Consider the following 72,089-nt stretch of genomic DNA (forward strand, 5'->3'; position numbering starts at 1 on the left):
ATATCAGAACATAAATAATTAAAAAATGGCAAATCGCTAAAAAAAATTTTAACGTGTATAACACTTGTGAACCTAGATTGTTTTTTAAGGAAATCCTGGAGCCTAAGATGAGGTTGGGGCAACAGTTGTAAACATATTTAGTGCAAGGAAATTTCTGAAAAAAGGAGCTAATACTACACAGAACGGCAAAACAATATGAGTAATGCGCTCGTGTAATTGCAAGTCTTATGTCACTGTTGATTCTGAGCTATGATCATGTCAATTTTACCCTTAGCAGTCTTACAGCAAGTCTTAGTCACGACTTGCACGTACAATAGCAAGTCTCGAACTATAGGTGCAATTCAAAATGCAAATCTTGGCTAAGACTTCAAGTTAGTCTTGTACGTCTTGGCCAATACTTGCATTTTTAATTGCAACGTTTAGCCAAGACTTGCTTGTCGACCTGCACGTCTAGATCAGGTCATGTACTCTATGACTATGACTTGCATTTAGACTGCTAACTAAAGAAAAGACAAAACTCACCTTTGTTCACACAATACACTTTGATGAGCGAAGAAAAGATACAGTGTATATTTTATTCATGCCATTTTTTTCTTTTTTGAGAGAGAGAGACGCTTTAATGATTTTGAACAATTTTTGTTGGTTTTCGCTCATAAACGTTTGTAGTAAAAAAATCCTTTTCTCGTAAAATTTTTTTAGTTAATTGCTCTCAAACAAAGTCTGTAACAATTCCATTAGTCTTGTGGTGTCTATGCAATTTTTAGTCCGACCAGTTTTTTTTGTCTCACGCTATCAATTTTTTGTCCTGAAAAACGAGATAATCAAGTAAACCGTGGAGTTCATGATTTGGCTGAACAACTCTCATAGAGCTTTACAACTTAATAGTCTCTGCGTATACGATTCACAAGAACTGTTGAAAATGGTGTTAGTTGGAGTTTGCAACCCCCTAACTAACCTGTTTTCCTCACAACTCCCGGGCTCACGCTCCTCCGCCATCGTCCTCCCCCCTCTTCCAACCTTCAATTTCTCTCCGTGACTTCTATAAGACCGAAAATTCAATCAACCCTCTAATGCTAGTATCACTATACCCCAGTTAGCTACAACCAAAGCCGACCCCCGCCGGTTGTTTGAGAACTATTATTTTGTCGTAAGTCGGTTATCTTCCTTCTTCTAACCTCTCCCGTGGCAATTGATGCGACAATTTCAACGATTGTTATTGTTTGAGAAATTTAAAACACTTTAACTTTATGCGCTCAATCTTTATGCGCAAATTCAAAACACAATCTTTATGCGCTCATCTTTATGCGCAAATTAAGCTACGTCCACCTAAAGTGGACGTAGCTTAATTTTTGATTATATATTTTACCGCATCAGGTCATGTCTCTTGGGCCATAGCTATGCCACAGCAGCTTCTGGGACATCATATGAATTAATCACAACCGAAAGTGATATCCCCAAAAAAATAGAATTTTTCTTTTTTGGCCTATCGCGCTTTCTCAGCTAATTTACAGTAACAGTGATGTCCTATTTTAGAACATGGAGACGTGTGTGAGCAATCAGCCAATTAAAAACAATAATACCATTTTCTCAAAGTTTATTGGCCAGCATTAAAGTTTCAATATTTTGGTTCGTCTGGCAATTTCACTAGCGTCATTTGAAACGTCGTTCTGTTGATCGGCCCCGAACATTATGATTGAAGTCATTTTCATTGGGCACGTTGATAGAAAATCCATAGAGCAAGGGGATTCAAAAAAGGAGCTTAGTCGTAACTGCAACGGGTTATGCTTTCAAAATTAACATATTTTTTACTGACATTATTCTCTTCAGTTTTTCCAGATATTTTTTCTACCATTTTCTACCATTTTTCTTCCATTTTTTCTCGTTGGCCTTGAATAAACATTAGCTTGAATAAACTTTTTTAGATTGAATATACACCAACGAGAGTTTAAAAATATGACACAAATAACGTGAGCTTATATTTTGTTTTTGGGAAATTGTTTGATCATCGTTTAAAATCTGCATTTCGAAGGATGACCTCAACTAGCTACGTCTTATCAGTGCGATAATGATCTGATAATTCCCGTCTAATCTTTAAAACCTGTTTAGACATATATCATTTTGGATCCCTGCATGGCTTCACTCCTGATTAAGAAGAAGTAGATGTTATCAGTAAAGCTATCGGGAGTTTGGAAGTGGTGACAGCCATTGTGTCTGGCATCACTCTGGTTTTCCTCGTACTGGAGATAGTGGGCTGCTCTGAGTGGTCTGCCGGATGGTCCAAAGCCTTCAACATTGTCCTCACTGCTATTGCTGGTAAGTGCGGCAACCGTAGCTGCAAAAAGCTTTAAAGCTTCATCAATTAAATTTCTCCTATCAGCTCTAAAAAGATCTAAACATAATAAAAAACTTTTTCCGTCTTTTGCCGACATTCAGATCTGTGATCAGCTTTTTGTAAGAGATCTATGGCGGAGTTGATTTTAATACCCCAGTGGTTCTGGAATTTTTATCAAGTAAGATCTGATGAGATGCCGATCAAAAACCTTTATCTTATCTGGTCTTACACGATAAAATTTTTGCCCTACGTGATCTTTTATCGTGTAAGATATGATAAGATACTTATCAGATTGTATAAGATAATAATTTCATTCTGCTGAATTGTTATCTTATAAGATCTGATAAGTATCTTATTAGATCTTACAGGATAAAAGTTCACGTAGGTCAACTAACCAATTATGAAACAAAAAGGTTGTTGATTTTATTTTGGCGTCAGTTTTTTTCTGAGTCTCGGCTAATTTCTATGGCTCAACTTAGCAGTCCAGGAGAGTTTAAGTCTTTGAAAAAAAACTTTCCGCCTAGTTTGATAATCACCGCTTCATATAAATTCCTGATACTCGAATAAACTTTTTCACAATATCTTATAAGTCTCAAAGACAATATAAAATAATTTTGTATTTGTTTCTCTGACACTTAGATTTTGCATGCTATAGATTTTTACTTCTTCTTGAAAGCAACTATGAATTGTCTTCTAGTTGAAGAAAATGCCTCACCTAAAGAATTTTCATCGTATAAGGTCTGATAAAATCTTATCAAGAAGATGATTCACAGCTTTCCGAATGTTTATCTTACAAGATTTTTCAAGATTAAAATAGAATCTTGCACAATAAAAATTTTTATCCAGCAGAGTTTTTATCGTGCAAGATCTTATAGGGCAGAATTTTTATTTTGTAAGATCTGACAAAAATGAACTAATATTGTGTAAGATCTTATGAGACCTGATTAAAAAAATCTATCTTCGAAGACCTGATAAATTGCCTTGCAAAATCTTTGTCAGGCGACGCCTAATCTTATAAGTTTTTGTAGGAAAACTGTAAGATCAAACAAAATTAATAAATTCTCAAAAGTCTGGTGTAACTCTAAGAGAAAGTGGCATAAGTTAGGTTGGTATAGAAGGAGTGAGAGTATAAAGGACACAATTCCTATATTTCATGATCGTCTTCGGTAGTGTTTTAGTCACACCAAATCCTTTTTAGGTTTCACTTTGTCACGCCACTAACATATCAGAACATAAATAATTAAAAAATGGCAAATCGCTAAAAAAAATTTTAACGTGTATAACACTTGTGAACCTAGATTGTTTTTTAAGGAAATCCTGGAGCCTAAGATGAGGTTGGGGCAACAGTTGTAAACATATTTAGTGCAAGGAAATTTCTGAAAAAAGGAGCTAATACTACACAGAACGGCAAAACAATATGAGTAATGCGCTCGTGTAATTGCAAGTCTTATGTCACTGTTGATTCTGAGCTATGATCATGTCAATTTTACCCTTAGCAGTCTTACAGCAAGTCTTAGTCACGACTTGCACGTACAATAGCAAGTCTCGAACTATAGGTGCAATTCAAAATGCAAATCTTGGCTAAGACTTCAAGTTAGTCTTGTACGTCTTGGCCAATACTTGCATTTTTAATTGCAACGTTTAGCCAAGACTTGCTTGTCGACCTGCACGTCTAGATCAGGTCATGTACTCTATGACTATGACTTGCATTTAGACTGCTAACTAAAGAAAAGACAAAACTCACCTTTGTTCACACAATACACTTTGATGAGCGAAGAAAAGATACAGTGTATATTTTATTCATGCCATTTTTTTCTTTTTTGAGAGAGAGAGACGCTTTAATGATTTTGAACAATTTTTGTTGGTTTTCGCTCATAAACGTTTGTAGTAAAAAAATCCTTTTCTCGTAAAATTTTTTTAGTTAATTGCTCTCAAACAAAGTCTGTAACAATTCCATTAGTCTTGTGGTGTCTATGCAATTTTTAGTCCGACCAGTTTTTTTTGTCTCACGCTATCAATTTTTTGTCCTGAAAAACGAGATAATCAAGTAAACCGTGGAGTTCATGATTTGGCTGAACAACTCTCATAGAGCTTTACAACTTAATAGTCTCTGCGTATACGATTCACAAGAACTGTTGAAAATGGTGTTAGTTGGAGTTTGCAACCCCCTAACTAACCTGTTTTCCTCACAACTCCCGGGCCCACGCTCCTCCGCCATCGTCCTCCCCCCTTGTCCAACCTTCAATTTCTCTCCGTGACTTCTATGAGACCGAAAATTCAATCAACCCTCTAATGCTAGTATCACTATACCCCAGTTAGCTACAACCAAAGCCGACCCCCCGCCGGTTGTTTGAGAACTATTATTTTGTCGTAAGTCGGTTATCTTCCTTCTTCTAACCTCTCCCGTGGCAATTGATGCGACATGTCTTATTACTTGTACCCAACTGGTTCAATTTATGTGCATTTTTAATTTGATGTTTTTTTCACTGAATTTGAATACTTTTTTCACTTTTTAAAAATGAATGAGTGCAATTTTCTCCAAGTTTTTCTTTATTGTTTTTGCAACAAAATTTGGTTCCGCAAACTAGTTTGTTCAGAAGTAAATTTTGATTTCATTTAGCTCTTTTGTACATTTACACACACACACACACACACACACACACACACACACACACACACACACACACACACACACACACACACACACACACACATACACACACACACACATATATATATATATATATATATATATATATATATATTTATATGAAACGAATCTAGAAATCAAAAGCAAAAAGACAAACTGTTTTAACTTTTTTTCAAAAAAGAAATTTTCACTAGTTTGTTTTGCTTTATGATGAAGGCTGGGTACTCACGTGACGTGAGGAAGTGTAACTGTGTAACTTCCTATTTTTTTAAATCTATAAATCTTCCGCCCTGCTGTTTTTTATGACCATTCTTAAAAATTATGTGTTGTCAAATAACACTGAAATAAGCACACGTTCCCGGGGGTGTAAAAAGTATAAGTGCAAAACATTCTTACTGAATAGCAGTTAATTTTTTTCAGAATCTAAATCTTATTAAATTGAGACCTGTGGATCCCTTATTTAGATTTAAGTTAAAATTTTTGGATTTTAATTTACAACCTATTTTGCTTAGTTTCTATCTTTGATTTTCGTTGTTTTCAATTCTTTGTGTTATACCTTTTTCATTACAAACCGCTTGCGTCAAGGTGACATAGGGTGGTGACCACCTCGAGCTGGTTAGTCTTTGTTTGGAGCAATAAACAAACAGCATTTTTTTTAATACCAAAGGGAACAATTTCTGTTCCTATATTTGATATATATATATATATATATATATATATATATATAAAAACACGAAACAAATCTAAAATTCAAAAATAAGAAGATAAAATATTTTAATTTTTTCAAAAAAGAGCTCTTCACTAATTTTTTTTGCTTTATGATGAAGGCTTGACAATCACGAAAGATCTATCATTCTTTGGCTCTGCTGTATTTTGTGATCATTCTTAATAATTATGTGTTGTTATAAAACACTAAGATAAGCACGTGTTCTCGGGGGTGTAAAAGTTATTTGTGCAAAACTTTTTGACTGTTTTGTAGTTAAATTGTTTTCAAAATGCAAATTGAATTATATTAAGATCTATGGACCTATTGTTTTGACATCAGTACAACTTTTTGATTTTTAATTCACGACCTATTCTGCTTAGTTTTTTGGATTGGTTTCCCAATTCGCCATGAACACTTGTGCATCCGAGCTCATCCTGACAAGAGACACTCTGGTGCGCAAAACTGCTTCTTGTGTTCTTAAAAACATTTGTTCAGTTTTGGTTTCTATTCTACTTTTCGTTGTTTTCAATTCTTTATGTTGAACCCTTTTCATTACAAACCATTTCCGTCGAGGTGACATGTAACTGTACTGAGTGTTTTTTTTTCGGACACTTTTCTGCTATTTTCCTTAAACTAATATTAGTATCTTTGAAAAAAGTTATGCTCTGCGTTTTGAAGAGAACAGTTATTTCGCGTGTGTTTCTAATATTTCAAGTCATTGCATATAGATAAGGATTCTGTTTACAATTTAAAACCTCTGCTTCAAAAATTACTGCTTTGTGTTTTTTGCGCTTTTCAATACAATTTCATTATTATTCAATTTATATTCATTGACACCAGAATCTTGGAGTATTCTTTTTCTGTTTTTGTTATGTTATTTAATGTCTTGTGTCTCGAGATAAAAGTTCTCTTGAATCTCTACGTTTTTTTTTTGGTGGAGGAAAACGATTTGTTTTGCTGCAGAAAGTTTTGCAACATATTGAATAATAGTGTTCATTATGTTGTTGTATAGTTTCACTAAACTCTTTGACAACGGGTGTGTAAAATTTGATAACTGTCATTTCGGGGGAAAATTTAGAGAAATATGTCTCATATTAATACCTTTAGATTTTTCCACCGGGATTCCACTATTCTACAAGGTTTTGTGAACACGGGTTGGATTAAGGAAAATTTTTGTTGTTACATCTGAGATGCAGCTTGGTAGCTAGCACTGCCCAGCACACGATTAAGAAACAACTAAAAGTTTTGTTTTTAATGTGATGCATCTCCGAAACGACATGGCGTCTTAATGTATACCCAGCAAATGAGGTGATTGTAAAATGAAGTCAACATCTCCATCCAGTAAAGCGAGATCTCTTTACAATTTAAAGAATCTCCTACTTGAAAAATTTTTATGGTTTTTGCTGCAAATGTTTTCTCTTTATAGCGACGACCTCAGCAGTTGCTGCAATTTTAATCAGTGTTCTCTATCTGCCAACAACTGAAGCCACAAAAGATCAAAAGCAATTCAAAAGTCTATCAGATGCTCCAAACACGTATGCAGTTGTTATTACCATATTTGGCAACAACTCAGCGCATTTAAAGGATTTTTACAGCCAAGATATCCTTTTGAAAACGGAATTGACTTGGATATTTGCGCTTTGCTGGTTCGTTTCTGTTTTGTCATTCATAACTTTCATGGCAACATGTATAGTAGCTTGTTTCTGCTCCCCCGCGCCCGACTTACCCGAGAAAGATCCTGACGAGGAAGAAGTGTATCGTTGAAATCTATTAAATTCATTTACTTCCACAAATTATTATTATCAAAAACATAGGATCCCTAGTTTTGACCTTGACTTTACGAAAACCCGCGGATAGGGTAGGGAATGAGTCAAAGAAATATTGATTTCAGCCAAGGATCCTGGCAGTAATTGTGAGAAAAAAATCATCTAGATCATTACGTCGCAAATAGTACGCATTTGAAATTGTTGAAGAACTTTTGCCGTAAGCGCTAATCGGCAATTTTAATTGCTCTCGAACGAAGATTGGGGTCTTTCCCATTATAACCCACATGAATCTATATCCCCCATTATGGTATATTCATCATGATGGGGTGAGGGAGAGCTATAGGTTACCTAACAACTAATCTGGGGGGGGGGGCTATAATGGGAAGTTTATAACAATTATATTAGTCCTACGTTCTTTTTATGCTTTTTGTCTTTCGCTTTCAATTCGTCCTCAAAAACGGGACATGTAAAACACGGGGGGCATTATGAGGCCGAGCAGCTCTATTAGACGTTTACGTCTTTCTTTTATTTCAGAATGCAATTCAGCGAAACTGTTAAGACTTTGGACCCCCCCCCCCCCCCTACTCAATTCAACCCCTCCCTTAACTCGCCCCCAGCCCCACTCAATTCCCAAATGTTAGCATCCCTAAGCTCCAGCTGGCTAGTACCGAAGCGATTTGCTCGCTATTTGAGAGCAATTCGCCCGACGTTACTGGGTTATGTTTAAATTAATCAGCATTTAGAAATGTGAGAGACTCCAATTATTTATCGATTCGGCTTTTTTTTTAAATTTTTTTTCTCATTGACTCGTTGACTTATTTGACAACAGACCCAGAAAACTGATAAATTTAAGCAATATATTCGAGGATAATGTACGCATTACGGAGTAATTAGATGGCCGCCAGAATTGGCAACAATGGGGGTACATCGTCCACGTTTTCGATGAAACTTGTTGAAATAAACCTTGATGAAACGAATTCGTTCGGTCAGTTTTTTTCCACCTCTGTAAAAGAAAAAGGTAAAAATTCCCCTGTAATCTACCGCATAACCTGCATATTAAGTCAATATCTTCAACCCGGTTTGATTAGTCCAGATCTAAAAAGGAAATCTCAAGTCAGGTAAAGATCTAATTCGGAAAACTCTTCGACCCCTGAAACTAGGGATCCATTTTATATTCATTCGTATCAATTTTGAATTAATCTCCAAATATTGATTTGAAAATGTTTACTTTTGTTCTTTTTAGAGTATCAGGTCAATACGGTTCCAAATAGGTGGACAGGAAAGCCCTTCATTTTGGAATTGTTGTTGTGCGAAACCTCCAAATTTATTTGGGAGCTAAGAAATTGATTGGCCCAAGTTTGAGTAATCGGCCCTTTCTAAGATGAGAACCCGGGCTTACCACCCAGAGTATTTCAGTACTGAACCTGAGTATCTCAATATTATCTTGTAAAACCAGTACTGAAACAACTTATTTACATAAAAAAGTTGGTCATTATGCCCAGAAAAAAAACAGAACAGCTATTTGGACTGTTCAGAATAATTTCAGTGTAAAATTAGTAGCGTAAAAAATTCGAAAATATTGAAACATGCTGAGCATGTCAGAAAAGCATGCAAAATGCACGCAAAATGCATGCCTTTTGCTGTAATGACACGTTATCAGTTAAAACAGCTACATACATACTACATACTGTGTGCATACTGCTACTTTCAGTGATACTGGATATTTCGGTGTCCGTCTGGGGAGCGTTCGGGGTGCGTTCGGGGTAAGTTCGGGATGCGTTCGGGGTGCGTTCGGGGAGCGTTCGGGGTGCGTTCGCATAATTGTATAACCAGAGCAGGTATATTCTCGACCTTCCGGGTCACTTAACAGGTGTACTCACGATGTCCCGGGTCACTTTACAGGTGTAATCACGATGTCTCAGGTCACCTTACAGATGTATTCACGATATCCCGAGTCGATTTACAGGTGTATTCACGATATCCCGGGTCACTTTACAGGAGTATTCACGATGTCCCAGGTCACTTAACAGTTGTATTTACGATGTCCCGGGTCACTTAAAAGGTGTATTCAGGATGTCCCGGGTCACTTTACAGGTGTATTTACGATATTCCGGGTCACTTTACAGGTGTATTCACGATATCTCGGGTCACTTTACAGGTGTTTCACGATGTCCCAGGTCACATAACAGGTGTATTTACGATGTCCCGGGTCACTTAAAAGGTGTATTCACCATGTCCTGGGTCACTTTACAGGTGTATTCATGATGTCTTGAGTCACTTTACAGGTTTATTCACGATATACCGGGTCACTTCACAGGTGTATTCACGACATCCCGGGTCACTTTACAGGTGTATTCACGATATCCCGGGTCACTTCACTGGTGTATTCACGATATCCCGGGTCACTTTACAGGTGTATTCACGATATCCCGGGTCACTTTACTGGTGTATTAACGATATCCACGGTCACTCTACAGGAGTATCCACGATGTCCCAGGTCATTTAACAGTTGTATTTACGATGTCCCGGGTCACTTAAAACGTGTATTCACGATGTCCCGGGTCACTTTACAGGTGTTTTCACGATATTCCGGGTCACTTTACAGGTATATTCACGATATCTCGGGTCAATTTACAGGTGTTTCCCGATGTCCCACGTCACATAACAGGTGTATTTACGATGTCCCGGGTCACTTAAAAGGTGTATACACCATGTCCTGGGTCACTTTACAGGTGTATTCACGATGTCTTGAGTCACTTTACAGGTTTATTCACGATATACCGGGTCACTTCACAGGTGTATTCACGATATCCCCGGTCACTTTACAGGTGTATTCACGATATCCCGGGTCACTTCACTGGTGTATTCACGATATCCCGGGTCACTTTACAGGTGCATTCACGATATCCCGGGTCACTTTACTGGTGTATTCACGATATCCGGGGTCACTTTACAGGAGAATCCACGATGTCCCAGGTCATTTAACAGTTGTATTTACGATGTCCCGGGTCACTTAAAACGTGTATTCACGATGTCCCGGGTCACTTTACAGGTGTATTCACGATATTCCGGGTCACTTTACAGGTGTATTCACTATATCTCGGGTCACTTTACAGGTGTTTCACGATGTCCCACGTCACATAACAGGTGTATTTACGATGTCCCGGGTCACTTAAAAGGGGTATTCACGATGTCCTGGGTCACTTTACAGGTGTATTCACGATGTCCTGAGTCACTTTACAGGTTTATTCACGATATACCGGATCACTTCACAGGTGTAATCACGATATCCCGGGTCACTTCACAGGTGTATTCACGATATCCCTGGTCACTTCACTGGTGTATTCACGATATCCCGGGTCACTTTATGGGTGTATTGACGATATCTCGGTTCACTTTACAGGTGTTTCACGATGTCCCAGGTCACATAACAGGTGTATTTACGATGTCCCGTTCACTTAAAAGGTGCATTCACGATGTCCTGGGTCACTTTTCAGGTGTATTCAGGATGTCCTGAGTCACTTTACAGGTTTATTCACGATATACCGGGTCACTTCACAGGTGTTTTCACGATATCCCGGGTCACTTTACTGGAGTGTTCACGATGTCCCAGGTCACTTAACAGTTGTATTTACGATGTCCCGGGTCACTTAAAAGATGTATTCACGATGTCCCGGGTCTCTTTAAAGGTGTATTCACGATATTCCGGGTCAATTTACAGGTGTATTCACGATATCTCGGGTCATTTTACAGGTGTTTCACTGGTGTGGATATGCCTGTGGTGTGATGAAGAATGGTGTGAATTTGCCTGTGGTGTGATGCAGAAATTTGTGAATATGCCTCTGGTGTGATGCAGACTGGTGTGAATATGCCTTTGGTGTGATGAAGAATGGTGTGAATTTGACTGTGGTGTGATGCAGAATGGTGTGAATTTGCCTGTGGTGTGACCGACAATCAGCGCTGAAACAGTTTAAAAAACAGTGTAGTTTAGATTGACAATCAGAGCTGAAACAGGTTTAGAATCGAATGGTTTTAGGCTGACAAGAGTTATACAAAAATTTTAATTAAGCTGGTAATTGTATAAAAAAAGTAATGGACAGATCAAAATAAGGTTTAAAACAGAATACCAATTTTCATCTGAAAAATAAACTGATCAGTCTATATTTTGACATGAATATAATATTTTCAAGTGTAAAAATGGCTATATACAGACTATGAATTTACACTGATTTAGTACTGCAATGCTCTGGATGGTCAGCCCGGGAACCAAATACTCGTATCTTAAGAAAACTCCTGAGGCATGTTCAAATTATTATCAAAATTTTGCTTTAGCAGAAGCAAATGAACAATAAATTTTCCTAATTTTCTGCTGATTATTATTCAGTAATGACACCTGGCATCTACAATTTTGATGCACTATTACCTCAAATTATCTTCAAACACGGATTTTTTTATTTTTAGAAACTCAGGATTAACGATGAGCAACACTATTTTGTTTGAAAAAAATCTTGATAGGTAATTTAATTGGTTAAACAAATCACATTGATTGTTGCCCATGCTGAGGTGTGCGCTCAAAATCGTGCTGGTGCAGACCATTTGGAGCACACACCTGGCCTTTGTGCACTCGAAATTACAGGGTCTGGAAGGAGGAAAGAGCGCACTTGAGTGTAATCATAGGCTGATTCGAGCGCAATTGAGAATAATCATAGGCAAATTCAAGCGTACTTCGAGCGCGTACAGACTGTCGAGCGCGCTAGAGTTGGATCCAAAACGGAAAACGGCTTCGCGCTCACTTGAGTATGATAATAAACGGCTTTGAGCGCAACTGAGTCTGGACCAGGAATGCTTCGAGCGCAATTGGGTCTGGATCAGGAATGCTTCGAGCGCAGGATAATCGATAACCATGCTCTCGAATCCTACCAATTAGAGAGCATTTCGAGTGCACTTGGCTTTGATCACAAACGGTTTCGAGGGCAACTGGGTCTGATCAGAGATACTACGAGTGCAAAAAGTTAGACATTAAATTTTTAAATGGTTTCGACTTTGAGCTCATTGCGAGTGAGGAACACTTACCTATCCAGGGTGATATTACGCTATTTTGTAAAAAGTCATCTCATATATTCCAAAGCTATCTTGTTTGTCGTCATTTTGTTGATTTCGTTGCTGGATTCATAGAAAATTTTGCTCCACATCTCAAGTAGAAAAACAAACCGCATTGATTCCACATGAGACCCTAAGTGCTTAAAGTTTTTGGCATTTATTCAATCATGCATTCGTTAATTGTTCGTTCCCGACATTTAAGTCGCGTTCAATTTGTGCGGTGTTGTTTTTCCGATTCAGGGGGTTGCAAGATCACCTTATCCGGAGGGGCTTCTCAGAGAACATCTATGGAAATAATTTGTTTTGCAAGCCTTGCTACCTTGAAGTTCACGCGCCATAATTCCGGGCGTAAGAGAGGCTCCATTGTTGGTTTATCTCGGAAAAGTTCATTTCCAAGAAGCGCAGATCTTTTGGTGCTGACAGCAACATGAGAGACTGGAATAACTGAAAAGAGTATAGCTTAAAGTTATTGTAGTCTGATTGCTACTGAGTTAGAATAGTGCCACGAATCCACTGTCCAATGTTAATTATGAAATAGTGACATTCTAAATTTAGAAACTAATCGCTTAACAGCTCCACTGAAGATTAATCTACGTGGAAAGATAGAGTTTCAACCCGTTCCAGTTTTAACGTCAAACAAGATAGGCAAGAAAGAGAACTGAAATTTATAATTAGGGTTGAAATGAGAGAATGAAAATTACAGCTAAAATTAAGAGGCATGAATTCATGAGGTAAAATGGTATTAAATCAAAAAAAAAAATTCTTCATACGAAAGAGCGATCAAATTTGTACCTTTGCACAAGACTCACACCTGTCCAACTGCAGCCGAAAAAGTAGCTTTGGACAAAACATCTTGAAGCAATACTCGTTGTTTTGCTTCAAATAGTTTTCCCAAAAGGTTTTTTGGTTGGGCATCAAACAACATGAGGACAGCTCTAGGAGGATTTCTGTTCAAAAACGTCTTAAAAACTTTTGGGTTTTAAAAATTTTAATCAGCGTCAGAAAGACTTGTCCTCCAAAGAAATTAGTTTTCTAATTACCAGCACTTGAATGTAATATTAGTAGCAGATAAGCAGCCACTTAAGCAGCTGATGAGCGCTTATAAGCGCATTACGAGCTAAATAATTCAGTTGGTGTACCGTCTTGGTTTTTCCAGACTTCAAGGAAAACTTTGCAACGTATTACTCTACTAGAGGACAGCAGAAATTAAAAGCTCGGTGATTTATTCCTTTCTTTCAAACGAGAGCTAAATTGCTATCAATTTTTTTTTTAAAAAAAAACAATTTTTTGTGTTTTTCTCCAGCTATATTGAGGTCGTAGCGAATTGAACCGATATTTTTCCCAACAATTGCATTAAATTAGTTACTTATCATGGTAACTTAATAAATTTGTGCAATTATTGAGAATAAATTTATCGCCTGAAATGGTTCAATTGACTATGACTTCAAAATAGCTGTGGAAGAGCTTACAAAATCAGTATAAAAAAAGCTTTGTGAGCAATTCAGTACCCCTTTGACAGAAAGAAATGTTTCACCGAGCTGTTATCCTTTGCTCTCCACTGGCAGATCAAAACGCTGCAACATTTTCCTTGAAGTCTGGAAAAAACCAGGACTGTATCACAACTGCGACAACTCAAACACAGAAACAATGAAAAGAACTATTCAGCTCGTAATGCGCTGATTTGCGCTCATCAGCTGCTTCAATACGGTTCAATAACTTATGAGAGGCCATATTTACAGCAGCTCTTTACGAAGTTAACTTCAAGTGCGGCCGATTAGAAAACTGATTTCTTCGGACAAAGAGTCTTTTTTTTGGGTACATAAAGAAGCTTTTAACAAGCAAAAAAGTTTGATATCTGTCAAGACGCTCTTTGAAAATTTCAAAAAAAAGTTTATCGGACGTTTTTGAACAGAAGTTCTCCTAGAACTACTCCTCATGTTGTTTGGTGCCCAACCAAATATTTTTTTGGCTGCTCTGGTACAGATTGGAACCCTGTACAAAATTACAACCTTGAGCGCTCTTACGTATGAAGTAACTGTTCTTCACTTGACACCAGTTTATCTCCTCTCTCAAAAGGAAGTCATGATTTCATGCCTCCCACTTTTAACTGCAATTTTTCATTCTCTCAATCTTAATCATAAAATGCAGTTGTTGTCTTTCTTGCCTATCTTGTCTTGTTTAAATTCAAAACTGGAATGGGTTGAAACTCTACCTTTTCAAGTAGGTTAGTCCTCAGTTGAGATGTAAAGTTATCAGTTTCAAACAATAAAAAGTAGCTATTACATAATTGACATTAGAAATTGGATTCGTGGCACTATTCTACTTCATTAACAATCAGACTGTAATAATATCAAGAAAACTCTATTCAGTAGTTTTAGTATCACATAGCGATGTCCGCACAAAAAAAACGTGCGCTTCTTAGAATTGAACCCACCCGAGACAAACCAACATTGAAACTTCACTTACGCCTGTATTGATAGCGTATGATCTCAAGCTAGCAATACTTGCAAAAGAAGTTATTTCCATAGAAGTTCTCCGAGAAGCCCTTCCTGACAAGGTGATGCTGTCCCCCCCTGAATGTGGGAAACAAGACCACACAAAGTGAACGCGACTTACGTATCGGGAGCGAACAACAGGAGAATACATGGTTGAATTAATGCTAGAAAATTGAACCTCTTGGAATCCTATGTGCCACCATTGCATTTTCTCTCCTACTTGAGCCTTGAAGCGGAGAGCCGTTGAACAAATTGTTTCCATGGATCTAATTACAAAAAGGACAAAATGACGACAAGGGAACTTTGGAATATATGAATTGGGTATTTATAAAACAGCGTAAACTCATCTTGGATAGGTAAATATTCCTCACTCACAATCAACTCAAAGGCCAAAACCTTTCAAAAACTTTGCGGCTGTTTGTGCAAATTTTCACTAAACTGTTATCCTGAAAGCCCCGAAGAATTCTTGAACGTATAATATTCTTGGACGTATAACAAACATGCTGGGTGGTTAGATTTAACGGGAATTGCTGAAGAAGTCCATTGCCCCTAAAAAGGCGCTAGAGGGGGCAAGAAACAAAGAAGTGAAATCCAACTAAAGATTGATGGCATATCTGCATACACAGTGATTGGCACCGGAACGAATTAGTCATCAACATTCATCGAAGTTGGAACACTCCAAAAGACAACTACCACTCGCCCCAACAAAAAAACTCCTAAAAGATCAACACACTGTCCTAATTGTTGAAACAAACGGTCTCTTAGTCGTAGACGAAATTTCCCTGCACAATGAAAGACGTGAAAGAGGTGCGGTATTAAGAAACTCTCCGTCAAAGTTTGTCAAAAATAAAAAGGATATAATTGAAAACTCAAACCATGAGTAAACAATTTTGACCTTTGGTCCCGCTGATAGCTCCTGACCCGGGTTAGGGCATCGCTCGGAACAAACAAATAAAAGCGAAATGTGCCGGGCCAAACAACAAAATGAGATTTGGTCGTGACGGAAAGGCGCAAAAGAAACCAACTTTGTTCAGACTGAGATATTTTAAATGCAAACCAACTCCATCTGGCGCATACCTGAGTTGCATCACATTGTTACGATGAATAAACGTTTAAAAATCTACTAGCTTTTTGCAAAACAAACTTTGGAACACCTTTTTAAGTATTTTTTGACCTTTGGTAATCCAGCAACACGTATGATCACGATGACAAGTTGTTTGAGTTATACTGCTTATAATAGCAGTTGATATGAAATTATAATAGCTGTTATTACATAATTATTACTGCAATAACAATTCATTGCTTAAAAATTATGTAATTTGAGGAAAATTTTACAAACAAGACATGGAAATTTGATCTATAGCAGAGTCTCAACTTACGCCGATTGAGAAACACTTATAAATTAAATAAGTGAATAAAAAACCACAAGGCACTCTAAGAAACCTAACGGTACAGTACAAAATACATTGCTCGCCAAGACTGTAATCCTCAATTTCACAAATGATGAAACAATTGAACAATACTAAAAAATTCAAATTCATGAAGCTTTAATTGGCAATATTCGATCTAAATCGATCAGCCAATGGGTGTCATACGACAGGGCCAACATCGTCTGCAAGTCAAAATTAGATTTTGTCCCCTCAGCGCCCAGGAAATTCTGAAAAACTGAGCTCTGCTCAAAAAATAATTTGGTTATTGTTAGCAGAACCTGCTCCATAAAAAGTCATCCCTACTTTAAGGCAAACTCCATCTCTTAAACCAGAGAGCAAAGCAAACAACAGTGAAATTGACGATATTCAATGCAATTGTTGACGATAAATAGGCAATTCTGGCCTTAGCAGTTTCACTGTCTTGAATAAAACTCATCAAAGTGACCAAGGAAACAACGAATAATGACCTCCCTTCAATGACAATGAACACCTAAATTTCATTAAAGGCATCTCATTTATGTGACTTTTATCCAAATTTCTTATAAAATTTTGTATTTTTGTCGTTAGAAGGCTTCTAGCTGAGGACTGAAGACCGCTCAAAACCCTATCACAATCCGAAAAATTTATTTGGTAGTTCTTCTTGTTGTAGGGAGTGTACTGTGTTGTCTCCAAAAAAGTTGCTCTCTCGGCTGCTTGAAAACTTCACTCTAGATAATTGAATTAATAATCAAAATATGTAATACCAGCAACAAGTAATGATACAGCCAGAGACAGTTAATTGAATAAATTCAACGATCATAAGAAGTTTTTCTATCAAAACTAATTAATGGTCCACACTGAATCAGACCAATTCAATCACTCTCCACAAGTATATTGAAATCTGTCCCTTTACTTCCTTTCCCAGATAACTAAAATAAGTCCTGCCTCCCAGTAGCTATGTTGCTGACCAGAAATTTAGAGTCTTCGCAACCAACCATTTGAATAACTTCGAAGCTGCGAAACTATGTTCTTTCGGAAAGTACTCACTAAACAATTACAATTTTCTCACTCTGAGAACCAACTGCTCCACTTGAGTTTTCTCTCTCTTTCTCTATTTTGAATGACGACCCGCTGTTCTTCAGCGTTGTAAGTCTCTCTCTATGACTCGCTCTCTCGCATCCAATGGTTTTTCTTGTGCTTAAGGGTGCTCAACGTTATCAGATTAGAACAATCTTTTAGAACACTCTTTTAAAGCTATTGCACAAATTGATTTTCTATTGTTTAAAAATGCTGGAAATTCTAAATTGGAGAGCTATGAGGTCTATCGAGGAATATGAAATTTTGTCCGATATTACAATGTAGTTTCCGAAGTTTCAGTGTAATAGTTTCAATAGCAGCGTTTATAAAGCGCACTTCATTATAGTAAGCATTTTTATCTGTTTTTATGAATTTTAATTTCTTTTAGGTTCGTATTGCAGCCTGAATAATTGTAGAAACCAGACCATAAAACCATCAGGTGCATCACGCAACTGCTACCATAACTGCTACCAACAGTTGGCGGTAGTTCGCTAAGCGGATAGTCTGACGAGTGTGCACTGAGGAAGCCACCTTGGACTCAAAATCTGCTTTCAATTCCTGACAGTCCAATACTCATTAGCTTAGGCAAGAGGCTGAGAGGAAGGAGTTGAGGCAGAGCTTGGAATAGGGCGCTTGAATTGAGGGAGTAAAATTGGCTATTGGAGATTTTATTATTATAGAGGAGGCTCTTGTAGTCATTTCCCAACAACTTCAAGCTGTTGGAAAAGTCTTCAATTAGCAAACTATGGTTGTACTGACTCAAAAACTAACAAAGTAACGAAAGTGAAATCAAGACTAGTAGAGGAGGTTTGACACTATAGTAATGATTTCAATAGGCTCCAATTAAAATCTTTTGCGAACTCCAACCTTCCTTAAACCTTTGATAGTAGGCAGCACACGCGGGTCTAGAATGGATGGGATGCGAGGGAGCTTGCGATGATTGCTACACTGTGTTATCTGGAAGTCGTGAGTAGTGGAAGAGAAAAGTGTGTGTTTTCCCTGCAAAATTAGTGTCTGAAATGACAGTCTCCAAGTAGGAAATTTTTATTAAGGTCAAAACTACTCTAGAGAGAGCACTGACTCAACTCTAGAGACTCAACTCCGCAGAGAGCTACATCCCAAATGGTCTTCGCACCGATGTTCTGATCTTCATGGCTTGGAATTCAATCCACTAGAGGTCTGATGACTAAATACCTAAGGCTCCGGCCAAAGGGGATGTGCACAACCAGGAGTTGGGATTGACATACTAGTATACTTTAAGGTTTTGTTTGTCCTCATTGAACGATATCGGAAAAATGTCTAGGATGATGGCATTTAAAAAATTAAAACGAGATGAGTAGCTAATTAAATGAATATATTTTTTCATACATCGCGCTGTATTTTTTTGATAAAAATAAAAATGGGATATATACATATATATATATATATATATATATATATATATATATATATATATATACATATATATAATGCGCATAATAAAGGCTTAAAAGCTGCATTGCTTGGGTATGAAATGGCATTGAGAAATCTAGCACTAATCTTATGCAGTTTCTGTCTCAAGTTTATGCAACGATTTAAATGTAATATCAGCAAAAAAATTGATCTGAAACAATGAAATTTAACCAACAAATTAGAGAAAAGATTAAATTGGTTTGTTCTCTAAGAATATCATTTGAATAAACTCTTTTTCTTTCATCATAGGCTTGAATCTTGGTTTGTTCAATTTGGATGACCTATGAATTTATGAAACCTTTATTTGAATCTTTGAAAATTAACCAACACAAAATTAGACAACAAATATTTGGATTGTTCTTTAACAATATCATTCGATTTAAATCAATTTTTTTTCACCACAAAATTCGACCACGCTTTTTTGAGTTGGACACCCTCTGATTTGTAATCGTTTTTTTCCCGAAAAAAATTGTTTTTGAATTTTAATAATTGATATGAACTCCATCAGTCTTACATTTTCGAAAAGAAAATAAGGATAATTAAATTCATAAAAAGTAAAAAAAAATGACCCACCATATCATCTGACAAAATTCATTAGTTTTTTTCGTACTGAATATAAAACCACGCTTTGGCTTGAATTTGACATTTTCCAATTCAACAATTGTTTTTTCCCCGGAAATTTTTTTTATGTCGAAAAAATGTGATGGGTTAAATCGCTTTTGTTTCGAAATTTACACAATTTCAATATTATTTTTACATTTTCAGGCTTCTTTCTTAAAAAATGATTTTTGAAAATGAAAAAGCGCGACGTGATTGCAGTGTACTTAAGTGACTATACTTGGGCCACTAACATTTCAACAAAATTTGTATGTCCTTACGAATTGTCCGTTTACATTTAATTGTTCAAATAATGGCCTAATGTGCTTCACCAACTATTTTTCCTTTTTTGTTGGAGTTTTGTTGATATGTTTATTTGTCTATTTCGACTCATTCAGCTGTCTTCAAATCTTTTAATCGTCTGGTCAATTTATTTTCAACCTGGTGCATAAAAATTTAATAGGTTCGGAGTACGAATTCCGAACTGATGTCTTGAGGTTTCGAGAATCAATTGTCTCAGAATCCAATGTATTATAATTTCATGGGAGGAATTACAAGGATTCGCAATTGACTCCAACCGGTAAATATTTCCAGCTTCTACCACGGATTTAAAAAGACCATCCCGGAGTAAATCAGCGCTGAATAAGACTAGAGACAATCTGATGGTCAGTACTCTGTTCATGTCACAATTTACTGGTGAAGTCTTGTTTTCTAAGTAAAAAATTACTGTATGAAAAATTATTTGTTTGTTTTATTCGAGATTCGAACTCCCGCTCGTGATCTTGTAACATTTAATCTCTGTAGCAAGTCCTAACCACTAAGATTACTGGGTTTTGGGTAAATTACATACAAAATACCTTAAATATAAAAGGCATGTATGCTACTATAGTGTTTAGCAGTTTTAAGCTACAAAAGTATGACAGTATTATGCTCATATTTAACTTTTGGGTACGAGTCATCTTTAGACTATACAAGAAAGATTTAGCAGGGGCAAACTCTATGACCTCAATATAACCATAATGAAGAAAGCGCATAAAGATATTCTGGTGATGCATTGTTTCAGAATTGAATTAATTTTTCACTCTTGAAATGTGCTGCTTTAGCGTTGAAATGCTCTGAGACCCAAGTCCACCAGAATGTTATCTGAAATCCCATTAGTAACAAAGCTTGGCGTATTTTTTTTGGAAATTAGTCATCTGGAAACGGACCGCTGCTGGTAAATTTCAGAAAGATTTCCAGAAAGGAGAAAATGCGCGCTTCCATGATATGAGTTGAAGTTAATTAAATACCTATTTATCAGCTAATAATCTGGTTTTTGGTATTTGAAAACTTGGAAACCACTATCTGGATTTCCCATTGAAGTCTTGTAGTTCTATGAGACATTTTTGTTTTTAGGTGACGGCTAAAAGGTTTTTGCTTGTTGTCTTGACTGATTACGACCGTTTTACTTTTAGTTGACACCCCAACGGTTATATGTCAATTCAGACGGATGCACATGCGATCTTTTCTCTTGGATAGTTTTTCAAAAACTGAGACATTTGCAATTATTGAGTAGAAGAAGTACCGATTGATAACAAAAATGTTTATTTCAAGTTTTCATACAGTTCTGGCTTTATATTGCTCATTTATAGATTGAATTGAACTGTACTGCATTTAATCAGTAGCTAAACTTGCCAAGGCAATTGTCAGTCACACTTTTAGTAAGAATAAGGTAAATGTTAATAGACCCTCTCGCCCTCTATCAAATCTAAGGGTATCAATTTTGCGCGCTCTTATCTCAGAATCCAGACGATTGGGTAGGCACAAATAAACTTCATTCATGAAAATTTTGACAATATCATATGGAATTATTTCCGGGAACAAAATTCAGTTTTGTATGGGTACAAAAATGAGCCTATTTTTGTGTTTTGAACTGTTTGTGATATTAATTGAAATTATTTTCTGTAACGGTTAAATGTAGGCAATGAGATTCCAAAGTCATCGAGGTTAAGATCAACCCTGCGAACACTTCTATAGGTAATTACAAAACTGCAAATCGTCTGCTCAATCCACAGTTCGATTAAGTCTTCCTATATTTCTATCTAATTGACAATATCCTAGCCATTAGATAATTAAATGGTAGCAAATGGAACTAGTGAAACTAATCCATTTGTTTAATTGGCGCTAAAAACTTGTGATTAATTATAACTATTCAGGAGAATAGTTGAGTCCAAGGGGGAAGTGTAGAAATTGAAACTTAAGAAATACAGGAAAACGAAATTTAAAGAAATTTGAACTAACCTTTAAATTTTCTCGATGAACCGTATAAACCGAAACCCAAATTAGACCAAAGAGAAAAATACTTATTTGTACAGATCAAGATCAGAGTTATGATTTGATTCTTTCAACCTAAGTTGGTACCAAATGTGAAACAAAGATATTATTCGGACCTTTTAATCTTAGTAAACGAAATACCTTGAAGGTATAGTAAAATTATTATTTGAAGATTTAGGCATGAACAAATGACCTGGAACGCATTTTTCGGACCATACATAATAAGTTCGGATATACAAAACCCCTAGAAATCAGGACACATTTAGGGCCCGTAACGGTTATTTTCTCAAACGATTAGGCTAAATTAAGACCGCAGGACTCAATTATCCCAAGTTCTGAAAAGATAAGGTAGTATAAATACGGCTAATTTTTTAGCCTTTTTCTTAACCCAATTTCCTGATTCTAAATTCACTTGCTTGTTATACAACCTTCGTTATTCTCAGCGGTAATAGTCTTTCCTTAGTTCGATTTTTCTATCTTCTTCGGATTATTCGACAGGGTCGGTGTAGACTCAGAGATCGAATAGAGAAAAAGAAAATAGTTACGACTCTTGTTGTAGAGTACACTTAGTTTGATTATCTTTGACTTAGTTAGGAGTAAGGTCTGTGGTAACTTTGCAATCTTTAATTTATAAGTTTAATAATTTCTTAAGTTAGAGTTTGGCTTTAATTGGAAACATAGCTATAGGAACATATGTGGTTTTACAGAGATCAATGACTATTAGGTTAAGTTACGATCTCCCAGGACTTGGACATTAAGAGGGTGACTGCAGACACCTTCAAGACGAGAGTTTCCAAGAGTATCAATCGCCGCGCTCCTTTGGAGACTGAACAAGTGAAGCCACTCTGAGGGTAGGGTTGCCTGCTCGTGGACGACTTGGCGAGTAAGACTAACCCATGTAGTATGGATGGGCGAACCAAGTAGACACTTAACACGTTCTGCAATAATCCTGAAGTACCTGATGGGCAATAGATCTTGCGTTCTTTTTTCAAGAGGTTGATAGTCGTCTGGTTGGGTTGTGGAGTGAACTACGACGAACTTCGCTTTATCTTCAATTTTAGTAGTCCTTAGGGTCACAGATTGATCTCTTAGTATAAATTAGTTGCATTGAGAACTTGGTATACTTCTCAATCACAGTACCACCATTTTTATAACTTTTTTCCTTTTTCCATACACTTAGCTCATAATTGAGGCTAGAGAACTCTGAATCCAACTTTATCATTTCTATTTTAAAATAGTGCTGCATCCAATCTGAATCTTAGGAGTAATAGAAGGGCCTGGTATAACACTCTCTGTAATATAGGATAATAGGTTCGCGAAGTTACCACTGCTCTAGTTCTCTTTTTTTGAATATTCAAGTATCTACAAATTGTTGGGATTTGATTAGGGAATCTCCCCACCCCATTTTTTCAAATTCTACACTTATGGAGTGGAAATTAGTGACAATGTGTCACGATTCTTCATACAATCCGACAAAAAACATTCATCGTGAAATCCAGTGGCGGAATTTGAGTCAAAATTAAACTAAATTTGTTTAATGTAACTTGTTTCCATAGAGGCTTATAACTTTAATTATAAATATGGGTCGTTAAAAATAGTGACAATATAGAATAAATCTACTCGAGGAATACGACTATGGTCACGTAATGCCATTTCGTGTGCAGTTTTGAGTGGCTGGCTATAAAGGCTATAATTTTTGCCTCATGAGAGAGAGCGTGACGCATGAAAACAGGAAGTTCCAAAAATTTATTAATTGTTGTGTTTTGCCAAAAATTTTTAGATAATTTTGTTCATGTTTTATTTTTGAAATGGCAAAATGTTTTCGTTATTTATTGGAGATGTCAAGCCATGCTTGCACGTATAAAGGTCGACCAATATGCATGCATGTATGGATTGATATCTTCGAAAACTGACACCGACGCTTCTTGTATGTAAAATCAACCGATACTTCGATTTTGGGGACGATTTCTTATTTTCAATATGAACAAAAATCTCAGCTCAGTTCAGACCGGTATATCAATTTAGAGCACTTTCACAGTTGAGTTGAAATCGAATACCGAGTAGTCCAACCATAATTTAATCATTCAGACAAGCGTGTTGGCAGAAGTACCACTCAGAACAATAGGGGGCATGGTTATGGCAGGTGACTTATCTAATTGGCGTATCTCATTTCTTTATTCACATGATCAACAAAAAACACCATCAAGTTTGTCTTCGAGCTAAAAACTTACTAATGACACGGCCTCGTGCAAATGGTTACAAATTCGCTCGTGGCTATGTATAAGTATTGAAAATATTATTACATCTCAACAACTATGAAGTAAAAAATCTGTGAACAGATGTTTAGAACAACATATTTGAATAATTTTGAGGTCGTTCAGGCAAGCCGAAATCTAATTGAGCCGAAATTGCTTTTGAAGACTCATAAATGGAAAAACTGAATGACGGAAACATTTTGATAGCCATTTAAAATTTTTGTAAAAAATTGCTCCTTGATTTAAACATTATTATATTTATAAAGCGATATCAGAAATTAACCGCAATTCAAAATCTTGGACAAAAAACTTTCAAGAGAACTGATTTTTTTGAGATGTAATAGAATCAACAAACGTTAGTTTCCTCACCTATAAATTGTCAATACCCCTAGTCTATCCTAGTCTATAAACGGCGGCTATCTTGCAAAATCAGTTCTCGCACTCTCTTGTAAGATCTTGCAAGAACCTTGCAAGATAGTCGTCGGCTGTGCAAGAATCTTGGAGGATAAGCGTCAGAGCTCGTCTAGGGACGAACCAGACAAATAAGATGTAGAAAACAGGCAGAAAACTAGAAGCATATAAGATAACAGAAAATCGAGAGGTTGAAAATTGCAAAGCCAATGGATAACAATCATTCTAAAATTTGATAAAAAACACATGCACACAAATACTCGATGATGACTAATCAATAACAGGTTATAAAAATTGTTATTTTTTTTTGCTAAATGCCCGTGAAATGCTATAGCACATTGTGCTCGTGTTCCTTTTTTGTTTTTTTTTGGGCACATCATGTCTGTTTTATCGACAGTTTTCGATTTTACAAAATTTTGTATATGTCAAAGTAGGCCTCATTGGAAATGAACTCTCCTTGACAAGGAAACCACTTTGCCACGGAGCCCTCTTTGCCAAGGAACCCTTTTTGCCAATGAACACTCTTTGCCAAGGCTCGTTACCAAGGAAACGGAAAAATGGAGATATCAGAACTTCAAGAATTGAAAAAAAACAAGAAAAATTTTGAAAAAACGAAGTTGTCAGAACTGGTATCTGACGCTTCAGATGAAAAAGGTGTTTTTTTTTCGGTTTCCTTTTGTTGATGCAAAAATATGTGTAAAATCGAATATTGCGACGTTTGCGATATTTTTTTTAAATGTAGTGGTCTCAAAAATAAGTGGCATTGGGAGAAAATTGATTTTAAAAGTAAAGAAGGCTGTCTTGTAATAATTTGTAATAAGGCTATTATGTAAGAATCTTACAAGAAGTTTATATTGTTAGCTTTTTAAAGAAATTTTTATCTTGTAAGATTTTGCATGAAAAAGTATATATTGTGAAATTCTGGCAACAAACAGTTTATCATGCAAAATTTTGTAAGATTCTGGCATAGTGTCGAATCATCTTAGAAGATTCTGCCAGAATCTTACAAAATCTTGCAAGATAAACTTTTTCTACGGTATTAGCAAAAAATTCTCAATTAACAGAAGTCTGGTGTTAAGATCTTGGAAGAAAAAAATACAGCTGAGAAATTGACCCTGTCAGAATTGAACTGATCAAAAATATATTCATAGAGGCCTCAGAAAGAAAAGAACAAAATATTTTGCCTCAAAGGACTTTTTCAAATAATACAAATCACCAACTTAAATTGAGTTTGAAATATCGAAAAAATTTTCAAATAATTTTGCTAATGGCGACAGGGGACTTAGGTTAACAGTATACAGTATTGATCAACGTAATCAATAGTTTTATATTGTGTTGGATATTAATTAATAATGTCGAGAGCAAAACATGAAAAATCGATCAATTGAAGAAAAAACTTTTTAGACAGCTTGTGCTGTATATGCGTAGGTCGGTTACATGACAATTTACCCAATACCATTATACCCCATGCCAAAATACCCAATGCCATTATACCCAATGCCAAAATACCCAATGCCATTATACCCAATTCACATTGATACTTTCGTTCCATAATCCGAGTACTAATTAGCAGAAAATAGCTATTAAACGTATGATTTAACAAGCGGATAATTTAATCCCATGTTCGGTTGTGATAGTTTCATATCAAGTCCCACGGGCAGCTGAGGCATGGCCATGGCCATTAAGCCTAACAATTTTAAACATTTTTTCGGTTGTGATAGTTTCATTTCAAGTCCCACGGGCCGCTGAGGTATGGCCATGGCCATTAGGTATGTTAAAACATACGGGTAATAGCGACTGCTAATTTGTTGTCGGATTATTGAACGAAAATATCAAGGTACATTGGGTATAATGGCATTGGCTATATTGACATTTGGTATTTTTGCATTGGGTATAATGGCATTGGGTAATTTGTCCTGACACCACGTAGGTCATATCATTATTTGAGGTAAGCTGAATTTTCAGTTCTATGCACAGCGCAAAAACCATTTACAATAGACGTGATATTAGTGAGTCGAGTTTTCTTGAGTTTCTTTTTTGAATGTCAAATCTGTGAGAAAATTTTTCCAACCAAAAACTGACGTTAATCAAAACATTTTCTGAAGCCGACATGTTGGCTTCAAGCAGGACCCACGTAAAAAATTCAATTGTCTAGTAATCGAAAAAAGTTTAATGTCTTGATCAGCAGACCTTTGGCAACCAAAAACTTTGACTCATAGAATTATTACTAGATGCGAGGTTGTTTTTGTTGCTTTCCCAACCTTATTTGACAATTTTCAAGACGCGCAGAGTGGTCTTGGCCCAGACTTCAGCCAGAACAAAAAAATTGACATAATCAGAAATGTGATACTGGACGGCTCCAAGTCACGTACTTGTAATTTGACTAATTCACTACTGTTTAATACTTGACGTTCAGCAATGGCATAGCAATCACAACGTATATGCTGCTCAGTATGCAATTATTCTGCTACTATATTTTGTGGGATGAATCCGCATTGTCAGCCTTTGTATTGATTAGTCATGATGGGCTGACAAAAGGATCTCAAAAAACTTGGTTGACCAAGTGCTCATTTAGTCACCGCAAAGTCTTAGCAAGTCATAGTGACCTAGCTGAAAAGAGCATACGAGTGAAGACTAGACTTGATTTTTTTAAATCCTTTTCGGCGTCGTAAATACATATCAAAATGTAACACTTTTCAAAAGGGGCTCAAATTTATTCCAATGTTAAACTGACTCCTAATTTGACTGATTGTTTGAGAAATCTTTGACTCACAATACCGAGAACGTCCTCGATGTAAGAATGTTTCTCTTATTTTAATAAACACAACCAAGTTTGAACAGTTCAAGTAATTATCCTATTTTACGCTCAATTTGGACCAATAAATTTAGTTCTGAAAAGTTCTGATGAAAATTATTCTTAGATAACTTGGCAACTATTAAAAACTGAACGCTGATGAGAACTAAGTTCGGTCTGTTTTAAACTCATTGGCGTGGAAATTATTGCCAACACGCGTTCATAATTTTATAACTGCTTGACAAAATGTTTTTAATTAATGTGAAGCAACAGCGAAAAATAAAGCAAACAAACGCTTCATTTATTAAAAGGCCGTTGTGGCATTTGTTTGATAATTTGAGATACTGATGCGAATAGGTGTGGTAATATAGATTAGATTACATATCAATTTCAAGTGGCTGTTTATAAGAGTGGCCATATTTGCTTCAATCTGTGCAGCCATCCTCAAGCTCAAACGGTGAGTTGACATCAATGGAATAAAAATTTGTTTTTGAAGGACAAGGATCTGGATTTGAGGCAACTTTAGTCGATTAAGCGACAATTAAGCGACAATTATGGGATGATTTATAACAGGAAAGGGATTAAAAATTTCCTTGAAATGTTTGCAACTACTGCAAGTAAAGTTGTCAACAGACGATTTAAGTGTGACTGATTAAGAAAAAGGCAACAAGCGATGGTGAGAAGGCACGTAACAAGGTGGATCTATATCAAGGCACTGCAAACAATGCAGAACTGACGTTTGTAACTGATAGATACAAACTTTCAACAGATTATCGAGTTTTCATCAAAAAGCGTTTAAACTTCATTTCTGTATCATCATTTCCATAATAGCATTGTCCTTGTGCACTCATGTTTAATTACTAGTTTTAATTTATGGAACACTCTTACCCAGACATGATTCTATGTGCATCGCAGCGCTGAATCATGATTTTCCAATTCTGCCATTTAACCTTGTCTACTAAATTGATCATATGTCATCTCGGACCGAACTCCAAGTCTATATCAGTGCTAGGCAAGTCCATATCAAAGTCTTATTACGTTGCCCAGTACTGGGCAAGTCTAAATACGACTTTTCATGAATGATAATAATTTGTTTTTTTTTTGGAAAAAAACCAATGATAATCGGCTGTGAGTTTGTAATTATTAAATTACTTTATTCTAATTCATACTAAGTTTGTCTACCCCAGAAGGCTTGGACTTCCTTCTCTGATTAACATAATTCTCGCTTTCAAACAAAAGCTGCTAAATATGAGTCAGTTGAAATGAATGGAACAAGATCCGTAGAGACAGAAAATTAAAACAACCTGTATGTCAATTGTTTTCTGTTCTCATTCAATCCCAATCCATTTCAAACCAACCATTATGCGGACGAATTTTGAAAATTATTAAAAATTACTCCACAAGGGGAAAGAAACCACGTTCATTAGAACATCAGGCACCTCAAATGAAATATCACGAGGTGCAAAATCAACTGGCTCAAATCAACAATTGGTGCCAAATACATCAGGCTCAAATCAATAATTCAGGGTTCATATGAGCAAGTTCTAGGATTTTTTGAACAAACAGACTTTTGTAAATATTTTTTAAGGGTATTTGGGGCAGAAATAACTCGCTACTTAGACTAAGACGTTTGAAAGAGGGCACACTACAAGTGTCTACCTGTAACAAATTTTTGAGTAAATGTACTCACTTTTATAACCGAATTTCACTTTTCCTATCTTAATACATTGCATTGTACGTGTGAACATTGTACTTGCTCACTTTGCGGAGAAAAAAAGTGGTGCCATATATGGCAATTTCAGTGACTGGAAGTGGAAAGTGGAAATTACTTTCCGCTGCAAAATACTTTTTGCGGAGAAGCATTCCGCAAAACCGCTGCAACTTGATTTCACTTAATTGCAGCATAGCCCTCATTTTCGCAATCAATGTTGACAAAAGTGTCCCAAAAGAAATTAATTGATTTTTTTATGGTGAAGGCTTTCAAACAAAAAAATTTTGTTTCATTGATTCTTTTTTTTCTAGAAAAGCATATATCTAAAGTAAAATTTGTTGGAGTATGTTGTGCTAATTTTCTAGAACTTTAGTATAAAAAGTTGTCATTTCTCAATGAATTTCATCAATAATTATTTTCCATGAAAAAGTTTGAATCGGTCTTTTTGATGGATCAGGTCAATTTTAAGTGTTTTTCGATTATCTCGTTGTTGTCACTTTGTAAGCAAAATAGTTTGATCGTCCGAATATTTAAAGTTCCTCAACCACGAATACAATTTCGAAAGGTGGACGAATTGACCTCCAGTTAGCCTTAAGACAAAAATTGAATACCTAAGTTTAGCTTTTGCATTGATTGGTTGGTAAAAAGAACTACGTTCGTAAACGTTGGTAAAAAGAACTACAGCTGTGGCGCTAAAATCTGAGCTATCTGACGCACTACGGAAGTCTCATTTTTTGCTATTGATTGACGCTGTATAAGTCAATTTCTCTGTCAGTAGTCAGCTAGTTTTAGCTGTTGATAAGAACTGTTGTAATGATCACCTCAAATTCTACCATTATTTTTGGTAGTATCAATATTGTGATTTTTCGTGCCCGATCTTTCCTTACCCTGCTTCGGACGTATTGCGATTAACACAAAGCAAAACGTCGGTAGGATGAAAATTTCGACCCAAAACGAAAAAAGAAATTATCAGTTCGGATTTTCTTTTCTGTTGTTTGGCATAAGAAAGCTTTGTAATTTTTGTGCGTTTCAAAAACATATCAAGGGTTTTTCACATTATAAAGCCAAACTATATTTTAGATTTTCTGTTAGATTTAAATGCGGCGATGCTACAGAAATTGTATATTCCATTTTTTATTGTATTGAAAACTATTCCGAGGTTCACCCAATTTTTCACCCCAACGAACTAAAGTTGAAGGCACCAACTTAATTTTATGGTGAAGGGTGAGCATTTTTGGGCAAGTCGTCAGGAAATAACGAGCATGAAGTTGAATCGGAAGAAAGATGATCGATGATGTGCGTTTATGCACGACGTTTCAACTCCTCGTATGATAAACAATTAATTAAAATTGAATATTCGAAATCTGTTTAACCTGGAGGAGTATAATGTATACCGATGTCTTTTGAAATAATTCTACTTCGACTATAGTTGCAATAGAATATTTTCATTCTTTTAAGGCACTAGCTGTCCCATAGGTATAAAAAATTTTGCTTTAAAACGGATTTCATGTCTTCCAAATCAGTTAAGTACTTTTCACAATTTCCCGGGTCGAGGGGTCAGCAGCTGTAAGCGGATATTTTTGTAAGAAATCCGCTGAAATTATGTAAGGTTTGTGCTGATTGCGCTGAAAATCGATAAAAAGGTGCTGAATCCGCTGAAAAAAAAATTTAAGCACATTTCAGCGCATCTCTTGCATAAAATCAGCATTTGATTCAGCACCTTTCTTACATAATTTCAGCACTTGTGAAAATTTTAAATTCAACGGATTCAGCGCCTTTCTTACATAATTTCAGCACTTGTGAAAATTTTAAATTCAGCGGATTCAGCGCCTTTCTTACATAATTTCAGCACTTGTGAAAATTTTAAATTCAGCGGATTCAGCGCCTTTCTTACATAATTTCAGCACTTGTGAAAATTTAAAACTCAGCGGATTCAGCGCCTTTCTTACATAAATTTACGTGCAATTTTCTTCCTCGATATTGCTTATAATGCAGTCAGCATGTAGGTTCCTTCAACTTTAGCATTTATGAAGAGCCACTAATCAATCAAAACTCTGCGTGGTTTTTTAAAAATGAAAATTCTTTTTTTTGAAAAACACACCGAGTGAAAAGCGTCACACTTTCATCATATGTAACGGAAAGAAGATAATTATACTTAAGCTACCTGGTTTCATTCAATCAAGTAATTTGGTTTTATACCTCAACTGCAATAACTGCTTTATCTTAAGGTTTGACAGAATTCTTAAGTCTTTTGGCAGATATCCAACTGTCTTTAAGTTAAACTGCCCCAGTGCAATGCTTTTTAGTCTTGCACAGTTACTTCTTCTGAATGTACAGCAGGAAAAACAACTCAAAAATTTTCAATTTGTGCAAGGAAATCGTTGAAAATGCAGAAGATAAGTGCTGATATTGTGTAACATAATTCCTGAAAGTTATGTAAGAAATGCGCTGACAGCCGCTGAAAAATTATTTTTTCAGCAGTTAGATCTTACATAACTATCCGCTTAATGTGCTAAAAAGAGCTGAAATTATGTGAGAAAGTGCTGGAAAATCAGCAGATTAAGCAGATTAATGTGTAAGATTTACCCGCTGAAAAATAGTTTTTACCCGCTGAAAAAAAAGATTTACCCGCTGAAAAATGTTTACCCGCTGAAAAATATTACCTTACATATTCATATATAGCATTCAAATTCTCGGAATATTTTTCTTTTTCTCTTTCTATGCTAAGTAAAAATTTTCTAGAGATACCAGCCTTACTATAAAAAACAGCCTAAAATAACTACAGTATGTTGAGCAGGGGAAGTGGGACAACTTTGTGGAAATCAGCATTAACGGAAAAATGGCAATGTTCCAGTTTCATGCATCAGAAAACTTCACGAGACCAGTTACAACAGATAGGTCATTAGAATTCCCTGATCAAAGCAAACCCGGTTCGAGACCGAATGGTTAACTTGTAAGAATTTGCAAGTTTTTTGAAAAATATGGGTAACTTTTAAGAATTTGCAAGATTCTTACAAAGGATAAGTAAGAACTTGCAAGTCAAATGGTTAATTGTAAGAATTTGCAAGTCCAATGGCTAAATTTTAAGTTTCCTGCAAGTGTGATCCGGTTGAGCTCGATTCTAATTGATTAATTCAATTTAACACTGAGTCATTTAACGTAGAAGGCGCGTGAGAGTTAGTTGCTCAGTTTGGATAACATTTTACAATGCAACCTAAGTTGATAAAATGTTTACTTCTCATTTTTATCAACTCAAGAGGTCCTTTTGAAATTCAATTATTGAACAAATCTCAATTGGCTTCTTCACGACTTCTTTTCCTAAAGTACTCCTAAAAATTCATACCCTTTATGACTTTGATTGAAATTTCAGTTTCATATGTCAGCATTTTTTAAAACAATTTCGTGAACCTTCATTTTTTTATTTTTTTTCAAAAATTTCATGTCACTCTTTTCCAGGTTCTTTTTTTGAAGCATCTGTTTACAATAGTAACTTACTACGTTTTATTGTATTTGTGATATGATATAGGCAGCAAAGTTATCTGGTTACAACTTATACTCAAAGAACTTTTGTAAGAAACTAGTAAGTCAAATGTTTAACTTGTAAGAACACTGCGAGTTGAATTGTTAACTTTCAAGACCCTTTTATTTCAAATGGTTAACTTGTAAGAGCCTTGTAAGTCTAATGGTTAACTTGAATGAACTTGCAAGTTTTTGGAAGAAAAACTTGCAAGGCCATGTATCGCCTTGTGAGTTTCCGCCAGAAACTTGCAAGTTCTTATAGGTGAACCGTTCGACCTCGACCCGGAAAATTACCTGTAAAATAAAACAGAAGTTGCAATATCATCATAGCAAATGATCGTTTTCTATAACTTTTTTTGGAAGAATACATTGAGGACTACTTGACAAAAACGAATCATAAAATCATTTAACAACTTCAAGTTGACACATTTTTTTATTTCGGGTTAGCTTAAACTTGACGTTGATGTTCGAAAGATGGGAGTATATTGAAAGAATTTCGATGTCTTTTTCTTGTAGAATCTGACGTCGGAAAAACAACTGCCAACTGTGGTATGGAAAATATATCGAATGTGAAATTTCAATTTTCATGTTGAATAGATATCGATATTGCGGAGCTGCAAATATTTTTCTCCACTTGCTTCTTCTGAAATCGTTTTTCCAAAACGCTTTACTCATGCTGGTCCACTAAATTTTGTGATTAGGTAACCCAACCAAATATAAAAAAGAGCAGCTAAATTTTTTTGTAATTGTACAGGATTTCTTCATTTTAGTTTCAAAATATTTGTTTCTCAGATAACACAGAGTAAAACATCAACAACTAAAAATAAATTAGAACTGTTATCAAAAACAGGTATACCGCATTTCGCCACAATTCTTACCAATTTCACCGCATCGACTTTTGTGATAAATTAATGTAAGAAATGCGGTGAAAGTGGTGAATGCGGTGAAAAAAATAATTCACCACATTTCACCGCATTTCTTACAAAAATTCACCTCGAAGCTTACAACAATACTAAAAAAAAATTCGACCCATTGGTTTTTCAACGTTTACTGAATCTGATTTAAATTTACAAGAAAAATCAGAGAATAACGTGACAGGTGGCGCAGTGGACTAAGAAGTTGAAGATATGCAGCAGGTAACAGGTTGGAATCCGTTTAAGGAAGCTCTTTTTTGTAAGAATACTGAGAACGCGGTGAAAATAAATAATTCACCGCGATTCATCGCATTCACCGCAAAAAGATGTAGAAATACGCGGAGAAAATTTTTTCGCCGCATTTCTTACTAAAATTCACAGCCAAACCTCGATCCGGGATATTTTGCTTTAACAGAATATCACAGTTTTAAATCATCTCAAGAACCAGTGTTTTGTCACTGACTTTGTTTCTGAAAAACTTCCTCTATGCTTTTATCGGATCTAAACGCCTCTTGACGTCCATTGAAGTTGAAAGAGCAAATGAAAAGAAATTTCAAAAGGCAGATTTTCTTTCAGTGCCGGCGACTTTCCAAACTGCAGAGTAGTTCTGGTTAAAATATATATTTATGAAATTAGAAAATAGTGCATTAAACCAAACGGTTTTGCACTTGGGACCCTGATTATGCAAACCATTTAATTGCCAACAATGTCTTGAAAATAATATAGCAAGACAACTTAATACAATTTATTTTTCTCGAAATACAGGTGAAATACAATGGAAACAAAAAAATGTGTCAGCACCTAATTTCAATTCAAAACTTTTAGACCAGCAAAATGTATGCTTATTTAGTCTGTCTAATTGAATTACCTCTGCGTTTTTGAAAGGTAGGCAGTTGACTAAGATGAATATATTTCGTTACATTAAAACCCAATAATCCTCAAGATTTCAAAAATCTTTACAACAACTGTTTTAATTTTTCAAAGGCTTTTTTATGGGGCCAGATTTGTATTTCTCCAAAAATATCCATCAAGAGTAGTTCATCAAGAAAAGTTGTATTAGAACAGAAATAGATAAGAAATGAGATCAGAAGCTTCAAGATTTCCATCGATTATCTCAAGGTTTAGGAAACCAATGTTCTTTTGTCAATCAATCAGCGAACTGTCGCCTGTCATTCCTCCTTACTCAAGACAGAAACTTGCAAGAGGATTCAACTCTACTGTGAAGAGGTAGAAAAATATAGAAACGCCAATATTAAAATAGCTTTGGCTTATACTAGAAGCCATTTTCGGTTATAAAGTGTTGCCTTGATGGAATATTATAATTTACATTAGAATTTCATTATATTTTATATCATAAATTGATGTAAAAACTATTACTATTTTTTAGTAAAACGCTTTCATTGACATTGATTCATACATTCATCAAGTGTACACAAGCATTTTTATGCGAATTGTACTTTTTCATAATTTTCAGAACCTCCTTTTCAGAAACCCGACAAAGCTGTTCATATCTGATGAGACACCAACATGTTTGTTTACGAGCAGAAAGCTTTCTCATCAAGCAGACAGCCCAAAAGTTAGTATAACCGGTATTTACTATAATTCAATATATCTGATATTAATCTCGATAAAAATATGGATTTTACTCCAATTCCGTCAAAGTTTTTAAGGTTTTTCTTCCAGTATTTTTTTTTCATTAACTCAGTGATAAAATAAACAGAATATAACGATTTTGACTTTCGGTAGACTTGAGTTAAGCCAAAACATTAACGAAGTCCCCAGTTTTAGTTATGAAAAAACCATTCTCGACAGAAAATGCCCATGAAAAGACTCGGCCCATAGAAAGACTTCAGTCAATAAATACCCTCCCCACAAGAGTCTTTTCAAAAGACTCGGGTATAAACCTGGGTAACTTCATTTATATACAATCGATCTTTCCTCACACCCTCATTGAGGAGAACTGAATTCTTAGAGAGGTAAGATCTTATCAAGCTGAGCTTTTCATGTTTCAGACCACCGGCTAGCCCTCATATCGGCTCAGAGCAAATCCAACTCTGGAGAGGGAGCTGAAATAGCTTTTGGCGGCTCAAAAGACCACAAAAAGTCAAAGGGAATAAAAACAGGAAAAATCAAAGCCGCCACCAAACCCGAAAGTTCTGAAAGCTTGACACTTCCCGAGAGCTATAAAATAAAAACCATCAAAAGAAACAATGCGATCGAATCTCAGACACTAGAGGCAATTGGCACTAGAAAAGGGAACAGAGCGAAAGTGCCCCAAAATAAGAAAACCAATTCCGAAAATAAAGCACGCTCCAATAGTTTGAAAGGTGAAGAAAAAGCCGAAATTGAAGCTCATATAGCAATCGAACCGGACAGCCGAGATGAAAAATACGAGAATCTCGGCTGCTTGCATGAATGGTTCTCGCGTGAATGTCCCAGACACTACGACAAGACAGCTGTTTACTTCGAGGGCCAAACTCAGACGTTTAGAGATCTGGACCACAATTCCAAATTGATAGCTGCCTGGCTCCAGATTGAGGCCAAGATCCAACTTGGCGATATGAGTAATTCTTATTTTAATTAGAACCCCAAAGAACCCAAGAAATAATGAACCGTTTTTTGAACCGTGACTTCGGGTGCAAGCGATCCTGGCATTTACATTTTTCAGAAATTTATAGATTTATATATTTCGAGCAGTTATTGAACGGTAAAAATGACCGCTTTTGAGGACTGACCACTAATTCCAGGAAATGTAAAAAAAATCAACCTAGACTGATGCCTCCTAATGAGCATAATTTATAAAAAAAACGTCAGGCTGCATTCTTGCTCTCGCAAAAACTTATTTACTACTGACATTAGTGGTCAGTAAAGAACCTTAAATGGGGCATAATTGACCGATTTGTGCAAGCAAATTTCACGCGCAGTCTTAATACACTAGTTCTGTGGAAAGCACTTTTGTTCGCCAGACTGTCTTGGATTGAATTATTTTAAGGAGATCAAGTCAGTCTTGTCCGCAAACGAGTTTTAATGAACAAACTGAAGGATTAGCATAAGTGTTTTCCAAAGGCAAAAATAATTAGATTTGTAATTTGAGTAATTCGATTTGGCATAACTGAGTAATTCGTTTTGGCATGGTTTGAATAACTGAAGTCCCCGATTCGCGTAATTAGATTCCACACACTGCGTAATTAGATTACACATTATGCATATTCAGATTCTACAAATTCAATATGCGTTTGATGTATGTTGCTGGATGTCCGATGTCAGTAAACTTGCGATCTTTGTCTATCAGAGAAAAATCGGAAGTGAAAAAGAATGTAGCACAAATCTAAGTGGAGACTAAATTACAACTCTGCTTGATAACGAGCTCCACTAAAATACTTAGTCTTAATTTCTTTGTCAATTTTTTCTGAGGGTAGGTGACAGAAACATAGGCATATGTTTTCGCAAATCAACTCTGTTCCCCTTTCCTCCCCCAACTAACATTGGACCCTTTTTCTCATGGACCACGTGCTTTTTCACATAGGAAGCTATAAAACAACAGATTGTAATTGGGCATTAACAGCTAGAAAAAACTTAGTGTTATTTCTGGAAAACGGTTTTGAGGGAAACTTGTGCAAACAATAATTTCAAAAATTTCCTCCTTTCTTTCAAACAAAAGGGGAGCTAATTAGTTTCAAAGAACTTCCTTTCTTTAAAAAAAAGTTTTGCTTAAAGTTTGAATCAGTAGCTAAAATGATAACAATTAATACTAGTGAGAATATCGAAAATTCAATTTCACAATTCCTCCTTCATAGAGTGTTGGAAAGCAAATCGTTCGAATTTAGAAAAGAGATTAGAATATGAAAATGTGATTATTTATAGTTTTAACTCATTTAAAAAAATCTTTTATGTGTTAATTGAAGTTTATTATGTTTTTTAATTTTTAAATCAAGTCTTAGGCAGCCACAATTCGGTCCTAATCTAAAAAGCGCTATATTTGATTTTATCACGAAGGTGTTGAATTAATTGCAGCGAAATCAGAATGAATTGCCCTTGACAACATAAATTATAAAGTAATCTCAATTATGGGACAAGGGACTTTGGCAATTAATCATCGATTAAACATGTAAGTGTGTAATGCTGTAAATTTAGAACAAATTTTTGTAAGTGAAACCTACGGGACTAGAATAGGGAAGATTTGAAGTAAACTATGGCATCTGTTTTGTCCAGTAAGAGGACAACAAAGAAATGTCTGAGCGACCAACAATAATTACCGGTATTGCAAAAGTTGTGAAAAAAATCCAAAGAATTTAATAAAAAACATGGAAGCTTTTGGCTGGACAAAAAAGAGCACAAGCCAGACATGTGGAAACAACTCCCTAAAATTTAGATGAAAATATAAAAAATGATTTATTAATGGTGGATCACTTTGGGGTTAAGGTATTGAAAACAAGAATTTCCTACCCAAAACAGAAAAATCGAGAACAGATAAGGTGGCAGGAAGCAATAATAATTTGCGAAGATTTGCCAAACTGCAGGCTATAGAGGTCTCCGCTTCTATATATTCAAAGGCACAGGGATGACAAAATTTTCTTAGATAAAGAAGAAAATTGAAAATATCTCAAATATGTTAATTAAAATTTTCTGCTTCTCAGTTCTTATGTACGGACTTTAAATATAAATACAATAACGACAAATGTTTGGGCTATCAGAATATTGAAGCAAATGTTCATAAATTTTTAAAATAGCAAATTTTAGCACAAATTCTCAAAAAAATTCTCAAACTTATCAAAATTTGCCAAAATGCGCCAAAACAGCCTTACCGTTGCTGAAATTTCCTTGCTTCAAATGTCTAAGAGAAAGACAGAGGAAGTTCAAGATAATTGAGTAAACATTTTACAAACTTAAGGAAAGGAGGAAAAAAGCAACAACAGCAGCAAATTTTTGGTTGAGAATCTTGAAAACTAACCTTTTCACATTGAATTTATTCCTCCGCAGCAGACTCTGAACGCTTAGGCAAAAATCAAAAGATGAAGGACAAAAAGTTGTGAAGAAATAGACATAATTTGTTTTGAAATCGGCGGCAAATGCGCAGTCGGGATAAACTGACAAAAACTTTAGCTAAAACCAAGTTATCAGAAAGAAATATATATTAGTTGAAACTTCTTTTGAGTAATGGTAGCTTCAGAACCAAAACTGTTGAGCAAAACTTCAAACCAGAATTCAGAGGCAAACTCAGAAGAAATAATATCTAACACCATGGCTCAACGAACTGAAATGACAGTAAATTTTAGGAACGAAGAAATTTTGACAATTTAATTTAAGATTTGCTTATTTGTTTTTTTTTATAGTTTTGTGTAGTCAATTTTGATATTTGATCGCCAAAAATGTAACAAAGAATCAACAACTTTTTAACAACTCATAATATCTTTTGACCATATATTTAATCCTTTGCAGCAATTTCGGCACTTTAAGCACTTAAAAGGCTACAAAAGAAACTACTGCAACGTCAATTTGAGACCCGGTGATTATACAAACTAGGCAGCTGTGAAAAAAATTTCGAAGACATTTGATTGATTACACATTTTTGGACACACAAACATTACAAATGTCATTTTCATAAAATAAATTTTCAGCTTGCGATAAGGCTTTCCATTAAATAGCGCAGTAAGCTTTTGAAAGACTACTAACGCCAATCTAGGGAATCTAATTAAACCTAGTGCTTTCTATGCCTAACTCTTCCATCTGCTTTTGAACATTCAAAGTCTTAGAACAATGTCAATAAATATATAGTGAAGAAAAGCAAAAATCGGAAATTGAGAAGAGCGTCATTACGAGCCAAACTTTTTGGATTGTACCATAAGTTTTTCAAGTAGGCAACAAATAGAGCTTGCAATAAATTGGCGAGCGTTTAGCGCTGCACGACTGAGTTTTTATTGGAATTGGCTTCGATTGATTCTCTAAAGGCATAATAATCAAACTTTCAGCTATTGTTTTAGATAGTAATGTACTTTAAAATCTTTGCGTTAAAGTGGTAGCTATGTAGATGAATCCAACTAGCAAATGTCCACGTGGCTCTTGCTTGCACTAAAAGTGAATTAACTACGCTTTTTACAAATTATCACAATAATGAGCCAATTAATGTCAAATAAACTGCTTCAAAACTATTAGAATTTTGTGTAAAGAAATTCATCGGCATTTTAACCTATAAAATTTCTTTCTGACACAGCGTTTTCCGACTGGAAAGGTAGGGAATAGACACTTTAGGCATGGGACGGTTTGGACATACTTGATTTTGGTCTGGCATCTCAGCTTGGGAGGAAATCTGACATGTTTCCTTGTCTTGACTTATTTGTGAGGGGCCTACACTGCAAACGCTCCTGTTTGTTCCTTGCTGTCTAAACAATAGCAACCTCTGTCTGGTTCCTCAAACTTGCTTGTTTTTCTGAGTTTCACCATTTGTTTTTCAGTCGCTATATTCCTGCCTAAAAGCCTCGTATACCCTTCAGTAGAGTTGGGAATCCTCAAGTCAGGAGGTGCTTTCCTCACATTAGATCCAAACAATCCAGACACCTTTCTCGCCTCAGTGATGGAGGATGCGAAGCCAAAGAGCGTGATCACAAACGAAGGAGTCCTCAAAGGGAGGTTGGAGGTTATATTTGGGACAATTGCCCTGAACATTAATACTTTGATTGTGGATGACGAAGGCGAATGGTGTTCAAGAATAACGAAAGGTAAATTTTCAAATCAATGTAGTCGGAATACTGAAAAGCCTTGCACTATAGTTATAAACAATATCATCTATAAACATAAATAGTTGGATGAAAAGTAGAATGCATTTGTCACAGGCGATAAGGCCAACATAAAGTTAATGACGATTCCCGAACAAAATGTGCGATGTATATCAGCCCCAGTACTGTCCTCTAACGACCAATTGAATTTTCTACGTCACTTATGGTGCATTAAGATAACTGTGAACAAAATAAATGTGAACAAAATGAATGTTCATTATAATCTGGGATCAAAATTACAAGTAACTTTATTTTGTTTACGTTCAGGCAAACCGACTTCATCCTTACTTGACAACTATCAGCCTCCAGAGATGTCCTTGGACAACTTAGCATCCGCAATGTATACAAGTGGTACAACAGGGGAACCAAAATGTGTTCTTTGTTCACACAGAAGCCACGTGTTCGCATTCAACCGACGACACCTTGACTATCATTATTCAGACTATGAGATAGAAGGGGAATTAGGAAAAGAGGCAGAAAGAGAAGGATGTAATTTGTTCTTTGTCTGGGAAATTCTTCGACCACTACTCAAAGGTTATTATGCTCTTCCATTCATTAATCAGACGCGGACTGTTTGTTTCAAAAAAATAGGGATCGTTCAAAGCGTTACTACATTTCTGGCAGGGATTTTTTAAAATCAAAGATAGCGTTTACTGAACTTTCCTAATTTAATACGGGGCATGTTTTTGTAAGTCTCTTGCAAAATATGCATCAGGATCATGCATAGTGAGAAATAAGCCTCATTTGCATGAATCTTCTTAGATGAGCGTCCAATATCAACTTGGTCGTCACAAATGTACTGTAGGAATGGAATGTTAAACTTAAGCTTTTTTCGGAAAAGAAACAAATTAATACTGACCTTGAATTATTCCCAACACAAAAGCGAATTCTAAATTTGAAACTGTACAAAGATAATAATGGTAAAGAAATTTAAACTGATGAGAATGGTTGAATAAGTAAATATTGATTCTGATAAAGATTATATCATGGATTGAACAACAAAATTCTCACCCACGTAATATTGGATTGGAAACCCAAATTAGGGGCCTAAGTTATCAAAGTCATGAATGACCTTCTGAAAACTTTTCCCAAAAAGGTATTTTTCTCACAAAGATTCGGAACATTTGGTAAAAATAGGACTAAACTATCATAACCAAACATAGATTAGCAGTATATATACGGCTCAATTTTAGCCAATTTTTGTAACCAAAATCAGTCTGAAAATAGTTATATTGTCGTGATAATCGAAATTTCGGAGTGAGTTAACAGATCTCTGTCCTGGTACTGAACTTGTAATAAATGTTGAAACTAGTATACCCTGGTAATTATACTTTTCGTTAATTTAACTTAGCAAATTTTCAACTACTTTCTCTTTTTGGACCTTTTCTTATAAATTAGTAGAGTTTAAACTGGTATCTAGTAGATATTTGTTAAACACTTTGATACGTGGCACTCATAGGCATTTGTAACTAGTTGTTTTGAAGGAACGACAGTCTTGTAATAATTAGGACTGGGTAAAACTTAATCGTTTCTTTCGGTTTTCTGTTAATCAAAAGCGTACTTGTACAACTTTAGTAACTTCACAATACATCTCTAAGGATCTGAAATCATACTCAATCTAGCTTCAATTTATTGGATTTAAATTAGTTTGGTGACTAGTAAAGTAGTGATCAACCAATCAATAATTAGGTTAAGTTAGGTTAACGGACTGGAGGACAGCACCGAGTCCAGGACAACATCAAGACGATTGATTTCTCAGAGTATTAATCGGCCAAGCTCCTTCCAGGAGACCGCATAGTGAAGCCACTCTGAGGGAAGGCCTGCCTGCTCGTAGAAGACTTGGCAAGTTAAGTTAACCCATGTAGTATGGAATGGTGAACCAAGTAGACAATTAAAAAGGTCTGCAGTAACCTGAAGTACCTGATGGGCAATGTCTTAACGTTCTATCAAGTTGGTTAATACTCGTCTGGTTGGGTTGTGGAGTGAACACCGACGAGCTCTTCACGTCATCTACTATTTATTTTAAGTATATTGGTTGATCGATTAATTAGAAACTGAATTGAGGACCTGGTATAATTCTCAATCTTAGAGTCACCAATTTATTTTATTTTGTAAAGCATTTCTTAGAAGCTAAAATATCATATAACATAGAAAGGCATTACCAACATATTTTAATAACATTATTATTAGCAATTGACTACAGTTCTATAGCGCCTGAAAATACTTTCTTTAGGACTTGAACGAAGGGCCTGGTATAACCCTTCAGTCTAGTTAAGAGTAGTAGGTTTTGTGAAGTTACTATCCAGTCCAGTAGTTTTCTCTAAGATAGATTCTAGGAACAATTGTGGAATTGTGAATAGGGTAAAACCTTCACCCTAAATATTCAGATTCTATATTGGCGACCACAGAGGGATTCTTCTGATTAGAAGGCGGTTTTGCATTTTACAAAAAAAAATTCAGAATTGAAATTTGAGAGAACCGATGAATTAGATCTTTGGAATACGTTCCAAAGGTAAAACTCATTTATATTTTTTTTGTTTCATTTGGTTTTGCATCGAAAATTACTTCAATTACCAAAAATGAACAACGCACCAAACAGCCAGCAATAGCAACAACAGAACCAGGCGAACAATCAGCAGCAAATAGTCGTAGCACCACCCCTTCTCACACCCCTCCGATACCCCAGCCGCGACTTCAAGAGTTTCGAAAGATGGGTTCGACACTTCGAATCCATGTCAAACGCCAATAATTGGGATGACCAGAGACAACGCGAGGTCCTGCCCACGTTTTTGAACAGTTATGCGTTAGACGAGTATTACAATCTCCCCAATCATTACTTTCAACAAGTGCAAGGACAACCAGCCCCGACCATAGCGAGAGTTCTGAACGCTCTTAACAACAGAATCGGCGACTTTCCCAACGCAAGGAGTGCACGCACCGAATTCAAAAATGAATCATGAATCTTCTTAGATGAGCGTCCAATATCAACTTGGTCGTCACAAATGTACCCATTGAGATTTAGCAAAAAGTAATTTAAAGTTTAAGCTTTAGAATTACAAACTTTTAGAAAATGCTCAAAATTAATTGATAAAAAATTTACAATTCTTTTGGAAAGCAGTGGATAAATTATAAATCTTAAAAATCGAACTTCAAAAAAATATAACTTCTTGATGTTCAATTTTTAAATATTTATAAATTATCCACTATTTTCCAAAAGTTTTTAAAAATTTATAATTATCATTTTTTGGACTAGGGTTGTTTATAAGCCAATGAAGTTGTTAGTTTGTTAAATTCTATTCCTGCATGCAAAACGAAACCGATTGCATCAATTCTCATTTGAAGAATGTTCCAAATTGATAATTTTCAGGTCAAAAGTTGTACATAATCCCAGACAAGACATTGTATGACCCGAAGCAGTTTGTTCTCTACCTTATTGAACACAAAATCACCAGGATAACTGTTACACCCTCTCTGTTAGAGACTATTATGAATTCATACGCCTTGCCCGCACTGGAAAACCTATCTCTGCGAGTGGTCATTCTATGTGGTGAGATTGTGACTACAAAACTGTTGAGGAAAACGAAGAAACGTATACCGAATGTAAGTATCATCCGGATCATAGCAACATGGTAAATCAGCAAAGAATCATGAGATTGCAATTCTTTATTTTACTATGCCCTTGTCCAGAAGACTGAACAAAAATGAGGCAAGAAATGTGCCGTATTTTTAGCTTCTCATGTATGTTTAGCTTTCATCGGTATGTTCGGTTTATTTGGTTGCAAACGTATGAAGTCATCGGTATGTTCAGTCTCTTAGATTCGGCATGATTGATCTCTTATATTAGGCATGTTTTGTTTCTTAGACTCGGAATGTTCAGTATAAAATGCAAGGTAGTCGTTGGCATGTTTGGCTTCCTACGTACAGTTTCAAACACCAGAAACCATCAGTATAATCGGTCTGTTAGGTTCGGCTTGTTCGGTCTCTAAGATTCGGTATGTTTGGCTTCTTAGATTTGTTATAATTTGTTTTAAATGTCGATTTTTAATACAAAACTTTAATTTATTTGTTTACACTTAAGTCATGTTAAGATAATAATCTCATTGCAGGAGTTTCGAAGGTACCAATTGGAGACGGTCTCTTCAAAAAAGTGAAAATTGATCACATTTCTTCTTTATCTCAAAAAACTAGAAGAGTAAGTATGTTTTTTTGTTTTTCAAAAACTTGTTGAACTTTGATGGAGATGCAGTTCATTGATACACACCCACTGAGTCGCGATAGGACCATTAGAAATCATGTACATAAACCATGTACATAAATCATGATTTCCTGTGATCTGAAACTAATCATAAAGACGGCTCTTACGCTTAGAAGAGAATCTAAGGAACCAAATTAGAAAAAAACAAACATATTGATCATTACTTTCAATCAAAAAGCGAACAGTCCGAAGATACGGAAGAAAAAATGTTTTTGTCTAAGTAAAGCCATTAAAAATGTTGTTTTGCTCACCTTTGCAAGCAACGATTTCTAAAGTAGAGTGGTCATTTGCTTATTAGGTTAATTTTTGATGTCCTGCTTCGAAGTCAAAAACACAAAGTCAAATTTTCGATTGTCTGAAAAAAGCAATGTCTTTTTTTCAATTCTTGGGTTTTTATGACGAGCAAGACTTGAATTGAAATTAGTCCTTGAGATACAATGTTACAGGGCTGATTTGCTGGTTTAGCTTTGTTATAAGACCGTCCTGTTATGAAATGGGACTTAAGTCCCCTACATTTGTTCGTGCTCAAGTAAATGAGTGTTGACTATTAGAATCCTCAGAAAAGAATAAACTTGTCAAAATGCGAGGAAAACTTCAACTGTGTATTTTTTTAATTCCTTTAGCAATAAAATTGCATATACTGGCTCATTTTCTCCAGCCCAATAAATTTTATTCCAGCTTGTTTAATTTTTTATAATTTTTTTAGCTTCTGTATTAAGACAAGTCAAAATATAAAACAGGTTCGGCAAGTTAATTATTTTTTCCCGCTGAGCTGGAGGACAAAAATGTCAAGAAGATTTGCTGGACAGAATGCATACATAAATCTACTTCTCGTGAAATTATTAGAAAACTAAATAATGTATACAGCTATGTTCAAATGTACACAACAGTTTTTGAAAACATTACAACAATGCATTTCTGGCGCAATTACTGTTGCCTAAGATCGTTTGACAAATAGTGAGCCGAAAAACGACGAAATGAACAAAGAGTGATTTTTTAGCAATTGCGAGTAATTGTGGACAGTAACCGCAGTTTTTTGAAATTCACTAGCATTTGGGTACTTCAGCTTCCCAGAATTCAATATCACGCTAATTAGACGAACAAAAAAACTTTTGTAGGTAGTGTGTCTAACAGTTGTTTCATAACTAGAAAGTTGCACGACAATTTATCAATTCAAAATTTGTTTTCAATCTACATTTGGAGTTCAAAAAATTAAATTCTTCAAGAGGCTAAGATATAACTAAGTTTTGTTTACATCTTTATTTTGTGCAATCGCTATAAAAACTGTTTTGTTAGCTTGTTTACACAAAAGTAACAACAAACTGAACACAGCATAGTTGCGGGCGTGGATTTTTAAAATGTTGACATCCCTAAAACATAACTTGTTTGTTTTGAGCTGTTATCACGACTCGAAGAGCTGTATTTGCTATCTAGAGTTTTTTATGACTCGCAAAACGAAGTATTGATACTCCAGGTTTTTTAAGCTGAAAAAAGTTGACTCATGATTTGATCGTTTGACTTTTGTTTTGGAACATCGATCGCTGTTCTGGAACAATCCGTTCTTTTTCGAGCATTGTAATTTAACAGCAGCTCAGTTACTAATATATGCTAGTTAGGAATTGCTGGCAAATTTCAAAGTCGAAAAGTTTCTTTGAAAAAAATCTTTTCATAACGATCCCTTCTTCTTTTTCCAAGCAAAAGACATCCTCTACTTACCTCACCCAACACACGCCTATATCCCGTTTAACTACCCCCCGCACACAGTTAATTTTCGCCAGAATCACCCTCTCAGCTAGCTACCCTTCCAACTACCTATCCATAACCTACCTAAATGAGCCCCACTTACCTACGCCGCCAAATTTTTACCCCCCCCCCCCCCGCATACCTATCTACCAACCCAAAAAGACAAATTCCTCCACAACCTATGCCCCGAACAAGCTAAGAAAGAACGGTTGAATAGAAGCTAAAATCTGATCACAGCTGATTTATTGGGTGTGTCTTATCAAGTTTTATATATATATATATATATATATATATATATATATATATAGTGATTTTTGGATAATTTACATAATTTAATAAACACATCGACATATTTTATAAACATTTTCTACTACTGGCTTTAATTTTGCTACCAGTACAAAATATATAGTAAAATATTGGTTATAGTAAATTTACTGGTTGGTCAACTTTTGATCACAGAAATTGTCCATAACAATATTATTTGTTTTATTGCAAGCTCATGATTTTGATGAAATCCTCTGTTGTATTATGGCTCGTCCCTAGGTGAAAATTGTGAACTTGTACAGTCTTTCGGAGACCCACGACATCGCAATGGGGAACCTCTCAAATTGGATTGATCTCCAGGAAGAAGAGTTAGATCCAGCAAAAAAGATTTGTCCCGTTGGCACAGTGTTCCCTGAAGTGTCCATTGTCATTCTCGACAATGGACTACAACAGCAGCCAAATGGGGTTGAGGGTCACATATACGTTGGTGGACCTGGACTTACTTTGGGTAATTTAAACTTCTATTCGTCAAAATCAGCTTTCTTGAGTCGAGTCTGAGAGTCAACTTAATTGCACCGGTCCTAATTATGTGACGACTTCTTATTTTCTATGGAAAATTTTTCGCTGTCAACTCATTCTCTACTAAAGAGCATCACTTAATACGCTCATTCAGATTTCACCGCATTTCGGATTTTCGCAAACGTTATTCAGTTTTTATACAGTTATTTTGATCTAAAAAGGGGACGAACCAGCCTTTGTTTCAGTCAACTGCAAAAATGCACAAAATAAGGTAATTCAAAAGACAAAGTTGAAGTTTTAACTATATTACTAGGAGGTTGGTATTGATCAATTTGTACTCACGGCAAATTTGTAACTGCAATACTATTGTAGTTAATCTGACAAGTTTAACCCCAGTCGAAATTATACCAAAAAACAAGAAATGATAGTTTTTGATTGGTATCTTTAGGAAAAACAGTCAAAACCCTTATGTTTTTTTGTTCGCCTTGAACAGTTTTGATCGTTTTTTCGACGTAGGAAATGCTCGTTTTTAGGCGGTATATTAAGGAGAGGACCGTTTTTGATCATTTTTAACTAGTAGGAAATCACCGTTTCTGAGCGTTTTTTTTTACAACAATTATTTTCATCTTCACAAACTTGGTTGCGCCTGAACTTTACTAGGAGTTGGGAAATATTCCTAACTCACGGTGAAGACAATAATGTTTTAGATGGCTCCACAAATACCACATCGCCACAATTTTGTGAAATCACGGAAAAATTTGCCATTTTCTCAAGAAATTATGTTTCATTTCCACTACAATTTATGGCTGCTTGGTGGAATAGGTTAATTGCTCTAGTAGATATGAATATATGACTTTTTTTTCAAAATAAGAATTTTAATTGTTTTTTTTTCTTCAATTATCTGCAATTGGCAGCATGAACAGTTCTATATCCACCAAATGTGACTTTAGATGTGGTTTTGAACGCTATGCAGGAAAATTTGGGGGGTTATTGTGAGGGGAGAGAGTGAAGTGAGGGGGTTTCAACTCTAAGAGCCGCACTTCACGCCATAAATTTATGTCTCCAAAACAGTTTCGTTGAATTGTATTATTAGAAACTAGTAAACAAAAAGGCTTTAAGAGTACTTAATGCCCATTTTTCAGGACAAAAAGTCAAATTAGTCGTTCGAAAGATCGCATAAAACGAAAAGATCACAGGACTTATATAATTGCTACAAACTTCGTCTCAGATCAATTAACCAAAAAATCAGTTAACAAAGGGCCGAACTTGATTGATGCACCTTAACTAGTGTTTTATAATCCCTAGTGGTAAATTTGTACGCGGGTTTTCGCGTGCGTTGATATCAAACGTAAAAACTGTCAAAAACGTTCAAAAACGGTATTTTCCTAAACAAACTATCAGAAACGATTGTCTCCTGAAAACGGTTTTGATTTACCGGTCAAAACGATCGAAAACAATCAAAAACAATCATTCCATAAAATTACCGATCAAAAACGGTCATTTCCCACTCTAATTTGAACGTTTTGATTGGTCTGATCAACAGGGGAAGGAGCAAAATTGAGTTTTCAAAAAGGAAGTTAACGTTGTCGACAGGTTCTGCAATATATTCGATCTTTCTATATATGTAAAGAAATTTTTTTTTGCGGTTTTTAGGTTATTTGGGAAACGATAATCCAACCAATGACAAACTGATTGACAGACCAGCTCAATTGCCTGCTTCTTTTGGACCAAAACTACTTCATACGGGTGATTGGGGATGCATGATGCCAAACAACCAACTGGAAGTGTCAGGAAGGGTAGACTCTATGGTTAGAAAGTGTCTCTTTTATGTGCTCTTTTTGAATAACATACGTTTCAAATTCAAGAATGAAGCAGTAAGAAAAATGATAAAAGTCAAAATGTAAGGATTACTTAAGCCCCATGTACATTCTATTATCCAAAACATGATTTTTTTGTTGTCTTACAGATTATCACTCAGCAGATGCGTTAAATGATGGTGATGTTCTTATTAGACACCTTGTAATAACATTGCAAGCAAGTTGATACACCATAAAAGACCTCAAGAAGGTGAAACCACGTGGAAATCAGATTGCAACCCCAAATATTGCATCAAAATTTAAGATAGCTTTCCTCAAAAAAATTTTGTTTTCTTTGAATCGCTTAAAAAATTATCTCTTAAATTAATCAGCACAAGATTCAACAAAACCAACATAACAGACTAACGACGGGCGAATTGCTCTCAAACGATCGGCGAGCCGTTGGATTCGTCAGTAGCTAGCCACGCGGGGGGGGGTGTTGCACCGGGGGCTAATGGAGGGGCAACAGTGGGGTGGGCGGGGGACAACAAGGGGGGGGGGAGGTGGTCTTCAACCTCTAGGAACCGCCCTTCACAGCATAAGTATGTCTTCAAAACAGTTTCTGTGATTAGAGTACTTGGAGACTAGGGAGCTGAAAGGCTTTAAGAGCACTTAATGCCCGCTGGGTGCTACCTGTTTATCCCATTTTTGGACAAAAAGTCAAATGGGTCAGAAGAAAAATCGGTCATGCGGAAGATCGCATAAAAGAAGAGCGACATGACTAATATGATTGCTACCAACTTCGTTTGAGAGCAATTTAAAAACAAAGCAGCAATGAAAATATTAACCGACGACAAAAACCGTCATCGATTCTCAAAATTTAAAACATTGTGATATCTCTCATTTTAGGGAAAAATAACAAAAATTTAAACCAAGATTAAAACTATAAAAAAACTAAGAACGAACAATGCATTGAATTTTTTTTGAATAAGTGTATTGTGAGCTGCGACAAATAACACTCCTGGTATCAAAGATAATTTAAAAACAATGGGCAATACCTGGTCAATGTCCTGAAAGTTAATTATTGAAAGTTTTACCGTTTTGTGAAGACTACCCAGGTTGAGGTGCCAGACCGAAAATCGATATGTCCAGACCGTCCCAGACGGAAAGTGTCTATGTCCAGACCCTCCCAAACGGAAAGTGCCTATGTCCAGACTTTCGTGCGTTCAATATTTTTCGTGCGTTCATCGTGCGTTCAAAAGTCCTCATGTCCAGACTTTCGTGCGTTCAAAATTGCCTATGTCCAGACTTTCGTGCGTTCCAAACGAAAATTCGTGCGCTCAAAAATTTATAATTTGTGCGTTCATGTCCAGACTATCGTGCGTTAAAAAGGCCTTATGTCCAGACTTTCGTGCGTTCAAAAATGCCTATGTCCAGACTTTCGTGCGTTCAAAATTGCATATGTCCAGACTATCGTGCGTTCAAAATTGCATATGTCCAGACTATCGTGCGTTCTAAATTGCATATGTCCAGACTATCGTGCGTTCAAAATTGCATATGTCCAGACTATTGTGCGTTCATTTTTTTCCAGACCGTGTAATTTTGAACGCACGACGCCACCTTGTGCATTCATTTCGGTCTGAACATATCGACTTTCGGTCTGGGACCTCAACCTGGGTAGTGGCAAAATTTTGCAACCGTTTTTTTTTCATTTTGCTTAGGCAATCTCCTTGTTGAAACAAGTCTGCGAATTCCGCGAATTTCAACATGTAAATAATTAAAACTTTTTTGCCCGAAATTTATTAGTGGTTGCTTGAGACCAAAATCAAAGACTTTAATGAGTACTTGCAAAACTGCTAACTATCTTCCAAAATTCCTCTTTCCGGAAAAAAAATTAAATTCTTAGCTTTCAAGATCTAAAATTTCAGCTATTTCATGGCGACATTCAGAGCGAAATTCCGAACTTATATTTTGTCATCTTGACCTTTTCTTTGCGTTTGCTCTTACTATTCTAACAGACAAATTTTTTATAAACTGAAACAATAATTTGTTTCAGGTGAAGATTCGTGGCTTCAGCATTGAGTTGAAGGCGGTTGAATCCTGCATCATGAAATTGCCTTCGGTGGAGAGTTGTGTTGCAATGGCAGAAGGTGAGGAGGGCGATGATAAACTGCTAGCTGCTTACGTAATTATTACGCCATCAGCCAGGATAAGTGGCGAGAGAGATGAAGAAACATGGCAGAAAATGCAAAAGGTAATCAGTTGTTTTCAACTTCCCAAGTAAACGAAAATTGCTGGCCAAAAATATCTTCATAGCAATAATCTGAGTTCGGAAAAACGGCAAGTAGATGTAAACGAATTAACTATAGCTGTCGCGAGATTTTAAGATAGTTTTATTGTTTCTGACGTTATTATTGCAAGAATCTTGTTAAATCCTTTAAGAGTCATATTTAAAGATTTATCGGATCCTCTCCGTTTGTGCCCCACCCCCCAGCTTAATGGGCGCATATTATTTGCACCCCACAGACGCACCTGCCATATTTTTACATAATGATTTACTAATGGCGCGTGCTCTGTGACGGGGGGGGGGGCATAACGAACAGAACTGGGGGGCACAAACGGAAAAGATCCGATTTATCATATATAAAGACTTGCCCTGCTATAGTCTCTATAAAAGTAGCTGTTTCAGAAAGAGATCCGCGATCAACTCAAAACGATGCTGCCATCGTACATGATTCCATCCAATTATATATTCTTGGACCAGTTGCCCCTTGTAGAGACAACTGGAAAATTAGACAAGAAAATGTTAGTTTGCTTGTATTTAACCATTTTTGGATTTTTTCTTGTGTGCCCCTCCCCCAGCTTACTGGGTGAACATTATTTGCAGCCCCAGACGCACGTGAGGCTTAGAAGATGTCATCAAGTTCTCCTTACAGAACAATATTCCAATTATGAAATACACAAAAAGACAAATCAATATTTCAGTGTAAAATTCAAAAACTGACATTAATTTTAAACTAGGAAAATGTGAAGCCAAATAATTAAATATAATTAGAGGGACCATCCATCCACTCAACTTCAGAGCTTAAACTAAAAGCAACAGTGAAACAAAACATTAACAAATTTTTGTTTAGTTTTTCATTTTGGAAGAATTACCGTTTAAAAAAGAAGAGAGATGAAAAATTAACGTTTCATAGTTTTTTAGATGCTCTCGAAAAAAGTATGAAATAATTATTGCAAATGTGTTGGTTCTTTTACGTCTCGAATAGGAGTATTAGTAATACACAGGTTTTAACGTCTCGAAGAGATGCATTGGTAATACACAGGTTCTTTTTTAGCTGAAGCAATTTTGCACCTGATTTAAATTTTGATTTTCTTTCACTTATACCTCTGTTTTTAAACATTAACTTCCGCTTTCGAACATTGAACGTTGACAGTAGCTTAGTTTTTAATGTATTGTTATAAGGAACTTCTGGTAAAATTCAATGTAAAAGGTTAATTTGGATAATTTTTTAAGAGTTTAAGTCTTTTCAACCTTTATAAAATACACATCAACATCATACCAAGAAAATTTCCCTAAGTAGCCCCAAACACGTACCTATCCCCTACCCACCTCATTACCTACATACCACCTCCCAACAACTACTAACACCACCTACCTCCACACACCCTATCCCATACCACCCTACATACCCCCACCACCTATGAATTTACCACGCTGGTCACGTACCTACCCCCTTCATATGCCCCCTACTTTAGCACCCTCACTTCTTAGTTAACCCCCCTCCCAAAAAAAACTTCCTGCTTACGGCCCCATCTAGTCACAATCTCAAAATTGTTTGGTCTCTTAATGTATTTGCCTTGTTTTTATACCTGTTTCGACATTTCTGAAATAAGTGGGGTTGGCCGAGAGATTTTATTGCACGAAGCTTTTAGTCGTTTTTGGTCTATCAGCTATGTTTTTATTAGCTTAAGCAAGTTTGTTCACGACCTAAATTTTAAAAATTCCTTCTTCCTTTTTGAAAATTAGAACCGCTATTTATGAACGTTGACTTCTGCTTCTGAAAATTCGATTGTAGCAGTAACTTTATTTAAGTGAGCTTTACTAAGTTACTAGGAATTGATGATAATATTCAAATTGCTATTATCAATTAAACAGAAAACTAATAGAAATAGAGAAAATAGATTTAAATTTAGCAATTGCTGAATAATTGAGATCGAATAAATCAAGAGCAATTTGATCGTTTGTCGCTCTTGAGTTTTTTCTCCAATAGTTTTATTTTCTCATTTCAACTCAAATGGTATTTAACTTTTTGGTAAACGCTCTAAATTTTTGATTTTTTTTGTTTATTTCTGAGGTGTCAATGTTTTTTAGGGAAGAGAAGATGTCAGTTAGCAGTATATAACACAATCTCAGTCTCAGTTAAAACAAAATTCTTTTGTAAAAAAATTTCATATAGAGTTTGAGTTGCCGGCATCAAACGTGCGAAAAGGAATAACGAGATCAAAAGATTAGAATCAATTAGACTTGTCGCTAGTATTCGCACACTGTGAAACGCGAAAACTAGAGACCTGTAGACCAAACTTGAGCTTATCGCATTTTTTTCGGGCTTGCTTACTTTACTGATTTTAAAAGATCTGCGTTAAATACATGCGTGAAACAACGACTTGCCTAGCATATATATATATATATATATATATATATATATATATATACTCGAGCAAATGTGCTTTTTGCAATACAATGAAGTTAAACATTCGGTCGCGACCCGGGAATATTCCAACTTGCTATGAATTGCTTGAATTGTCGTTGAAAAAACAGCCCCCTAACCGCTGAAATCCATCTCTTCTTTACATACTGTTTACTTTTAAAAACATCCTTTTTGTTGCATTTCCATTTCTTAAGTTGTTCAAAAACTTAAATTGTGCTTCAAAATCTGTCAAAATTTATAACATTTTAATTGTTTTGCGACGCTCTTACAATAGATAGCCAATTTCCTGCCATTTATACAGTAGATCGGGTGAAAGTAAGGTTTGGGAAACTAAAATTTTCTTATACAAAGTCTTTTATAATTACAAGCAATCAGGTTTTTCACATCTTTTTTATAATGAAAATGTTGATTGGGAGTGTCCCAAATTGTGAGCCTTATTGGGAGCGCGGTTGTCAGTTGCTTAAAAGTCGTATCTTAGTTACAAATTGTTTTCAACTCGTTAGTTAATAGGTGTCTTGCATTTGAGGTTACTATCAGCAGCCCGATCACAGTCCGGGAGCTTAACAAAAACTCGCCGATTCTCATCAATAGTAAACACTTACCGGAAATCACCTTCAGGATCTATTAGAGGAGCAATTATGTCAAACACTTCAGAGCACGAAGAGCTATCGGATAGATCGTCTCCCTCCTTGCCGTCTATAGAAGAAACCCTGCACAAGATATGGTGTCAGGTATGCATGAACTATTTTTAACAAATAAGAACGCTCTTAAGCACAATTTTCCAATTTATTTACACAAAGTAAAAAAAGTTTTTCCTTTAGAGAGGAGATATTTTAAAAACATGTCCCCTGTTGCACAATATATTTATTGTATTTGTTCTTGGAAAATCATCCGTGTCAGAGTGTCAACTGGTTTGATAAATTTGAGTAGGGAACATTGAGTTTGAACATGGTCACCATATGACGAAAAAGGTGTTTTCCACATCGTTTTCATAAAAGTGCGCATTCACAACTTAAATAACGACATTTTTGTACTTCCTGTGCACGGAAATGTTAAAAATTTAATTAAAAAGAACCCACGTCTTTTTCCAAAAGAGGTTAGATAGGTGTAAAAAGAGGAAATAGAGCAAAGATAAAAGTAAAAATTAGCAGTATTATCAAATTGCAAAAAACTTTCCAGCCATATGAATATGAAAATTGTAATTGCGTCACTCCAGAAAAAAAATGTTCCTTCAACGCAACCAGTGTGAAACATAAGCTCTACATTTTCAAGTTGAGTAGAGCTCTACTTTTTCATGTTGAGCAAAATTGGCGTTAGCGTTGAAACTTACGAGAACAATGCAGTACGAAGTCTTGAGAGATCCTGCCCGCTCATAAGCATTTATGGCCAGTTGATTTAGTTGGTTTGAAAACTCAAGTTTTAATTAAAAACTAAAGGTTGCAAAAATTTCAATCTCATCTTCTCTGCCAATTTCATTTAGATTTAGTGGTTTAGATTTTCAATTATTTTATTTGAAACTATGAATGAATATTTTTATTAAAAAATTGAAAGTTATTACACTCTCTTAGCTTAAATACAAAACATAAAAACATCACAACATATTATGAAAAACAGAAAACCAGTTACAAAATGATTTAATCCATAGGCACAAACAATTTATTTGAAGTTATGATGGCGCTATTAAAAATGGCAGACGTAGCAAAATTTTTACTTTTCATATGGTGAACGCAAAGTGAGCCAAAGTAAAAGTCAGCCGACGTAAAAGCAGGCCGAAAGTTATGTAATAATTATGTAATCTCCTAGAAAAAAAACACAGTTAACCATTACAATCGAAACAGTGCACAGTATTTGCAAATTATTGTGCATTCCTTGTATCCAAAGATACAAAATACGTTATTTTTAAAATATCTAGTGGTTCTCAACCCCAACAAACCGCTGTCCATGACCATGCCTTTCATGCACTGTTTGGTGTAATCCAAAAACCGCGGGCCAGTTATTCCGGCGATGCCCACCTACCGGCCCGCGAGGAACAAGTTACAAAAACCACCTTCTCAGAAATTTTTGGCTTACTTCATCCCATTTTCAAAATTCGGCTTACATGCACTCGGTCTGCTTGACCATCACTTTTTTAAATAAAGTAATCTGAAGTGGGCAATATACAAACCTCATTTGGCGCCCAACAAATGTCTAATCAAATCAGATCACTTTATATAAGTGCAAAAATCTGAATCAATCACAACTTTGTGATGAGGTTTTGGATTTTTTCTAACAGGATAAATTTTATGCAAATAATGACAACTGCAAACCATGCCCATGCTTTAGTTGCCTGTGCGATTTGATATGAATCTCCCTATCAAATTACTGATTAGCTTGCTCTGGTTTCTTTGAAAATCATTTCTGCTAGCATTCAATTAATAATTAATTTCTCTTTGCTGTTTCGGCACTTTTACAACCAGTCCCAGTTTCGGCAATCTCAAACGTCGGAGTAGTTTTTACGTCAGCATAGTGGTACGTAATCCAAATTTAATCATGACTCCAAATAATCTGAGAGATTTTTAACCACGTGAACCAGAAATAAAACTTTGTATATGAAAAAAATAAAATTTTTGCAAATAGAACCTCAGTTCGTCAACAGTTGATGAACAAATGCAGTTTGCTATAAATTGAAGTCTTTCCATTTGAGCTAAAAATGTGATTGTTTTTTATTTTAATTGACCGATTATCTCTCTCGCCGGCAAAGTAAGGAACTAAATCTTCCAAGTTGTCAAATTGTCAAAAAATTAAATTATTTAAAAATGCTTGATCGCTTTTGTGATTAAAATGACCGCTCTGGTTATTCAGTATTTTTCCTTTTAGGTACTGATGTTGAAAAACGTTGATTTTAACGAGTCTTTCTTCGACATGGGAGGTCACAGCCTGGCTGCAACTTACCTTCTGGAATTGGTTCAGAACGAGCTGGGTGTTGACGTCAGAGTACATGAATTGTTCCAGTATCCAACTATAACTCAGATGTCAACGGTTTGTTCAACTCTTTCTCGAGCTCTATTTCTTCTTAAAAAACTTCTTGTGCCCAACAATGAAATTTTCAGAAGTTTTTTAGTGTTTTCTTTTCAATATAACATAATGCATCATTTGTTAAATTCAAATAGTTACGATAAAAGCTAACTTTTCAAAATATTCTGATGAATGGTCAAAGCTTAAAAATAAAAACCGGCAGGAAAATGTATATTAAACTTCGCTGGATGGAAAAACTGTGGCATGCAAAGCAGCCTGTTTCTGAATATTTCAATATGAGTAAATTTTTATGAAAGTTTGTTAAGCTGCGACCGGTTGGTATCAATTATACCACACACTATTATAGTTTAGAAAATAGTTTAGAGCGTATGTGAACAAATTTAGCCGCAGGCAACTTCTGATGTCTCAATGACTTAATTTTAACCTTACAAGTTTCCTAAAATTTCCTTAATTTTTAAGCTTGGTTGACCAGAACGCTTCGAATGAAGCTGACTTACTGTGCATCGGATGATATTTTAGCTTTTCCCAGTCAAAATATTTTAAAAAGGTATATCAAAATCAAGCGTTTGAAACCAAGTGAAACAGTTTTGGAAGTAAATTTTTCGGAACAAAATGCAAGACAACGTGGAAAAGTTATTTAGATCCGCATCTTCAAAATAGAGAGAGCAAGATGTTATGAATAAAAAGACAAAAACAGAAAAAACGGAAGCACAAACACGCACACACACGCACGCACACACACACACACACACACACACACACGCACACACACACACACACACACACACACACACACACACACACACACACACACGCACGCACACACACACACACACACACACACACACACACACACATACACACACACACACACTCAAAACGCACACAAACGTATTTTTCGTTGGAGCACATAATACCAGCAGTCACGCTAACTTAACAAAATCAAGGTCAACTTAATATCATTTGCCCTCGAACGAAATTTGAAGCGATTAATCTACGCGTGTGTGTGTCTTTTTTAAGCAAAAAATTTTTACTTTGAACGTTTTCTTCTAGAATAATCATTCGATTTTACTTCTCGAGTTTTTCATGCTTGATTTTTTTGATTGCTTTGAGTTATTTGGGTTGCGTGCAATCAAAGATTAAGTCTTTTGCTAAACTAAAACTGATCATAAAACTAAAACTGTAGCTTAGAGGTAAAAGCACGTAACTCACAACCAAGAGGTAGGGTTCGAACACCTCCCTAAGATGAGGTTTCTGCACTATAAATTTCTCTAGCTTATGTCCGTTTCTAAATTGTTTGCCTCATCATTTGTTCGACGCTAACTCTCCCGACGTTAATTGTTTTATGTTTATTAGTTTTATCCAGGTCGAATAAAAAATTTGAACAGAAAAACATAGGCTAAAAGATTTTAACAAAACTCTGACATGCAAAGAACCATGTCTTTAAAAATTTCAGCATTTTTTGAAACGTTGCTTGCGTCGTGGCCAGAAACAATCAACTACAACTGACCCATTTACTTTCAGGGCCAATTTTCGATAAAAATTAACTGGTTATCTGAAACCCATTTTGATGACGTGATGAAAAGTAATGTGCCACTCAATTCCTTGTGAATCTCACCCCAACCTGAGATCATGAAGATTGATTTTCCTTCTAGGAAAATCAAAATTAAATTTTGTCCGTTTTCCGTCTAAATTGTCATTGAGACTTTATTTTTTTGATGTTTTTGAAAAACCAATTGGAAAAAAGTTCAAAAATAAATTTTTCGGACGGGCATTTCATTCAAGAAGTGGTATTTTGACCATCCTTTTCGAAAGAAATCTAAGTGTGATATATATATATATATATATATATATATATATATATATACGAATCATATATATATATATATATATATATATATATATATATATATTAAAGATATATATATATATATATATATATATATATATATATATATGTATATGTATATATATATATATATTTAAATTTATTAATGTTTATATATATATATATGTTTATATATATATACATATATATATATATATATATATATATAAATATATATATATTTATATATATATATACTTAAAAAAACTCTACATAAATACCTCTACTTAAAAAATATTCGTTTTGTGATCTCTGTACAGCAGAAAAATTTAATATAAATGTAGAAAATAAAAAACTACCACAATCAGGGGAAGATCTTGGTAACTCAGCTGTTATTTTTTCGTAATAATCAATTGGCGCAATGTTCTTGGGCGCTAAAATTTTTGTTAAAATTTCTTGCTTTTATGGGACGAATATTCGCATCAGGGCCAATTTTATTTACTCTTAATTTTTTGAATTTTTTTGAAGAATTGCAAATACGCAAGCTCTTTTAATCCAATGCGATATTTTCTGTTCAAACAAATGTTTTTCCCACGATTAATGGTGTTATATTTGCAAAAAAAAGACTCAAGTTATATCAATAAAAAAAATAACACTCAAATTCTGATCAGTATAAGAAAACACATTCAAATTACGCAATCAGAAGTGTATTTTAGTGTAAATTTTACATGCAAAAATCATTTGTGTTTATAACAGTGAACGTACAATTTTGAACCATCAAAATTTATTAACAGATTAAACACCCAGCAAATCAGGTGCTAATGAATTTAAAACTGTGCCAAGACTGATTGGTCGATAAATGAAAAAAGTCTGGTCTTGATTTGTATTTTTCAATTTGAGAAGCAATTAATTTAATTTTAAAGTCTTTTTTCTGTTCTTTCATTCTTCTTGACTCTGGTAAGGCATTCCAATACTTGATTGCTGTACAAGTAAAGCAGTTTTGTAATTTTTGGCCTTTGAACTTACAGTTCCAGAAAAGAGTTTTTGTTTTGCCTGATTGTACCACTGACCAAACAGCAAGCGGTTTACCGACCCATTTTTGGGGAGAAAGCATGTAGCTGGCCCGATTTAATTTTCCAAAAGTATCAAAAGTATAATAAACTTTTGGTTTCAAAAAAAATTTTTATAGGTAAAATGTTATGTTCTAATCTCAGTTCTTTGCTTGACTCAAATTTCGACCAATAAAAAGAAGCTTCCAAGGCGCAGTTGATTTGTTTTTCTATTGACACTAAAAGATTTTTTCCAATCGATTGAATGACTACGGCAACGTAATGAAGGTGACTCAAAACAAGAGCATTCAAGATTAGTTTTAAAGATGATCTTGGTAAAGAGTTGCGAATTGTGTATATGGTTTTTTGATTCCAAGGGCCATTTTTTTAACAAAATTTTGACTTCGCTCCGGATTGTCAATCTATTGTCTATATGAACGCCTAAGTGTTTGATTTCCTGTTTTTCCTCAACGAAAGCGCCATCAATTTTCAGAAGTTCCTTTTGATTTTTTTTGCACTTTTGCTTAAAACTATAAACTCAGTTTTTGAAGCTTTTAAACTCAGTTGATGTTCTTTGAAATAACTGGTTAATTTCATGGCACATGATGAGAGCTGGTTTTTGCTTTTTTCAGATGTGAAAATAACTCTGTCATCTGCATTTTGAATTAGCTTTGTTTTGTTGTTAACTTGTTCATGCATATCAATGATATAGACATTGAACAAACGAGGTCCTAAAACAGTGCCCTGAGGAACACCTCTTACAATACTTAAACTGTCTGAAAAAAGTATCATTCAATACTACTGACTGTACTCGATCCGATAGAAAACTACCAATTAATTTCAGTGCAGATGTGTCGAAGCCCAGATTATCAAGCTTGACGCTTAGTATTTCATGATTGATTGAGTCAAAGGCCTTGGAGAGATCAAGGAACGCTGCTGTTACAAAACTGTATTTATCTGTTTATTTTCTGATGAACTCTGTTGCGTACATTATAGCATGTATTGTAGATCTTTCTTTTCTTGAAACCATATTGATGTTTGCTGGAAAGGCGACTAACCTTCAAATAATCGTTAATTTGATATCTCACAAGGGTTTCAATTACTTTAGACAGACAGGGGGTAACTGATATTGGTCTATCGTTATTCGGTTCTTCAAGGACACCTTTTTTGAAAAGCGGTATTATATGGGTTTTTTTAGGCATTTGAGAAAGATTCCTTTATGCAGTTGTTCACATTGTAGCTTAGATGATGAGTAACAATAGGACTCGCATCTTTAAGAACCCATGCGGGAATAAGAGATGGACCAAGAGGTTTATTTTTACCAAGTGACTTTATAGCATCAAAGCATTCTTTTTCGGTAACAAATCCAAACGAAAATGTTTTCCAAGTATAGCGTTTTTGCTTTGGAAGAGTTTTCTCTGACCCAGAAAATTTACCTAGTATTGAAAACCTATAGTTCAGAAGATTGGATATTTTCTTAGGGTCTGTGACATAGTCGTTGAAAACATTTTTCAAGCATGTTATGTTCGGATGAGTTTTTTCCGAGTTTCTGATCTCGTTAATAAGCAACCATTTCTTCCTGTCGCTTTCAGCGGCTTCAATTAAATTCTGATGAAATTTTTTGTAATCTTCACAAAAAGAAGTGCTTGAATTTTCTTGACAAGAAAAAAATTGTTTGAAATTACCATCGTTCAGGAAATTTTCACAATTAATCATCAGCTGTCTTGTGGTGTTATATATCCTTTTTTCTGATAGAGAAAAAATGTTTTTGTCACTTCTGATGAAACACTTTTTTTTATTGCAGCGTGTTTCTCAAGCGCTTGAAAAAATGTATTAGAAAGAGATCAAACTTTACATGAATATCCGATGTTTGATATAATTTATCCCAATTTGATGAATACAAAGATTGTCTGAACTGTTCTGCCTTATAATCTTTTTTATCAAAGAACGCTTTTATTGTGCTAAGCTGCTTGCTGATCTTTTTGTATTTTAAGAAACCTAACGTAGCAAAATGGTCACTAAAAATAGCATTGTCAAAGACTATAGTACTGTTCACCGTAAAATTGTCTGCAATCATACAATCAATAAGACTTCTGGTAAAAGTATTTCTACTGATACGAGTTGGAACTTCTTTGTTCTGAACTTCTATATTATACGATGTTAAAATGGTCTCCAAACTTTGTTTCTTGACATCTTTAAAATAGTTGATATTTTAGTCCCCCACTAAAACAATCGTCTCGTTTCGTGAAACAACGTTATCAATGTTTATAGCAAGCTCATCAAGAAATTGCATGCTTTGTTGTTTGCTTGGGCAATAAGTTAATTAGTAGGTTCTGTTTGTGAGGTAGTTTAAGACTAATCCAAAGGCTTTCGAATTGTTTTGAAAATTTGTTTAGATCGTTTCGTATTTTTGGTTATAAATGTTTCGGGCCAAAATCATTACTCCATCCCCTCTTCTAACTTTTTTTTCATTCATTAATTTCCTATTGTATCTAAAGCAGCAGAAATTTTCTTTGTCAGCGTTGTACAACTGTTCATGGTCATTTTCAGTGAACCAAGTTTCTGTAAAGCAGTAAATAAAATTTCGACCCAAAACATTCATCAGATTTTTTAGTTGATGTTTTTTCTTAACTAAACTCTGGCAATTCAACTGAAAAATTTTGAGCTCATTTTTTGCTTTCTGTGTTCTCAAGACTGTTGAGCGGTAGTTTTCACTAGGGCCTGGGTTGATTTCAACATCGCCTGCTAGAAGCAGCGATATAGCACATATGTGAAGGCAGAGATAGTTTATTGAACATATGCAACTCAATTGTGTTATAAAAAGAATTTGGTTCAAGCTTTTCCCATACTTTGTACTATTCCGAACTGCCTTGAAGGTATTAAATCTACAATTACCAATATGTTCTGCTGCTATTGACGGGGGACGAGGTCAATAGCAGAAGAACCAGAATGAAGCCCCTGATTTGTTGGAAAATAAAGATAAAACAAAAAAAGATTGAATTATAAGTGAAATGTTAACGTGGTGTGCTGTTAATGCTTTTGTTCTGCTGTTGATGAAAAATTTTTGTGGAAAACAGAAATTGAAATCTTCTTGAAGTATCGAAAAGAAGAAAATAATTTTCAAACAAAACTTTCACCAGGACTTAAAAAAATATATCAGGAAAAAAGGTACCGATATCTTTCCCCAATTTTGGTTAAAGCTTCTCATGTTTTTACTGAATTTGCAAAAGTGGTCAAATCTTGCAAGATCTTTTTTAGATTATTAGAATGGTTGTTTTTCTTATTGCGCGTTTCTTAATCTGTTGTCCACTTCTTCTGTAATGCAGAAGAGTAAAATAAATAAAATTACAGGAGCTATAGTAACAAAGCTCATTTTCAGCTAATCCAGATGAAGAAGAGTGGAGGGACACATGACTATGAGTTAGTGCAGAACACAGTAGACTTGCAAGCGGAATTCAAACGTTTTGATGAAAAGGGCAGTTTCAAAACTCTGGACATTGAGCTACGCACGTTTTGGACGTCGATAAGTTTGTTGAAGTCGAAACATAACAGATCGTGTGTTCTACTAACAGGTGCTACGGGATTTTTAGGAGCATTCATACTTCAGGTATCATTGCTGTAGAGTTTTCATAATTTATTGCAGGTTTAAAAATTTTTTTGTCTCATTATTTTCAGTCTTATTGAAAACATTAATTTTCCTTGGCCATTTAAAAATTTTTGGACGTGGACCTATATTAGCCGATTCATATGTGTTTAAAATTACACCATTAAAATTGCACGGGGGGGGGGGGGGGGGGTGGGGGGTTTGGAGTGCTGTGACATAATGCTCATCCTTCAATTTGCTTTATTAGAAGATTTCGATCAGTACAGTGGTTATTGTTTCAGTCATCTCGTTCAAAATAGTGTAAGAATGAGCTGAATGCTCTCTTTTTTGCAAAAATTGAAAACATTAATTTTCCTTGGCCATTTAAAAATTTTTGGACGTGGACCTATATTAGCCGATTCATATGTGTTTAAAATTACACCATTAAAATTGCACGGGGGGTGGGGGGTTTGGAGTGCTGTGACATAATGCTCATCCTTCAATTTGCTTTATTAGAAGATTTCGATCAGTACAGTGGTTATTGTTTGAGTCATCTCGTTCAAAATAGTGTAAGAATGAGCTGAATGCTCTCTTTTTTGCCGGCCCGTGTCATGAACCATTGCCGAGACTATGTTTTCTATTTTGTTTTTTTTTTAAAAAAAGTCCCTCCCCTCCCTCAGCTTCGTGGGAAAAATCATTTTAAAGGATGAGCTCTTACTTAACCATAGCTCCAGGTTGTCCATAGCCTGACCAATGTTGGCTGCAATGATGGTACCACGTGAAAGTCTCAGACGCAAAAAAGTGGCCATAGTCACCAAAAAGAGCATTCATGCTCACTAAATGAACAGTCTGAGATGTGGGGGAATAAAGGACAGCTGAGAACAGGCTACTGTTAATGCAGACTCAAAGCCTAATGCTGCTCCGCTGCGATTACGCAGAAACACATTTATTTATTTATTATTTAATTTGCAATTTCCAGGCACAGGTGATAAATTAACACGTTCACATCATTTGCTTTGTAGTAATGCAAATAAATTGATTGTGTGAATGGATAGTGTGTGCGTGTGTGCGCGCGCGCGCGCGTGTGTGTGTGTGTGTGTGTGTGTGTGTGTGTGTGTGTGTGTGTGGAGGGGGAGGGGGGGTGGGTGACCAGAACTCTTTTGATTATAACCTTTTCGTTTATTACTTCAGGAACTGCTGCTGTCAACTAACTATTACGTCATCTGTCTTGTTAGAGAAGCTAGCGATGGGGTATCTGTACATACAAAACTGAGGCGAAGTTTACAGTCATCTCTAATTCTACCCACAAATAACACCACGAGAACCAAACAAAAAACAAAACGAACGCTCCAATTAGCATAGTTTAAGCATCCAACATTTATATTTTACAAAATATTACAAACTTAGAACGGGAAATCTGTAATGAAGTTTTTTTATTTGGTTGCTACATTTTTGGTCTCGGGAGATCAAATTTACGCTAAATAGACAAAAAGAACCCCCGCACCCAAGTATCTGTCTCACAACCCTAGCCGAGGGCGACTTTCTAAAAAAGACGCATAAAGCAGAGTGGAGGGTTAATTTATGTACCATAATTGGGTGGTCGAAAAGCCTTTTCACTGACTATCTGTATTTTCAGACTTAAGATTGCACGATTATAAATTTTTTAATATGTCGACCGAGGGTCTGTTCATGAAACGAATAATAGTTATTTTTGCGGCTTTTTTCAATTGCTTCAGCTAATAGGCAGCAGTGCCACCCAAAAATACGCAATCATTTGCAGAGTAAAACTTGATGGCATCACAAAAAAAGCAACTGTCACAGAAGCAAACATGACTATGCGAAAAGTCTTAAATAATGTCCAACTCATGAGACTGCGTTTTACCAACATACCACGTTATTCCAACTTGTTATCTTCGTAATTCATTTGTGTATATTTCATTGTTGATGTTTTCTACTTAAAAGATTTTCATCGGTTTTTCTGAAAAAATTTTCAGAAAACTGCTCTCTACAAAATTTATTTTGCCCTTTGATAACTATTGTCAGCAATTACCTTAACCAATTGTTAAAATCTTCAACCCAATGATGAAAAACACAAAGCTTCAAAATTGGTTTTAGTCATTGTTTAGTGTCTTTTTTAGTTTTTTCTCGAATAAGTTAATTGAGGTTAAATCTTGTTCCTGAAAACATTTAGATTCGAGAGCTATATAAAATTGATATATTAAATATTTATTATACGGGGTGTTATCATATAGGTACCTATATGTTTCAATTTTATCAATTGCTTTATTTTGTCTTATTTGGAACTGCAGTTTGGGTGCCCAATAGCAAAGATGGCAGCGAAATTAAAATTATACTGTAAAAATGTACCCAAGAGTATTTTAAATGAATCTTTATATTTTGCTCTAAATTTTTTTGTAAACAAATATCGAATTATTGTAAAACGAATCATTTGTTAGCTCTTCGGCACTTGAGCGTTATTCTGCTAATAAAAACTGTTATTTTAAATACAAAATATTTAATACATATATTTTAAATGAAACTGTTATTTTCCATTTGCAGCTGACAACTTTTTCGTGCGTTTGCACAATTTCCTGGTGAACAAGATTTTATTATATTAGACAAATTCTCACTCAAAACGAAAATTCAAAGAAATATTTTTTTATTAAAAATTGATATTGAAATAATTTTGATTTTCGATCTGGGTTTTTTTATAGGATGAAAGATGTGTCATAAAGATGTGAATGAGCTGAATAAAATAATGTGAATTGTAAGTTAGGAAATCGAAATTTTGATTTGCAAAGAGCAGAAGGCGTTATTTCTACTTCAGAGAAAATGAAAAGATAGCTTATGTAAATTATGTGTAATCCGACAACCAAAAATGATGGCCAATTTATTTATCTAGCATGAAAAACTATGTAAAAGATCACAGACTATAATCGTGTACAATATAAACTATTTGAAATATATTTTGTGTGACCTATTGAGGGTATATTCGAATCACGTCGCAGTTCTAAGTAGATGAAAAACTAGTCTTTCGCTCTTTCTTAATCTCCTCCAAAATTTCGACAAAAATTACTAATTCTTGTCTAAATTGTGACTATATGAACTACTTCTTATGCGATCAAAAAAACTTTTCTTATCCTGTTCTGTGAAACAATTGCTTTTCTTCATAGCAAGGAGTTGAATTACTGAATCAACCCCGCACGCCTGCATCACGCAACCTTTTTTGTTCCGACCTCTCTTGAGGGGGAAGGAACTATATATACTCAAATGGGTTTTTTTGTTCAGTCAATTTTGGCCGGTCGATATATTCATCGTAGAGAGTTGAGACTGGTATCATAAGAAAGCTTGTACAGCGTAGAACATGGAATTAAAAAGATTTTTTTAATTTTTGTTTTTTATACAGTGATTTATCGAGGTTTAAATTTTGAGAAAATAGAGTGAATTCCGGTAAGATTTTATTCACATTTGCCGGAATTATTGACTAAATCTTCACCAAGTTTGAAAAAATTTGTTTATTTTTTTAGAAAATGTTGTTAATTTTTGTTTGTTAAGACAAAAAGCTTTATTGTAGGCTACTTTTATTATTTTTTTGTCAAAAATTCTGTCTAAATTTTTAAAAATTAAGAATTTTTCATCAAAAACAGCAAATAAGTTCCTTTAGTCCAGTTTTATTAATTTTAAAGGAAGTACTGACCCAAACACCCTAACACAATCTTTTTAGACTCAAAATGGGCCTTTTTCTACTTCAAATTTCGTTGAAAGTGCTCTGTAATTAAAACTTTGCCGTTTTTTCTAAAATTTTTAGTTGATTATCAAAAACGCAGCATCTATTTTTGAGTTTTTAACTAACAAAATATAATTTATCTAGAACAGTAAAAACAATTAAGTGTTCTTAGTGGACAAACAGAATTAGTAGGGCTAATTTTCGACCAATCTTGGACTGGTATAATCAAAGAATAATTCGGATTGTAATCAGTCGGTTTTTTTTATAAAAAAATCGATATTTTATACATTAATTAAATTACAGAACATTTCAAACCAAAGCTCACTAATGAAAAGCCCAATCGGATTCCTAAATAGCTCCACATTGTTGTATCTAGTTGATTACTTGGAAACTTTTGGTCGTTTTGACTTTTAAAATATTTGATTTTGAAATAAATAATTATTTCTTGAAATTTGCCTCTGTTATTCTCTTAATTTGGTCAACTTGTAGCTTATAGCCAGCGTTGAAGAATGCTTATTCTTTCTATTGAAATCAAATTAAATCTTTTTTGCGGTTTTACGCCTTAAGTTATGGTTTTCTGGCTTTGATATTACTAGATTTCAAATTTTTTTAAAAAATTTTATGTTTTTGCCCATTTTTCACGTTTTCTAGTTTTGTCACAATATCACGTTGTTGACAGTTCGTATATCACCTTCTTGGCTTTCAAAATAATGCGCAATTAATACTATTAAAATCCTTGAAGATGTAGATGATGATTTTACAGGCTTCGACTCTATCTTGTCGAAGAATTTATTGTATCTTTTAAATTTTGTCTTTAACTGTACTTTTTCTTTGTCTTTATAGTCGCATGAAAATTCGAGTACAATGATCGGTTTCATTGGGTTTTATTGGAGGAATAGATGATCCAATTTTCTTCATGACTCTGAAAACAATTGTATTATAAATAAAAAAAAGTACTTTGTAACTTCGCAATTTTGCTCCTTTTAATGTCTGTTTGTTACCAAGTCTCGTTAATTACATGACAAATATGACATTATTTTTGCTGAGGGAAGATTTCAAGAGCGATTATTGTCACACAATCTAATGTTTTTAAAGAATTCGTTGACTTTACTGGCTTTGACACGGAAAAAAATTAGTTTCTGATCTTTGACAGGCTTGACATTCTTTTTGTAGACGTAAGACACTTCTGGATAATTTCAATTCTCAAGGTTGCCTTAGAGGAATGAACGAACCTATTTAATAATTTCATTCTGTAGTTAATGGTGTTCATGTCTTTGGAAATAATTTTTTCGAAAAAATATTAAAATGTTACTTAATTTTGCATTTTTTTTTTCATTTTATCTACTTGTTACCTACCTTCATTAAAGAGAGGTTTTATAATACATTATCGGTGCTTGCAGAAGGTTCAATCAAACATATATTGATGGCCATAGTATGACTTTACGGTTTCGAAAGCGTTTTCTGCTTAATTTTAAAAGTTTTTAAATTAAAAAGTTCCTTTTTAATTAAAAAGTTTTATTTAATTTTTTGTTTGTTGTCTATTTGTTGTTCTTTTTGTAACCGAATAAAAAATTTGATACCGCCAACTCTTTATTCCTTCTACAGAAGCATTGGTAATCGTACACCTATGGGATATTTTTGTTGATTTCTAATGGTTTTCATTACTTTAAAATTAATTGTTTTAAAAAAAATAAGCAAATTTTACCACTTAATTGTTTTTGTTCTTTATTGTCTAATTGTTACCAAGATTTTTTATTGAGTAGTCGCATATCTTTTCTGGTGAATTGAAAGTTTTTTTTTGTTTAATATCAGTTCTATCTGACGCTATTTTGACTATGTTATTAAGTTTTGTTTTTTAAAACCGACATGAAGTCTTTGATGTAATTAGTTTTTGTTGTTGTTGTTTGACTTTGCTGTTCGTCTTGACTCGCTTTCTTAATATTTGCACATCTCATCAATCTAATGCACCAATAATCACTCCACCACTGAGTTATATGATTTGGAGGCTATCTTTTCGTTCATGCACCACTTTTTAAAAAAAATACTTGAGTTTTTGGGTTTTTCGATGTTCCTCATTTAGTAGACAATCATGAAAAAATTGTGGATGAGAGGGGTCGGAACCTTATGTTCAATTGCACATTACCGAGTCGCCTTGTTTCCTATTTATAGTTGGTTACCTGCTGGTTCCTAACAAATTGTAGCTAATCTCCGGCTTCTCTTTTCTCTTTTCGTAGTACACTTTCGCGGCAAAAGTTTTTTAGAGTTCTATAAATAGTATGAAATATTTGCTAATTGGAGTTTATCATTTTGAGATCAGAAGGCAATAAACAAAATGATGCAACTGATAAACAGAAGAAAGTTGCAGAGTTGTTCGAGTCACGAGTGTCGGTTGTGTCAGCAGATATCTCACTTGACCGACTTGGAGTTGATGAAGAGACTTACAACATGCTGCAGTTGGAAACAGACATCATTATACACTCAGCTGCACAGGTAACACGTAAATTTTTATCAATTTCAAGCTCTAAAACTTAGTTCCCCACGTGGAGGTCCACAAACAAAAATACCTCTGATGAGACCATACCAGGCATCTGACAGGACAAAAACATTCGTGCGCTCGAACTTCAGTCCAGGCCTTGCAATTTTGGTACGCGAATGCTCCTGTGTACTTAAGTTGAGTCTGCTCACAGATCGTTTTGTTCTGATGCCTTGTTGTTGTTGTGAAGGCCCTCAGAGGGATCGGGTTAACGCAGCGGCTTTTTCAGGGTCTTTCCAAAGCAGCTCGGCGCTTTCTGCGTAGTTGCAAGACAGATAGTGGTTCACTGATTCGGCTTCGTTTTGGCATTTCCTACATAGGGGGGAGTCTGCGATTCCGATGCGGTGCCGGTAGTCGGTCAAGCTGCTACAGAATCCGCTTCTCAGTTGGGCTAGGCGGACTTGCTCTTCATCTGATGCCTTCATCTTGGTCTCTTATTTGTATTTGCAACCTGTCCTTTCCAATTCGCTTCCTAGTGCATTAGAATTTCGATTTACTGTCATTTGATCATATCGTTGATTTATTATCTTTACTTTTAGGTTCATAATTGAGACCGATATTGATTTACCAGCATGGAATGACTTAATTCGAGTTTTTTTTGGACATAATCTCTTTAAAACTCGAGTCACTTTTCGGAAGAAAAATATGTTTTTTTAAACACATATGTCTACTTTATAAAGGGGGTAAAAATTGAGAATTAAGTTGGAGGGTATTTTGAGATTAAAGTAGACGCAATTTGTGAATATTTTCAGAAAACTTTCGGGTTTCCAAAAAGCTTACAATGGTATATCCCTCCCCATTGTCCCCTACTTGATCTCATGATGTTTAAGATGTGTATCAGAAATCATATCCTACACCACTGAAGGAGTCTTGAAAACATCCCAAAGCCGACGTCCAAAATTTTTATAGCAAAAATTAGGCGGATAAAATTTAATAAAAATTTGTTTTGATCTTGAAAGAGATTTTGTACTGCAATAGATCCGTTAGATAACTTCATTTTCTATAAACGTTATTTTTTGCACTGTTTTCTTGTCCTTACTTGTGCGCGACTTACGAGTAAGTACAGTTAGGATTAAAGAGGTAAAAATGATCAAATATATCAACGAAGTAAAACAAAAAAATTAATGGGAGATTCGTTTCGGCATTTGCTGCAAGGTTTGATCTCTTTTTTTTTCTAAATGAACAAATTCTTTAGGTAATTTTCTTTTAAAAACTTTCAACAATAGAAAATCTGATCAGAGGTTAATTTTGTCTGGGACGGTCTGAAAACAGCTCGTTTAGAAAAAAACTTAACCAGATAAATAATACATTAAACAACTCATTACTTGAAAGGAACAATCATAAGAGTGGTTCAATTGAGCTGAGTTGTCCTTTGGAAAAATGATAATACGGAGATGTTTGTAAATTGAATAAATCATCTTGAAATTGAGAGCAGTACTGTTCGAGTAAGCATTGAAAGCCTCATTATGTTGTTACAATAGTTGTTGGTTAGAGGAAGAAAATAAGGTAATTAACTTTTCTCCGGGTGACCATGGGAGGGAAATTTTTGTGATTATTAAAAAAGTTTCAAAATGATGATCTTCTGATCTCGTTGACATCTCCTTGAATGCTCCACAAGAAGTCGCATGAGACGAATTTTTTATGCACTAAATGTACTTTCAAGAAGTCTTTTTTTACGACTAGAACCCTCAAAATTTTACTAGAGCCCCCTTACTAAATTTTTGTTATGAGTATAATAGATAAAGAACAGCCGTCTTTCATTCAATTCTCATGAATGCCTATTTTGACCAGAAAACTTAGTTTAAAAAATCAATTAATAATTGTCTAAGTGAGACCGTTTTCTTAGAGCTAATTTCAGAGGATTCTATATCTCATTTATTTTGTTCGAGTTAGGGTACAATATTATATGATTCAAAGTGTCGTGTCAATTTTTTTTCAGGCCAGCATTTGCAGCGTCGCCCGTTTCATTACCGCTAACCGTCTGTCGTAGATTTTCCATACAGATCAAGAGAGCTTGATTTTGACATCTATTTAGTCCAAATACATTTTTTTTCTATATATATATATATATATATATATATATATATATATATATATATATATATATATATATATATATATATATATATATATATATATATATATATATATATATATATATATATATAATATATATATATATATATATATATATATATATATATATATATATATATATATATATATATATATATATATATATATATATATATATATATATATATATATATATATATATATTTATATATATATATATATATATATATATATATATATATATATATATATATATATATATATTATATATATATATATATATATATATATATATATATATATATATATATATATATATATATATATATATATATATATATATATATTAATATATATATATATATATATATATATATATATATATATATATATATATATATATATATATATATATATATATATATATATATATATATATATATATATATATATATATATATATATATATATATATATATATATATATATATATATATATATATATATATATATATATATATATATATATAATATATATATATATATATATATATATATATATATATATATATATATATATATATATATATATATATATATATATATATATATATATATATATATATATATATTATATATATATATATATATATATATATATATATATATATATATATATATATATATATATATATATATATATATATATATATAT

The 72,089-nt window shown here is 34.8% G+C and overlaps 2 protein-coding genes across 2 annotated transcripts; both read left to right on the forward strand.

Moving 5' to 3' along the window:
- Window positions 1-27,694: 27,694 nt before the first annotated feature.
- Window positions 27,695-46,952, forward strand: LOC142348148 (uncharacterized). The gene is made up of 8 exons (XM_075399397.1): window positions 27,695-27,814; window positions 34,990-35,077; window positions 35,514-36,065; window positions 39,954-40,217; window positions 40,542-40,808; window positions 43,642-43,874; window positions 46,816-46,904; window positions 46,943-46,952. The coding sequence occupies exons 2-8, from the start codon at window positions 35,029-35,031 to the stop codon at window positions 46,950-46,952; spliced, it is 1,464 nt and encodes a 487-aa protein (XP_075255512.1). The 5' UTR covers window positions 27,695-27,814; window positions 34,990-35,028.
- A 1,849-nt stretch (window positions 46,953-48,801) lies between these two features.
- LOC142348213 (surfactin synthase subunit 3-like) lies at window positions 48,802-56,995 on the forward strand. The gene is made up of 6 exons (XM_075399523.1): window positions 48,802-48,863; window positions 50,908-51,105; window positions 51,541-51,656; window positions 54,090-54,294; window positions 56,420-56,581; window positions 56,963-56,995. Exons 1-6 carry the CDS (start codon window positions 48,816-48,818, stop codon window positions 56,993-56,995), a joined length of 762 nt encoding a protein of 253 aa, XP_075255638.1. The 5' UTR covers window positions 48,802-48,815.
- Window positions 56,996-72,089: the final 15,094 nt, after the last annotated feature.

Source organism: Convolutriloba macropyga, chromosome 1 (genome assembly GCF_964194025.1).
Source record: "Convolutriloba macropyga chromosome 1, txConMacr16.3, whole genome shotgun sequence".
NCBI lineage: Eukaryota > Metazoa > Xenacoelomorpha > Acoela > Convolutidae > Convolutriloba > Convolutriloba macropyga.

Bases quoted from the DNA above. Each gene is read 5' to 3' on its own strand.
- LOC142348148 (XM_075399397.1), top strand. From the start codon at position 35,029: ATGTTTGTTTACGAGCAGAAAGCTTTCTCATCAAGCAGACAGCCCAAA. The intron at 40,809-43,641 runs GTTATTATGCTC...GATAATTTTCAG, and splicing joins TCTTCGACCACTACTCAAAG to GTCAAAAGTTGTACATAATC. The intron at 43,875-46,815 runs GTAAGTATCATC...GCTCGTCCCTAG, and splicing joins CGAAGAAACGTATACCGAAT to GTGAAAATTGTGAACTTGTA.
- LOC142348213 (XM_075399523.1), top strand. From the start codon at position 48,816: ATGATGCCAAACAACCAACTGGAAGTGTCAGGAAGGGTAGACTCTATG. The intron at 48,864-50,907 runs GTTAGAAAGTGT...AATTTGTTTCAG, and splicing joins CAGGAAGGGTAGACTCTATG to GTGAAGATTCGTGGCTTCAG. The intron at 56,582-56,962 runs GTTTGTTCAACT...GAACAAATTTAG, and splicing joins CTATAACTCAGATGTCAACG to CCGCAGGCAACTTCTGATGT.